The 60,948-nt window shown below is 32.3% G+C and overlaps 3 protein-coding genes and 1 long non-coding RNA gene across 4 annotated transcripts in view; 3 read left to right on the top strand and 1 right to left on the bottom strand.

Annotated features, from left to right (window-relative positions):
- Positions 1 to 4,932: 4,932 nt before the first annotated feature.
- LOC134690704 (S-adenosylmethionine-dependent nucleotide dehydratase RSAD2-like) lies at positions 4,933 to 21,184 on the top strand. Its single transcript, XM_063550723.1, has 9 exons — positions 4,933 to 5,041; positions 10,589 to 10,685; positions 14,688 to 14,999; positions 15,870 to 16,031; positions 17,234 to 17,370; positions 18,223 to 18,315; positions 19,019 to 19,168; positions 19,722 to 19,754; positions 20,152 to 21,184. Exons 2-9 carry the CDS (start codon positions 10,595 to 10,597, stop codon positions 20,314 to 20,316), a joined length of 1,143 nt encoding a protein of 380 aa, XP_063406793.1. The 5' UTR covers positions 4,933 to 5,041; positions 10,589 to 10,594; the 3' UTR covers positions 20,317 to 21,184.
- A 7,486-nt stretch (positions 21,185 to 28,670) lies between these two features.
- On the bottom strand, positions 28,671 to 39,687 carry LOC134689698 (uncharacterized). The gene is made up of 4 exons (XM_063549664.1): positions 39,474 to 39,687; positions 37,571 to 37,800; positions 35,062 to 35,335; positions 28,671 to 31,387 (listed from the first exon to the last, which is right to left on the bottom strand). Exons 1-4 carry the CDS (start codon positions 39,685 to 39,687, stop codon positions 28,671 to 28,673), a joined length of 3,435 nt encoding a protein of 1,144 aa, XP_063405734.1.
- Positions 39,688 to 56,613: 16,926 nt separating this feature from the next.
- Positions 56,614 to 59,184, top strand: LOC134691407 (uncharacterized). Its single transcript, XR_010102122.1, has 3 exons — positions 56,614 to 56,703; positions 58,577 to 58,608; positions 59,115 to 59,184. It is a non-coding gene; the product is annotated as an uncharacterized LOC134691407 (long non-coding RNA).
- A 1,153-nt stretch (positions 59,185 to 60,337) lies between these two features.
- The window catches only part of LOC134689697 (collagen alpha-1(I) chain-like), a 4,510-nt gene continuing 3,899 nt past the window's right edge, over positions 60,338 to 60,948 (top strand). The window contains exons 1-2 of the mRNA XM_063549663.1: positions 60,338 to 60,392; positions 60,642 to 60,662. Coding sequence (XP_063405733.1) covers positions 60,338 to 60,392; positions 60,642 to 60,662 — 76 coding nt within the window. The remainder of the gene's footprint in view (positions 60,393 to 60,641; positions 60,663 to 60,948) is intronic.

Below are 60,948 nucleotides of genomic sequence, written 5' to 3'. Positions count from 1 at the left end.
GCTATGGACTAAGGTTGTAAATCGGTTGATTTGTTTTTAAGAACTATGGTCTGCTGACCCTAAACATATAGACAATGCAGATGTACTATAAACATATAAATCTTATTTTAAAGCAGACAACCAGTTGTTTATATATCTTACATCTCATTTATATAATGCTTGCTAAAATGTGTTTGAATATACAATACTATGGATTCATTTAATTTTGTTAAAAAAAAAAAAGTTTTAACTACAAGCATATAGTCAACATTTGCATCATTCATTAAAATTCATTATTTCCCTCGACACATTACTGTGTTTTTTTTTATTTTTCATTGGTACCAATTTTTGTGGATTGCAGAAATTTTGCATTTTCGAGGATATTTAGATACAACTTTATAGAAATTTGTGTTTTGTTGAACATTTTAATTCATTGTTCACCTGTACACACGAAACCCACGAATATTGATATTCAACAAATAATAATGAATCGACAGTATATCAAAGAAAAATTAGTACCCTACAAGTATCAGTGAACCCACAGAATTGTTACCTTTGAATTGGTTGTCCTGTGAATCCATGACCTAGTGTATGTACTTGTATAAAAGTGTAAAAGAGTTGTGATTTTTAACTGCTTAAATGACATTCAAACTGCTCAGACCTTCTCCAGAAAAAAATGTAACAGGAATGGTAAGAAATTATGCTATTCTAACTCAGATTTTCTCCATTATCTAATTCATTCATACTGTCACTATTTGTGGGGGATTTCCCTCATGAAAGCACCCAAATGGAAATTTTGTAAGACCAATTTTGTGTACAATTTTAAACAAAACAGTTAATTTTACAATTGCTATAGGCTTTTAATAGTATGAAGAAGCCAAAACACAACATAGATATACATTTGAAGGCCCCTTGAAGAATTTTTAGAACTATAAGAGCCATCTTGCACATCAAACCCCCATTGGCATTTTAAAAAGTTAGAAGGTATGTTCCTTGGGTGTACAATTTGAGGAATCCCAATCTAACCCACACATAACAAATTTATCTGGAATATAGTCTTCAGTACTGTAAACTTAGAAATTATATTTTTCAATGATTAGGAAATTATGATGTATAAGGATCGCAATAATAAAACTCACATTCATTATTTTAGTTATGACATTTTTCCACAAATCTTTGCAACTTGATTTATTTTTGTGGGTACTGGTTTTCATGTTTTGAGGACTACTTGCAATTTAGTTGATATTAAAGTTCATGATTTAATTTGCTTGACTAAGCATTTAGGCCTTTAGAAGTTTCATAATTCTTTAAACCTTTGAAGTTGGTCTCATTGGGGTCTAAGCGTGACGCGGGATTGTTGACTTTTAGTAGGCGTGACACATGAAAGTCAAATTATTGTGCTGTGAAATGGGAAATGAAGTCTAGCGGGATACAGGAATTTACAAAAAATGAGAATTGCTTACTTATATAGTGTTAGCGGGATATGGGAATCTGAAAAAAAACAGTAAGCGGGATCTTGGATCAGAACCACCCAATGAAACCCCCTTTGAATTCATGGTTGAAATTTGTACTCAAGGAATACACAAACATAGATTTTCAATTAGTAATGATGAATTCACAGCAGATTTTACATGTTTAAAGATCTGCTATAATAGATGTGCACCTTAACTTCTCAATGTGCGGTACTTTTTTCCCTTTTATATTTGGTGTATGTACCTAATCAATAACAGTTATTTATAGTTTATTTTTAAGTTATATGTCTTTGAATGTGATTTAATGAATTTTATGTGACATAATATTTGTTATTTTTGTAATTTTTTTTATATATATATAAACTTATCAATTATATCTATATATTTTTAAATATTATATACTTCGGACTACTTTATTGTAATATAATATCATTGACATGATTGATGTATAATTTATGTGATTCGTTCATACATATCATTCATAAATATTTATTATTCATATATGGTTTTAAACCAGTGCTTTCATTTTTTTTTATTGTATGTGAGAGGAAGAGACATGTTTTATTTAAACATAATTTTTAATTATTTTGTGACATAATATTTCATTTCATAACACATCTTTATATAAACTGTAACATCAAACCCCTTCCAATTTTCTTTATCAGAAACTATTGAATGGAGTTTAAATCAGAAAACAGAATAATGGACAAAAATGCAGAATAAAGGGCAAAATATATTTTAAACTTCATATATTTGTTTATATGTAATAACAGATGATAAAAGAACAAGAAAGTTTGATTAGTCAATGAATATTAAATTAGTTTGCAATATAATATCCATTGTCCAATCAACTCTTTTTTTTATTCCGCCTCTCCATTGAATGTAGGTGTCAATCTTAATTACAATGCATAAGCAAACAACCAAACAAAGTTGGCAAGCAAGGTATTTAAACTCTTGGTTGGCAAGCAAGGCATTTAAACTCTTGGTTGGCAAGCAAGGCATTTAAACTCTTGGTTGGCAAGCAAGGTATTTAAACTCTTGGTTGGCAAGCAAGGTATTTAAACTCTTGGTTGGCAAGCAAGGTATTTAAACTCTTGGTTGGCAAGCAAGGCATTTAAACTCTTGGTTGGCAAGCAAGGCATTTAAACTCTTGGTTGGCAAGCAAGGCATTTAAACTCTTGGTTGGCAAGCACGGCATTTAAACTCTTGGTTGGCAAGCAAGGCATTTAAACTCTTGGTTGGCAAGCACAAACTCTTGGTTGGCAAGCAAGGCATTTAAACTCTTGGTTGGCAAGCAAGGCATTTAAACTCTTGGTTGGCAAGCAAGGCATTTAAACTCTTAGATTGCATGCTTTAATATTTTAACTGTAATGTCATGAGACCTTGATTTACCTTCATCAGGAACCCTCAAAGCCAAATATTTGGAAGCCAAGGATGTATAAGAACTGAAATAGCTATATGACCAAAAAATACCCGAAGACAGATGATCTATAGTTGTTAATGTCTGTGTCATTTTGGTCTCTTAAGGAGAGTTGTCTCATTGGCAATCATACAACATCTTATTTTTATACTAAGCAATAGCCAAATTCATCAAATGGCATTTTGCTTGTCAGAGGGAGTTAAAACATTTCCTAAATTTATAAAGAAGTTGTATTGTAAATGATATCGTTTTTTTTTATGGTCTTAATCTAAATTGTTAAGGTGATTTTTATATCATATACATTCTGTAGAATAACATGTTTTATATATATTGTTAGCAACCATTAAATTGTTGATTTTTTATAGAATATATTGTTTTAATTTCTAACGCCCTATAGACCATTGTTTTACATGTAACAAAGTTAAAAGTACAAGACTTTGGTTTCCTGTTTTCTGAGGTAAACACAAGACTTGGGGCTGCTGTTTTGTGGTGTAAACACAAGACTTGGGGCTGCTGTTTTGTGGTGTAAACACAATATTTGGGCCTACTGTTTACTGGTGTAAAAACAAGATTTGGGCCTGCTGTTTACTGGTGTAAAAACTAGATTTGGATGAAAACACAAGATTTGGGACTGCTGTTTACTGATGTAATTACAAGATTTGGGTGTAAACACAAGATTTGGGCCTGCGGTTTTTTGGCATTAACACGACTTTGGCCTGCTGTTTTCTGGTGCAAGAATAGACTGGGATTTGCTATTATCTGGTGTAAACACAGATTGACCTTGATGTTTTTAGGTGTAAATACAAGACTTTAGTCTACTGTTTTTGGTGTGAACACAAGATTTAAGCCTGCTGTGTTCAGGCGTAAACACATATTTGTGCTTGCTGTTTTCTGGTTTAAACACAAGTCGTAAGCTTGCTGTTTTCTGATATAAACACAATACTTTGGTTTGCTGTTTCTTGGTGAAGGTGTAAGGGGTTTAATCAATTGGAAATATATGTTAGTTTAACACTGAGGCTAACATTAAATCATAAAAAATAGTTCACATTTATGGTTGTAAAATAGTGTGCTTATACAAAATTGTTACTACTAAAGAAGTCAAAAGTAAAAAAAACCCAAACATTTCCTCTGGATCCAATGTCTGTGACCTAGGAGATGTAGCATGCACCAGTTTCCACATGATAAAGGTAATATTTTACCACAAACATGACCAATGTTTGCATCATGTAATTAATGAATTGGGGAAAGCAATTAGACAATGATTGATTATTTATTGAATGAACATGTTTAAAATTTAGTTACACATAAGAACAAAAAATTCCTATGGACATACTCTAGTAAAATTAATTGCACAAATAGATGAAAACGATATACAAAAAAAGTAATCACCCTGATTTTCAATTGTTTGTAAGTGAAAGAGTTGATAAAATTTGAGGACTCTTGTTCAAATATGTTCTGTAATTTTTTTGAAAATGTCCAAATTTTTGCTAATACATCAATGAATTTAGAAGATCAATTTGTAGATAATTTAAATTTGAGAAACGAATACGTAAAGTACATATTCTGTTCATTCAGATTATCGTTTGTATCTCCTATAGTATTTTTGTGGATTTGTTTGTGTTTTTTATAAGTAACATATATAGTTGATGAATAGAGGCAACAGAAGTATACCGCTGTTCAATAGTCATAAAACGAATAATCGAGAGAAAAAAACACGGGTCAAAAATCAAAACAGAGGGAATCACATCAACTGTAAGAAGATAACAGCGGAATAACAGAAACACTGATCTGCTACAAAAAAAAACAATCGTTATTTTGCAGGTCATTATAAACAAATGGTGGGCTGAACCTTAATTTGTGGCTAGCAAAACCTCCACTTATATAGCAATGTAAAAAATAACGCTAAAATAACAACATGACGTGACAGGAATACAGTACAGATAAACAAAAAAACACTGAGGACAAATATACATAAACAAATAATAAACATTTGTAATAGTAAAAAACAACATGTTAACCACAGAATAACAACGGAAATCCACCACACCTTTTACATCACAATGTAATTATGAACTGTGAGTAATACGAATGTAACAACACTGCAATAAATTTATCACAGGTTAATTATCGTCTTAGATTTTTGACAGATGGTTTTTACTAGTTTTTGCTGGTAGGTATACTTATGTTAAGAGTATGTTAGATCTAGGACTTGTTTACTGACATGTATAATAAACGTTTTTACACTTTTGGAATTTAGATGTATTTTGCCTCCGAATGACCTTATATCACCTCTGAATAACTTTTTGACGTCAAGCAACAATCACTTTTTAGTTATGACGTCAAATGTTTTGAATTATGATGTCAAAGTTTACGGGAACCTGTTTGATTATGCGTAATGGCGGACAAATTTGCATACAAGTGTAAATACGTCTATAGTCAAGGTTAGATTTGTAGTTTTCCTTGATTTGTATACACTATAATATTTCCGACCGTCTGTTGGTTTTATCATGAGATAATTTCCCCCCCATATGATGGCTACTCCTTCGCATCATCGAGGGATACGTATAAGTCATCTTAAACCCCTTGACTTTATAGTTTGTTTAGTTCACTGAGTAGATGTAGCTGTGTTTGGAACAACCAATGATCCTGAATGACGATAACATCATTACTATGTAAAAGATATTCATCGTTGGTCTACATGTGTTTATGTTTTTATAGTAGAATGAGACAATGGTCTTGAGGAAACGACGAAAGTACGTCGGAAGGGGACGATAGATGGCTGACCCGTGTAAAGAGAGAACCATATCTCTTGCACGTAAAATACACCCTTGTAGATTTAAAAAAGAGCAGGCTAACGCCGGTACAAGGCAACACTCGCACCCTCAAAGTGGAAAGGGATTAATATAAGTTGCAAAACTTGTTTCCCAATCCAATATAAATAGATATGTTTAAACTAAACTAAACTAATGAGACAATGTGTTATTGAGAACCTTGTGTTTTGTCGACTGTTTTGTCTTTTACAGACGGTTCATGTTTAGGCTTTGCAGTTCTATTAGTTATCAAAGGTACCAGGATTATAATTTATTACGCCAGACGCGCCTTTCGTCTACATACGACTAATCAGAGAAGCTCAGATCAAAATAGCTATCAAACCAAACAAGTATAAAGTTGAAGAGCATTGAGGACCCAAAATTCCAAAAAGATATGCCAAATACGACTAAGGTAAACAAAATGAAAACAACACGTTTATTAATTTCATATGTCCGAAGCGCTTTTCTGGAATTGCATCCATCAGGAACGCTCAAAGCCAAACATTTGAAATCCGAGGATGTATAAGTACCGAAACCGTTGAAGAGCTATATGTCAAAAATAGCTAAAATAAATTAGTTAAGCAGCTTACCACACAAATCATGCAAATGGTGATACAAGCATGAAACTTTATAAGAACATGCCTTTAGGTGTATGTAATCATATTAGGGGGGTAGCCACGAAAAAAAAACATCCGATCATGGCGGCCATCTTGGATTTTCGAAATGACGTCTTCACAGGGAAAAGACTTCATATGTATGGCCCGTTTTGCTTGTATTGTATCCAAAATGTTACAAAATGGAGTAAATCATTGTATATAAGATAAAGTATCAATTTCGGTCAAATATCGGTCGATAACCCACTCCTGGTTTTATGAATATCCCGAAAATGACTGTTTAAAATCCCGAATAATGTCATTCGTTATATTCCACAAATCTTCGACTAATCTTCGATTGCTACATTAGGTTTAATAGGTTATAGGCCAATAGTGGGCGCAATTTTATTCTAGTTAACCTTTTTGAGAGTGTGTGTTCTCATTTTTATAAGACGTGTCTCCGTACTTGTCTATCCACCGTTCATATTTTTAGTTACGAAGTTGTATTTGCAATTCTAATCGGATATTGATTTGAAGGAATTCTATCCCTATTACTAACACAATTCTATAATAATAATGTTGTTAATACATCAAATAACATAATTAGAAAAGTAATCTTGAATTTAATTTTATACAATTTCTAGAATTTTACCTGTGATGTTGCGTAAATCTATTCATGTTACAGACACACTCTTCGTGCACTTCTGTAATAGTTGATTAGATTCACTCGGTTCTAATTTGCTGTTGCATTTATTTATTGCTCAGATAATATTTGCGTGATTGTTCTATAAGTTCATTGTTGATTACTTTTGTTTATATAATAGTTACTTAGTTTTTGAAATGGCGAAAAGAATTCACTTATCAGCTTCTTCAGCACATAGTTGGGAAACTGATTGGACAACATATTGTTTGTGTCAGGAGGTCAGACGAAGGATATACAATGTTAGGCAAAAATACACGGTAAAAAATATCCCTCTTTTTTATGAATTAAAATCCCTTCCTACCCCTCTTGATATTCGGCGATTAAACCACGGAGAGGGTATTGAAAGCACAATGAAAAATGAAAATGCCAAGTACCATAATTTGTGTAGGATAAAGTTCAATAATACTAAACTTGAGATAGCCCAGAAACGCAATATGTCACTGATACCATCTGGAAGTACTAGTGATGGTACGTCTCCTAAACTTTTTTAGGTGTACTCCTCGTTCTAAAGATCAACAACAAAATCCAGTTGAAAATGTGCATAAATGTTTTATTTGTGTTAAAGAATCACCTTTATCTGTCTTAAGAGAGGCTATGACAATGAAACTAAACCAATGACTAGTGGATTGTGCAACAGCTCTTCAGGATAAACAACTGTTGGCAAAGCTGAGTAGTGGTGATGTTATAGCACAAGAGATGAAGTAACACCCGTCTTGTCTCACAGCTGTATATAACAGAGAGAGATCAAAGAAGAGACAAACAGAGATCAAAAGCAGTTGCACTCAGGAGGAAACAATAATGAAAGAAACTGCATTAGCTGAGCTGGTCACATATATTTTTGAAACTCAAAGAAACTCTGAAGAGTCGGTTGTGTTTCGATTAGCAGACCTGGCAAACCTGTACGAGGAAAGATTGGCACTGCTTGGTTCTTCTTCTGCACAGGTACATTCTTCTCGACTGAAGGACAAGCTTGGAAGAGTTTTTTAGCCACAAAAATCAGAAATTTCCTCCATCTTTATCTCAAAGTGGAAATTTTCAATCAATATTGGCGTCAAATCACAGCTAATGGAAATCCTAGAAGCTAAGGGAGATTTACCAAAAGAAGAACCTCAGACAGACATAGAAGTTGTTGATGGTGCGGCTATGGTCAATTCAAGACCACCGCGTAGAACATACACTTATGATGAATAAAAGATGTGATTTTGCTGTACATTATCCACCTTACTTCAAAACATGCAAGAGTAGATGTTATCTATGATATTTACATATAAAACAGTCTAAAAGCACACACACGTGAAGTGAGTGGTGCTGGATCAAGGAGGAAAGTTTTCAGCACCAGTAAGACTCCAAAAGCTTGGTCAAGCTTCTTTCGAGTGGATGAAAACAAAACGGAATTGTTTTATTTCCTTGCCGACAAAATTTGCTCGATTCAATCTGACAAAATTATTTTTGTGACAAAAGGCGAAAATGTTATGACAATATCTGATGATGACCATGATGATCTCAGTCCGTGTTATTACGAAGAAGCAGACACAAGGATATTTGTTCATATCAAAAGTGCAGCTGAAAAAGGGTGTAAGTCTTCACTGATAATCAGCTCAGACACTGATGTAGTGGTTTTGGCCTTTTCAAAACACTTCAAGTAGAAAAACTTTGGGTTGCCTTTGGAAAGGGAAAAGACCTGAGATGGCTTCCAATTCACGAAATTAATCATGCTCATGGTCCTAAATCAGAAGCTTTGCCATTTTTCATGCTTTTACTGTATGTGACACGGTCTCCGCTTTTCATGGAAAGGGGAAGAAATCGGCATGGCAGAAGTGGGAAATATTTAATGATGTAACTGAGGTTTTTGAACGATTAAGTAAGAAACCTGTATTGGTCAGTGATATGGAGTTGATAGAGGCATTTGTTATGGTTATGTACGACAGAACTACAACAACATTTGAAATCAGCGAATCCAAGCTTGAACTGTTTGCACGCAAAGACAGACAGTATGACACCATTCCCCCACCAGAGCTGCACTGCTTGAGCATACCAAACGAGCTACATACCAAGGTGTATGGGGACAGGCAATCACACATGACCAACATCTACCTAGTCCTTGTGATTGGGGATGGGTTAAGGAGAAAGCAGTTGGAATGTGGATTCCTCATTGGACACAATTAGCAGCAATTGCTGCATCTTGTCAGGAGTTACACAAATGTGGCTGCAAGAAAACTTGTTCTAGTAGATGTAAGTGTTACAAAGCTGGCTTGATCTGTATAACATTGTGTTCATGTATCTGTTAAAACGGAATACATCGGAAAATATCGTATATTATTACACTAATCAATCCTCCAGCATGTGTAACATAATTACCTATATATCAAACGGACATTTTTATCGTATATGTATACCACTATTATTTCACTCGAGTGTATGAACTTTTTCGACCCAAACCAGAAGTGGTGATTTTTTTTTAAATTGTTGTATGTTTGACATATTTTCATATCATTTTATTGTATTTCAAATAGTTTTCATGACATTTATAGCGTTGAAAATGGTTAAGACATTAAGACAGTTTTTCAATCTCCACGATTGAGCAAAATGATGTCAATTTTGAATTCAAGATGGCCGACGTGGAAAAAAATCGAAAACATGTTGGCTACCCCTCTAATATGATAAAGTACTTCCTAATGAACGTCTATGCCAAATCCCTTGCTTGTATCATCATTTGCATGATTTTGTCAAATTTCGGTACTTAGCCGCCCCACTAAATAGCCAAATTCATTTAAAGTCAACTTTGCCTGAGGATGTTGAAATCTTAGTTTCTAAATAATTTCATAATTTATAAAAGGACAATTTCAGAAAGGTTTGTTAAATCATGTTAGTACCAGTACCCTACTGAGTAATCTATTTATGGGAAAAGAATATCCTTAGTTTCACGACAAAGGAGTAGGTCCGGTAAGACCTCTTTTTGGCCCCAAAATATATCAGTTTTACAAAATTGTTAAAATGTAAACTTTTATTTATTTATTGGACAGTTAAATGCTTCTGCTACATAAATATGGGCTGTGTTTGACAATACAATGCACATATATCGGGTTGAAGCACCATTTAGTCATGCTAAATTACTGAAATCTTCAAAATTATATCATCCTTAATATTGAAATCTAAGTTGAATTTCATGATAATACATAACATATATAAAGGTTGTGGATGAACACGGATGCGGCCACTTTCATTTTTGACAAAAACCATTTGAAAAGTGAAGATTTTTGGCATATTTGAGAGATTTTTTATATTTGAGCTTGAATCGGACCGTTTTTAATGACTAAATCAGTTAAAATCTTTCACTTAAACTAATTGAATCAAGTGAAATAGACACTTAAGTGTTTAAAAAGTGGTCAAAATCAGATGAAAGTGAAATTGGAGGCCAAAATGAGTCCTTACCGGACCTACTCCTTTAAAGTTTTGTAAACTGGAAATTTATAAAAATGCCCATATAACTGATATTTATGTGAACACCGAAGTGCTGACTACTGGGCTGGTGATACCCTAGGGGACTAAAATTGTCGCTCTGTTGGTATAATATTTCTTTTGCCAATAAGTTCTGTTTATTTTGGTTGTAGAGTTTGATGCAGTTTCTGACCTCAAATGTCGATGATGAGCCGTATGATAGTCTATATTTTGTTTATTGCCAGCATATTTCGGTATTCGCATTGATAGGTGAGATATTATAATGCTATCTTTTTATTTAATAATTTACCGGGTCTGCTGATTTTATTGTAGCTCATTGGTTGCCTTGCCATCTTTAAATACACCACATTGACTTCTTTATCTCTTAGTTCAGTAAGTTAATGTGAAGTTGGGCCTTCGGGTTTTTGTTGTTCCATGTTGGGTTTAGGTATTGGGTTTATGTTAGCTCGTTGTGTTCAATCTTCATTGCAAATTGGTGTTGTTTTTTTTTAACTTTCTCTCCAATAATCATGTGGGGGTTACAATACCTCGATCAGTGATGATGTTTTCTTGCAGATTAGAATTGTCTTTTAGTATGGTACAGGGTATGCAAATGTAAGTTTAAAATATTCCCAGTGATTCCCAATATCGTTTTCCCAACTTGACCATTCATCTAAGCCCTTAAGTTTGATGTATTTTCTTGTGCATTTTCTTAATATCCAGATTTTATCTCTCTTAGAATTAGATTTCGACTCTTTTTCAAGTAGCAGCTTTCAATGTACCAATAACCTGTCTTTCTTATGTAACTATTCATACTCTCTGTCTCTGAAATTGCTGCAGGGATTGACAGCATTCGTCCTATTTTTACTAAGAAGTCATTACATGAAGAGCTATAAAAACTTTGAATTCTTCTAAGAAATGTAATGGTAGATAAATCTTGGCGGTCCAGCTGTGGAATCCTCTATACTAGTATGTTTAACTTGGTTGAACATCTAACCATTTTCTTAGATGTTTGTTGATGGTTCTTCCAAGCTTCTCAACTGTTGACTGTCCCTTTGGTATCTTTCGTCCCTCTTGTCAATGTAATTTCTTACTCAAAAGTGACCATGCTATCTTTAGTAGGAGTCTGTGTTGGTTATCCATGCCTTTAATTTCCTAGTAGACCTTTTATGTCAATGTGCCCCATTCCCTCGGATACTTGAGTCATCATAACACTTTCTTAAGCACTTGATGGAATTGTCAATGATAGATGGAATGTGTTTTCCTTGTGGCTTGAGTTCAAATTGGTGTTTGGTCTTCCCTTTCTTTATCATCAGAGCTCTAGACTTCTATAGGTTAAAAGCAAGTCTTGACAATGATACAATCTATATCAGGGTCTTAATAACCATTTATCCTTGACATGGATATCTGTAGTAAAGGCTAAATCCATGAACTCTAGTGAATGATGCATACCTAATGTATCTATCTCCAGATTTATTTATCATATTCATTCCTATGAAATTTCTGCATGTAAATATACCGGTACAGAACCACAGAATGCGTAAAGTTGTCGACCAAAGCTAACCATACCACTGTATGTTTCTTGTTCATTTTGGTTTCTAGAAAAGATGCTTTCTATGAAACTGTCCATACTTTGATAAACTGAAACACAAATATTTCAGTTTTTAGTGGCGATAGCGAAAGACATCTGAATCATTGACTGAAACACTATCAAATTCCACTAGAAAATTTTGTAAATTCAGCATATTATACAAAGGTCCAAATTAATATTTCGTTTTTATCAAATTTTCAAATTTTACGTTTTTTGTTTTCGAATTTGTTACGATAATGGTTAAGTGACATGTAGGTCGTTTCAAAATGGTTGTACACTTCTTATAGACCATTCTCGTGTTATCACTGATGCTGACATAAACTTTTTTCACTACATCTGCCACTTCTTTCCATGAGTAGTTCCTTTATATCTATTGGTATTTATGATTCTGTCACATGTCCTTCCACTTGCTCTTTTGTTGATTTGTATCGATCCCGCATCGGAACGTACAGTGTTATTCTCAAAATATTGTATGCATTGGCAACACATTTTTCCCTAGCTCTGTCTTTTCTTGTTTTTTTTTATTCATTCTGCTCCTTGTAGATATGTTCTTTTCTTCCTGAGAGTTGATAAAAACTAAAATCACAAAAATACTGAACTCCGAGGAAATTCAAAAAGAAAAGTCCCCTAATCAAATGATAAAATTAAAAGCTCAAACTCACCATCCGAATGAATAACAACAGGCATATTCTCATATGAAAAATTGTAGATTAAACCTGGTTTTATAGCTAGCTAAACCTCTCACTTGTATGACAGTTGCTTCAAATTCCAAAGAAGTAATTTCAGTCAACCAGTCTCATTCCTCGATCCTCATTTGTCTTTTTAAAGTATTTTTGTACCTCCACTTATTTCCATTCGTTGTATTTCTTGACGACTTTAGTTATTTTTAGAGGTTTTACGTCCCCCTTTTCATGTTATTGTCCCACTGAGTACACGATTGTTGTTGCAATTGTGTATTACTGTGGATTCATTTATTTTCGTCGTACCAATTTTCTTGGATTGAGGTTAACTTGCATTTTCATCAACATTTAATTTCGTGGTTCACCTATACCAATGAAATACCCGAAAATTGGTACCCCACGAATAATAATGAATCCACAGTATTCGGACAATTGCAACCTTAGGAACAAACATATTTAGTCCCTGGCATGTTTTCTTAAATCACTATAGAAACAATATAAGAATGTCTGTCTGTATCTATATTGAGATACGATACTAACATATATAATCTATATTTATTTATTTTATTAGTTAATTCTATCTAAATATGCCAAGTAAGTGTGTCGTATGACGCTAGATTAAAATTGAGGAGGAAAGGTAACACCCGGCCACCGTAAGTTTTATTTATGTAAAGCCAATGTGGTCCAGTGGTCTAGCGCGTCGGATACAGTGCAAGCGATTTGGTATCACGATATCTCAGTAGCGACAACTCTCCACCAGATACGAAATAATGTAGAAAATACAGAAATTTCTGGGGAAAAATTTGTCAAACGATGAAAGTATTACGCAGTACAATATTTTACATCCAAGGATAAACAAACCATTATAGCAGGGTAAAAAAGCTCAATCACGAACAATAGGCACTGTCTAGGGTTCTTAGTGATTTTATTCACACTGTATGCAATAATTAAACCCTGCAACATATATAACAATAATAAATACACATTACACAACACTTAACAACATAACACAGAACAAGTACTATCCACACTGATCTGTGTCCACACTTGTAATAATTTGTAAAATTACTGTACAGCTTTTACAGAAATCTCCACGAATGTTTCAACTGATATATCCCCATTAAAAATTAGTAATCGTTTTTTCGAGAAAGAGGTTTGATTTTCCATACATGATTGAATCATATTTAAAGAAATAAACCATGTATAAGTTTCAATTAAATAGGAAATCCATTCTGCAATAGTAATTTGAAATGCATTTGTAAGTATTTCAAGCGTAGCTTTTTCTTAATTGCATAACACATTTACATTTGATATTGAAATGGGATTTATGATATTTTATAAATTGTTAATAAAAAAACCAAATATAATAAAAAGTATCAACAAGATTGATCATAATTTATAGACAAAATATTTATAGATTCTTTATAGATAACCGATTTTGATTTCTGTCCTTTTTAAATGCATTTATCAAAATTACCTTGACCGATTTGAAAAGAACAGACTTTTAAAAAGTTGATATGCAGTAAATAAGATCTGATATCATGTCATTTTATAGATTGAAGTTCATCGCTATATAAATTATGTTTACAAGTCGGAAGTATACTTTTCAGAAACTTGATTGCAATTGTACTTTCACTTTCAACTTGAATGTTACAGTACACTATTAGCTAATAACACTTGTTCGTTCCAGATGTTATACACTAATTTCTAGTATAATAACGATTTTTATTTTATTTTTCGTTTTTTTTATCAAATTGGATTTAATATTTGAATCTTTAATATTGCAAGTGGCTAGTAACACTGTCTTGAAAATACTCATATCATATTGCTAAATTTTTTGAAAATGGTTGAGAATTTCCAGGTCAAGAATTTTTGAATGACATTAATATACAATGTTTTCATGAAATCAATTCATATTGTTTCACAAGACAGATAACAGGTGTTTAGACAAAATGGAAATATTTCTTGCAGTTATTACTGCATCTTGTGTATTTGTTGTAGTTTTCATATTATTAGCAACTGTCGTGGTGAAGAGAATAGGGACAAGGAAATATGCACAAAAAAGAAAAATATCCACAGTCAATATTTCGGTCGGAGAATCGGACCAACACAAGGAGGAAAAAGATGGAGAAACAAAATCAGAAGAGGAAAGGATGCCGCAAAGTGAATTAAATGTGAAACCTTTAAGTGTGAATTATCACTTCACACGACAATGTAACTATAATTGTGGGTTTTGTTTCCACACAGCCAAGACGTCGTTTGTCCTCCCACTGGAACAAGCTAAAAGAGGGCTGGAATTATTGAAGAAAAAGGGTAAGGAAATTCAATAATTTTAAGGTAAAATATGTTTACTTGCTTTCACCCGCTTACTCACCATTGATAACCCTTATCGTGATTGGCGAAGAAACGGATTCATTAGCTAACGAACTACATTGATGAATTCAGAAGAAATGGGGAAAAAGGGGGGTATTCTTTTTTTTGGAAGGTAGGAAAGGGTCAGAAACTTAAAAGACTTTTTTAAAATACCTTTTTTGTAAAGAATTATGTTGATAATCAATTAAAACTCGATGAAATTAAGATTTATTCCCGGCCGCCCATTTTTTCCATCTGCGGCCGGCGAGACAAAGTCTAATAATCTATAAAACCAGAAATGTAATTTATACCAACTTACCAGAAGGCATTAGAGATCCAGCAGCGGATCATGCAGGATTTGATGTAAAGAGGGTGTTCCTGAGAATTGGGAGATAAAGACCATATTTTGACAATATTGCTTTTTTTCTGTTTTAGGGCTCAAAGAATGGGAAAAAGGGGGAGGTCGTCACAAAACGACATTTGTCATTCTGGTAGCTAACTAAAGGACAAAGTACGATAAGTCCTGTTTTTGGCCCCCCTATTTTTCTCATTTTTCAAATTCTGTTTTGAAAAGCTACTTTTTATGTTAAGACATTCCCTGATGTTTGAAGTTTTTTTGGATGAAATCCATTTTCTGCAATTAATGGTTTTGAAGTTCATCCAAGCAAACTTCAAACTTTAGGAGATATTTTAACGTGATTAGTAGCTTTCCAAAACAAAATATAGAAAATGAGAAAATAAGAGGGGGGGGGGGGGGGGGGATGGGCCTTATCGGACCTTGTACTTTCCAAGATTGTAATTAAGTTTATTCTTTTTTTTTACTTCTCACAGGTATGGAGAAAATTAACTTCTCTGGTGGAGAACCCTTTATAGTGAAGCGCGGTGACTTTGTTGGTGAACTGTGTAGATTTTGTAAGATAGATTTGGCGCTGCCGAGTGTTACTATTGTAAGCAATGGAAGTTTGGTTACTGAGAAATGGTTTGAAAAGTATGGTGAGTATGAATAACCATATTATATACACGAAAGACTGAATGTGGGGTCCTTTCATGTCTTTTTTCTTTAACTTTTATACAATTTTTTCTCTATTCTTTATCAATTTATCACAATATTGTTTATTCTTTACTTTGTTTTTCTCTATTTATTTTTCCCATTCTGTAGCCCTCTATTCTTTAAGCCCTACCCAGTCCTTACATGAGCTGAAAAAGTAAAATCACAAAAATACTGAACTCTGAGGAAAATAAAATCGGAAAGTCCCTGATCACATGGCAAAATCAAATTACAAAACATAAACAAAAACAAATGGACAACAACTGGCGTACTCTTGACTTGGTACAGGCATTTTCAAATGTAGAAAATGGTGGATTTAATCTGGTTTTATAGCACCAAACCTCTCACTTTGTACGACAGTCTCATCAAATTCCGTTATAATTATAACAATGCGTGAACTTAACAGACATGATTGCGTGCCGTATGGAATATAACTTTAATCTCTGAACAATCAAAGAATATCATATAATACATTTCTTGTTTAAAGAGTTTTACATTGAAAGAGTAAAAATAAATAAAAAACATTCATGTTATTCTTGATAATTAATTCAAATATAGGATTAAGTCTGCCGATGCATGCGTTAGAAGTTATGAATAATACACAAATTAATTAAGCGAATACAAACAGAAAATCGACAGAAATCAATAGTTTTGTTTGAAAATATAATAAAAGTTAAGGAAGGAAACTAGTTTCGAATCTAAATCCGGTTTTTGGATAACTGAGGGAAGGAAACAGTTAAACATCTGCACCCTTTGTTTAGATAACCGAAACAATGTTACGAATCTAGATGAATTTCTCCTGAATTTAATTCACAACAGTTATATAATTTCACAAGGTTTTCAATCTTTGGTATTATTCATAGTCATCTCACGTGTAATTTTATGCTATTACAACATTTTTTACGAACTCACCCCCCCCCCCCCCCCCCCCCCAACAGTATCATATGATTTCTCGAAAAAAGAACTTGCCATGAGCGTATTTGGTTGTTAAAGCGAGATAATATTTGTGTCTTTTACAGAATACGACGAGAATGGTCTCTGATAAACGTATTCAAACATGTCTATACTAAGGTCGACTTAATTTTGATATACTAAAATATTGATAAATTCTCTTATTTGTCAAAATTAAATTGTAACGTCTTTGCAGGTAAATACCTGGATATTTTAGCGGTATCTTGTGACAGCTTTAATCCTGATGTTAATGAAACAATTGGTCGACAACAAGGCAACAAGAACCATCTACAGTCACTGAGACAAGTCAGAGAATGGTGTTATCAGTATAAGGTAATCAGACATTATATCTAGAAATGCGCTTAAGACATGTACAATATGAAGAGTGTTTTTTTCTCTCTTCATTTATTAAAACACTTGGTTAATACCGTTGTAGGTGAACTATTAGTTCAAGACGGTATTATAAGGTTAGTAGTAGTCCAATTTTAGTAAGTGGGAAACAGTATCAGATAATTGAATGTTTCAAATTTTGTCAGTTTTTTCTTCAATTCATTCTATTTCTAAGTTGTCAACATCGGGAAAGTTTATCTTATTGCCAAGAAATGCGGTCGAGTCAAACCAAAGACTTTAAAATTATTAATTACTGGAGGCGCCCTTCAGCTGGCCCCTGAACAAATATACATACTAGTTCAGTGACAATAGACGTCATACTTAAACTCCAAATTATACAAAATAAACTAAAATTAAAAAGCACACAAGACTTGCAAAGGCCATGAGAGGCTCCTAACTTGGGACAGGCACAAAAATGCGGCGGGGTTAAACATTTTTTGAGATCACAACCCTTCCCTTGTATCTCTAGCCAATGTAGAACAGTAAACGCATAAAAATACACACAGTAAAATTAAGTTATTTTATACTTTATTGACAACACCACAAACGTTACAGAGAAGGCCACATAATTAGAAGAGAAGATACAGCATGAACTAAATGATCCCTCCCACTCTAAATCCTTCATTATTATAACAAACAAAAAAATCCATCAAAAAGAAAACAAACGAAAAAAAACCCACTCAATCATCGAAGCATATATAGAAAAAAACCATTTACAGCTTCTTCTAATTTAACAAGAATCCATGCTTTCCTGTTAATAACTTCTTAATAATAAAATGCTACTATTTTATACAGATTGCTTTTAAGATTAATACAGTTGTCAATACCTACAATCAAGAAGAAGATATGACTGAACCTATACAAGAGTTGAATCCTTGTCGATGGAAGGTAAATATTTGAATAATTTGAAATGTCTTACCTTTGATAACTAAGAACACAACTGGGTCGATGCCACTGCTGGTGGACATTTCGTCCCCGAGGGTATCACCAGTCCAGTAGTAAGCACTTTGGTGTTGACATGAAAATCAATTGTATGGTAATTTTTATAAATTTCCTGTTACTAAACTTTGAATTTTTCGAAAAACTTTTACAATTTTCTAATCCCTAGAATAGATTACCTTAGCCGTATTTGGCACATCTTTTTGGAATTTTGGGTCCTCAATGCTCGTCAACTTTGTACTTGTTTGGCTTTACAACTTTTTTGATCTGAGTGTCACTGATGAGTCTATGTAGACGAAACGCGCGTATTGAATTATAATCCTGGTACCTTTGATAACTATTTACGTTAATAAACTTGAAAACATACTCTTTACTATAAATATAAACTAAATTGAATTTAGTTTTTGCTATAGTAAACATTTAAATGACTTTTTGATTGATGATAGCGATTCCAATTGAAATTTTAAGTGCTTTAAAGCCATGTGAAGTATTCCTTAAAATGTTAGCTCAATATAGAAAGTTTGTATAGCATTTGATTAGGGACTTTTCTTTTTGTTCCTCGGAGTTCAGTATTATTGTGATTTTACTTTTTGTTGACAAATAGCATAAAACGATAAAAAACCTTACTACGACATATATGGTTTTATTTCAGGTGTTTCAGTGTCTTTTGATTGGAGGAGAGAATGCAGGAAGTGAAGCGCTGAGGCATGCGGAGTCTTTTGTTGTTTCCGACGACGATTTTAAAAACTTTCTGACCAGACATAGTCCTGTGTCTTGTTTAGTGCCAGAATCTAACGATTTTGTAAGTTAGTTTTACTCCAGAAAACACATTTTCAAGTTTTTTTAGTTGGTAATCCTATGTTTAATAAGTCTGTCCTTACATCACCTTACGATCTGGCCGATAAAACAACACCGTATATTTTTTATCTTATGATTTAATCACAATATCAAATTGAGTGAATGTGTCAAAAAAATTCTGTTTGTGATGAAAGCGCATTTGGTGCGTTCGAATAGCCTTTCTGGATTGTCCCTCACCAGGAACGTTAAACATTTCATATTAAGTCTACCACAATCACTTTATTCCAATGAATGCCTTTATTTTAGAGTTAACTATGAGACAGTTTTGCTCATTGTTAAAGCCTTAACGTTTTCTCATCTCTAACCGTAACATATATTCATATGTCATAGTATTAAACCAAGAAATTGAAAATGAAGGTCGGTAGAGAAGCCAGTTTTACAACAATAGAGATGTGTGTAATTATTCCAATGTGAAGCAGGAAAAGCAGGAACTGGTTAATTATTTATAATTTATTAATATATGAATGCCTTTTTATAAAGTGAATTTTATATTTCAGATGAGGAACTCCTACCTCATCCTGGACGAATATGTAAGTATTCTGGTTATAATCATAAGTTAAAATGGGGAATAGATTATTAGAAATACTTTATAAGGACGTATACAATTATAAGCCTGGTACTTTTGATTACTATTATATTTTAGTATTTGTTAAATGAAATACCCCCCGTCTTCCCACAAAAAAAATCACAAAAAAAACCAAACCAACATTATGTTTAGGCAAGGGATGATGTTTTTTTTATTGTTAAAACATTATTCTTCATTTATATTGAGACTATTCTAAACAAATTGTCTCGGATTTCATACAGAGATATATAACACATTTTTTTACGACAAACATGCAACATGACTAAATGTTAATCAGCAATATCGACGCAAAGTCAAAAAGTCAAAAACTCCTAAATATGCACTTGTCTTTGTTATTGCAGATGCGTTTTCTAGACTGCACTAAAGGCAACAAAGACCCCTCCAGATCCATACTGGACGTAGGCGTGGATAATGCATTGTTATTTAGTGGTTTTGATGAGAAAATGTTCTTTAAACGCGGAGGAAAATACGTATGGAGTAAAGCGGACTTAAGATTGGAGTGGTGATCATAGAACTTGAAATTAATGTTTTAGGCAGCTCAAATACAAAAAAAGTATTAACCCATTCATTGATATGTTAACATTGTTTAAAGACTTCTATTTAATGACATTTGCTTTCCAAACTGTTATTCTTGACGTTTTATACAAATATATATTTAACAAATGCCTTTGTTGAATAATACATTATATATTGAAGTAGAAAGTAGTTTTTGCAAATGTTGATATTTATTTTTCATCAGTTTAGGCTGATCTTTAGTAATTTGTGATTTCAAATGAGTTAAAAGGTTCTTTTCCCCCCAGAAATTTGAACATTTGATGCCGCAATGAAATTTATTTGAAAATCTTTTCATTTAAATTACCGGTATTAATTATATAATCTACTGTAATATTTATTTGAAAAAAATTGTATCATTGATTCCTTTTTATGCCCCACCTACGATAGTAGAGGGGCATTATGTTTTCTGGTCTGTGCGTCCGTTCGTCTGTTCGTCCGTCCGTCCGTTCGTTCGTCCGTCTGTCCCGCTTCAGGTTAAAGTTTTTGGCCAAGGTAGTTTTTGATGAAGTTGAAGTCCAATCAACTTGAAACTTAGTATACATGTTCCCTTTGATAAGATCTTTCTAATTGTAATGCCAAATTAGAGAATTTATTCCAATTTCACGGTCCACTAAACATAGAAAATGATAGTGCGAGTGGGGCATCCGTGTACTGTGGACACATTATTGTTTTATAATTAATTTTATCAAAGCAAAATACTCAAGACTATTCCGTTTTTTAGAGGAATTAACTGTAAATATGTGTTGATATAAAAACGAAAATATGTACGGTGACCAGTTTTTTTTTAAAAAGCAAACCATAAAAGCTTTGTTCCAATTATTTTGTTGTTATTGTTTTCTATTCTTTCATTACGTTTTCTTTGTTTATACTTTTAAAGTTATTTTTTTCTAAACGTTTAATCATAAAAAAACTTAATTAGACACACTATGTAGCTTGACTTGTTCCGGATGACACATTCTTTTCGTAATGTTTTATTTTTCATAATAGAACAAGAGAAACGATTTTTTGGCAAAGTACGAACTGATGCTTTTGTCTCGTCTGCGACGGATGCCGCGGCAAGTCTGACATTTAAATTGCATTTCCGGCGACGATGATGATATAGTCACCAATTGTGAAATTTCCGATAAAGTTAGTTTGTTAGAAACTACTTGCAAAATATCAGCTATTTTTAATAAACATTTGCATTACTATAAAGTACATGTATCAGATTGACGACTTTTTTGAGGCCCTGTCGCCAAGGTCACATTATAAGTCCTGTGACTTTGGATCAATTTTCAATGTTAAGTTTTCTGCTAAAGTAATATTAATAAGAGCTCCCTATAATAGACACACATATTTTCGATAAAGTTGTATTGCATTTTGTGCAACTGAGTTTTTCGACACTTTTGAAGACCTGCTCATTAGATCATGGTCTAGTGACTGAAAAATAGACAATGTTGCTTTCCATTAGATTTTTATTTTCTAAGCTTTATTCCGACACTCAAGACATATATATGTGTCAACAGTTTATCTATTTACTCTTTTATCTTCCCTATACAATATAAAATAATCTAACAGAGATATATACTATAATACAAATACTACCTTTATCAATTGCAATTTCATATTAAAATCATTAAATCATTTCCCTATAAATAAAGTTTAATCTAACTGCTGATACATGTAGTAGTTATACATAATCAAACAAACATATTATAAAGATAGTGGTACATGTATGTCAAGGAAAGGAGTTTATTATACATAAATTTTATTGCACACTCATATTTATATCAGGTCTTTATTAGCTTTTTAATTTCATAATTATATTACTATTTTTAAATTAATGGGGGACAACAAAAACCAAGTGATATTAGTTTATTACACATTAATTGAACTTGTGAAATATATTAATGTACATACACATATTGATTGGTAAGATAAAACCTTAAAGTATTAAATTATAAATAAAGTTTAATCTAACTGCTGATACATGTTGTGGTTATACATAATCAAACAAACATATTGTAAAGGTATTAGTACATGTATGTCAAGGAAAGGAGTTTATTATACATAAATTTTATTGCACACTCATTTGTATCAGGTCTTTTTTAGCTTTTTGATTTCATAATTATATTACTATTTTAAAATTTATGGCAGACAACAATAACCAAGTGTTATTAGTTTATTACACATTAATTGAACTTGTGAAATATATTAATGTACAAACATATTTATAGGTATGAAAAAACCTTTATGGTGGCACGGTAGTATTTCCTGGCCCATAAGGGATAATGATAGCCTTTTTAGAATTTTCACCACTTTCTAAAACTGCAAAAAATTCTTCATTCACAGTTTACTGAAGTACTTTCATTTTACTATTCAGAAAAGAATTTGAATATGTATCATGGATATAGGAAGATGTGGTGTGAGTGCCAATGAGACAACTCTCCATCCAAATAACAATTCAAGAAGTAAACCATTATAGGTTAAAGTACGGCCTTCAACACGGAGCCTTGGCTCACACCGAACAACAAGCTATAAAGGGCTCCAAAATTACTAGTGTAAAACCATTCAAACGGGAAAAACAACGGTCTAATCTATATAAACAAAACGAGAAACGAGAAACACGTATATATTACATAAACAAACGACAACTACTGTACATCAGATTCCTGACTTAGGACAGGTGCAAACATTTGCAGCGGGATTATGACCGTTTACTTTTTTTGCTGTTTTTAAAAACCTAATGCCACGAGTACTTTTAGGTCTTTTATGGTGCAGTGAAAACAAAATTAAAAAAAATTCTCAAAAATTCATTTTCATCTGTATGTAAAAATATTTTTCTACACCTGATTCATCACTCAGTTTGGGAAAGTATGTTCAGTTAATACTGTATTTTTTGTCCAATCACACTGTTCAGATACATTTACCTGAGTAGGGTACACAAAAGAGCAACCTAAATTCGGGAAAACAAATACTACCGTGCCACCTTATCATATATGCTTTCTGTGATATATTTACCATTTTATTTTAAGTGTAAATAAAAGGACATCAGAAACAGAGAATATATGCTTATATTTCAATTTCATTTTTCCTTTTTATCATTGAAAATAAACATTCAACCAGGGTTTAACTGTATCCCTAGGTCATTAAGCCTTTATTTCTTGAAGTTATTAAAAATATCAAAATATTTTGAATATTCTAAAAGTAACTTTTATATGTAGGAATCAGTTCGTGCGAACTACGTATTACTTTCCTTAATTAGTGGTCATATATCATTATTATCATTATTATATATATATATTATTCTGAATCATATTACCTTGTTGTACAAAGTGTTATTCAAATTATCTATTAATACAATCATTGTTATAAAGAATTTGACATGACTTGTTTAAATAATTTTTTGAAACCTAAAAAAATATATGAACACTGAAAATTCCTCTTCTTGTTTGGATCGCAATAAAGACATCAACATATATATTAAAGTTCGTTTCTGTGTGTGTGACATTTTAATGTTGTGTTTCTGTTGTGTCGTAGTTCTTCTCTTATATTTGATGTTGTCTCAGTTTCAATTTGTAACCCGGATTTGTTTTTTTTTTCTATCGATTTATGAATTTCGAATAGCGGTAAACTACTGTTGGCTTTATTTACAAAGATGAGTTTAATCTGTAAGCTGTATATATGTTTCTGATCAGATCATGATATAAGATAAAGGAAACAGTAATATACCGATGTTCAAAAGTCATAAATCGATTGAGAGAAAACTAATCAGGGTTACTACCTAAACTTGGTGCATAAATTAATAATCAGTTTTTTGGTTAAAATAGGAAACATAATACTATTTAGTTTTCAATATCTATAGTAAGAATGGAGAATGGAAATGAAGAATGGGTCGACACAATCCGACCAGAGAGAAAACACAGCCCAAGGCCAGCATTTTACGCTTGGCGAGAACATACCTCACTTGTACAGCCGGCCTCAGTAAATTTGTACTAGTTCAGCGAAACAGACTCAAAACTAAACATCAAAACATACAAGTCAGGCAGTGGTATGAAGACGAAACGCGCGTCTGGCGTATATACCAAAAAAAAGTGGAATGTCGTACGGTAAACCTTTAAAAATTGTAGTTTAATGGGCTGTTGTACGCATTTGTCCGTCCGCTCGACCAGTGATATTTGTTTATTGTCAAGCCGTTGTATTTTGTACCACATTTGCACATTCACACTCTCATATTGATTACAACACTCCTAACATATACAAGTGGAATCATGATTGTATGGGATAATGGAATATACAAACTACTGTCCAATCTTAACATACCTTAAACATCAAGGCTTATCTGTCTTGTTTAAAGCTGTTCACTGTACAGCATTGGAACATATCATATAACACATAGAAAGTAACTCAATTTTGACGAATGTTCAACACGGCTTTAGAATAGAAAGGTCTTTGAAATCCCAACTGATTGGCATCTTTCAGAACCTAGCAAAAACAAAGACAATAAAGTGTAAAAAGATTATATCTTCTTAAGACTTTTTAAAGGCCTTTGACAAGGATGATTTTAACTACCTAATTGAGAGCTTAACATTTCTATATAGCAACATTCGAGTAGGCTTGCATACGGATTATATATCTCCCAATTAAAACGATAGTCCCGCGCTTGTATATCTTATCATGATTTCCTTGATAGAGGGTTGCTGCTTACAAGGAAGCTTTTTAAACCGAGAGTTCAAAATGGTGTAGTTGATATCATCCCTGCTTACATTTTACAGACGCCGTCACGAGTTGGTCGACCGTTATGGAATTACCGTATCACAGATGATATATACTATCTTTCCTACGTCGTAACAACAATCAATAAACATGACCAACACGACGGATGCCACATGTGGAGCAGGATCTGATTACTCTTTCCGGAGCACCTGCGACCACCCCAGTTTTTGATGGTGTTTGTGTTGCTCTGTCTTTAGTTTTCTATGTTGTTTTTTGTGTTCTTTTATTTGTCACTTTGTCATTTTCATTTGTAGCCGTGGCGTTTTACAGTTTACTTTCGATTTATGAGTTTGACTGTTCTTCTAATATATTTCGACCCTCTTTTATCACTCTTAGACACAACCACAAGAAACGTTTTTCATTACTCAAAAAATATTGTACTGAAACCATTTAAAACCATTTCTAAATTTTCAAGTTTACTTTTAGGTGCGGAAGCTTAACCATAACCTAATGACCCAAAAAACTAATAGTGTTCTTTTATGTTTCTTGGAAGCTGTTGCTTGTGAAGATATATTATTTGTTTGTATGTTTGTTTGGAACAAACGATATTGCCATAGTTTTAGTCTATTAATTGCTGCTGTGACTTTTAAATTTGCACTTGTTAAAAATTCAGACCGTTGTGTTTCTTGATTTAAATGTTACACAATTCATCATGTCATGGCATTCTCCATTTTATTATAGGTTTATTTTTTCTCACTGTCGAACCTTTAGCTGCTAACATCCAGTTTTCGATCTCTCTGAATGGTTGTCCTTTTGACAATCATACCACAAATCTATGTTTTTATGAATGTTTCCTAAGATTGAAGAGGCCTTTTCACTAAGAGGCAATGTGTCCACAAAAAAAATCAGTAATTTATAGGCTCTGTAATATTGACCTACAATATCCTCCAATCAGAATAGGTTCCCAATGGACCATAATCAAACCAAGAACGGTGGAATGGTAACTAGGGATCAACATGTTTGTCTGTGAAACTAGAAATATGACTCCCAGACATATATCTTGATGTAATGATGATTTAGCAACGTTTACTTTGTTATAACTTGGGTTAAGCTGCATGCCTTTATAAATCATCATGCTCATGTCAATTGCACATATTGTCATAAAGATTCTGAACTGCTAAACCAAATGTATCATATTTTCATTGAGCATTGTCCAATTCAAACTTAGAACACATTGTGTAAATGGTCTTTTATCAGTTAATACAAATACTAGTACATAAAAAATAGTAAACAACAAACTATTTTACTATGTTTTTATTCTATTCTAATACATGTATACAAATATATTTCTGTAATAAGATATGAACAATATAGTTCAAACAATACAAAATGGTAAAATTCAGTTTAAATTGTTTGTGAAAATTCTAAATTACAGCATTTATTTGAAAACACGAAACTATAGCAATATATAGATTAATTTTGTTTTATTAACATATGTTATAACGAACAATGAATGTTACAGTGCATATCTTATTGTACCAGAAGCTGACAAATTATAAATTTATTTCCTATAGATGTATTACAACGTTTCAAATTGTGACAAACTAGAAAATAATTCGAAACAAAAATTCCTTTTATTCATGGACATTTTAGTTTATACATATACAGCTTACAAACAGTTTTTGCAGTAATAGTTTTTTTGAAACAGTTCCCGCAATTTTGAAAATATGTCTAACAGGGACATCTATTATTTCCATTGATATTTTGGAAATTTAATGATGTAACTACAAGATTGTACAAGGAAAATATTTAAAAATTATTCACCCTATTAGACATTCATTAAAATTAGAAGCAATGCTCTGTTTTAAAAATAAATTAACTCTACAGCAACATGTAGGTTGAAGACGTCAAGACTATACTTTAATAATCAAAGCATGACAGAGCGGTCAGTCATATTTAGAACTTTCTGGAGAGATAAACAAGGATGTACACACTTACATTTCTATTCCCTTTTACTAATTATTTTTAGTGCATTTTTGTTTCTCGTCCTTTTTTTTTTTTTTAGAATTTCTAACATATAGCTTGTCATAAGATATAAAACTAAAAACATCAACTAACTAAGTATTACTATTTTACCAATATAACCACTCAAAGTAAAAAAAAATCTAAAATTTCAAACATATTAAAATTAAATTATTATCAAAGTATCTACAGGAACTATACTAAAAACAGAACTTATAACCCTATTTTATTTATAATAATTTTTTTATTGGCTGCTTCAGTTATCAGACTGTAATTAGAATGTATGAAAAAAAGGTGAAAACACTGATTTCCAGGTTTTAAATTAAAAAATCTTTTAAAAACAAAAAAGCAAAACATTTTAAAACAGATAGACAATGAACCCAAATAAGGACACATCGGACACGGCCTTTTACAACAGCTGGTCTTAATATATATTTTGAAAAATGATAATAACTTATTGCAAAACAAATAAACATTCTACGATACATCCTTTCTGTATCAATAATAGAATGGTACTTGTATATGTTTTAGTATTTAAACTTAAGATATTCTACTGTTAGTTTTAATATACAATATGTTTTTATACATCCAATTTTTCATGTTATAACTTATATGGAATGTTTTATATGTATATTGGAAGGTATACTGCTATACAAGTGGTGAGACTTTACTGAAATGATGAATCTAAAGACTTGATAGATCCCTATATTTTCTATAGAGAGTATGGTTATAATGTGTTAATTTAATCAGTTGTTTTCAATGCAACATTTATAGAAATATAAGGGTTTGCCATGTTAGCAAAAATATCCAAGAGAATACAGACACAATAGAAAACATTAACCAACAGCAATAAAATCAAAATGGTAGTCTATATTTGTACACTGTATATAAAATTTGTTATATACAATCAGTAAAACGTTACAAAAATCAACATAGCAATCAACATAAAATGGAAGTACATATCTGTATGCAGTATATTAAGTAGATCATTTGATGAAAAACCGCTATAGTAGTTTACATAAAATGATAGTCAAGATTCATAAACAGTATCTAAAGTATGTCATACAAACAGCTACCACGATAACAATGATATTTGTATACAGCATAGATATGTCAAATAATCAGTAGAATATAAAATTACATAAAATTAAAACATATAAGACAAAAACTGACCGAAATGAATGTGACTTTAGAAAACAATACAGTAATTGCAAACTACTAAGTAATAATAGAATTACCACTATGTTCAAAGTGTGACGCGGTTGTTTTCATTCAATGAATATTATTTTCTAATTCAAATGATTAAAGCGAGAAATATTCATGTTATAGAAAGCATGTCATACCAATTATGAATCAAAGAACAAGATGCCAGAATATAGTTTTTTTTAACCATAGGTGTTCTAGTTAACACTAAACCATTCATTATCCAAAGGACAATATTTAAGGAGAAAGCTTTTCTTGACCATATGAGTGCTATGGTACAAGTAAAACATTACATAAACAAAGAACAAGACCGAAGACGATACCACTAACAAAAGAAAATGACGTTAAAAAGGAATTTCAACATCCCTTGCATGTTTTCAACATTTCAGATAGACCCGCTGATTACAGAACAAGAGTTAGAAGAAAGAGTGTTCAACATCATGTGTTCTGATACAACCACTACTATAGATGTATGTCCATTATCTGTAGCAATCTGTAAAGGGGATTTTCCATCTAGTCTACAAATCTGTGTATCTGCACCTTTATCTAACAATAAACGTACAATATCCTCATTTCCTACTTCACATGCAAAAAATAATGGAGTTGTTTCGTCTTCGTTTGTCATGTTGATGTTAGCATTATGGCCCAGAAGACAACGGACTACATCTAGCCTATTCATAAAGCAGGCAAAGTGTAACGGAGAACATCCAGCCTCCATATTGAAGACGTAGTTTATTGTGTTCTTACTGATATAATCTGCTACTTGTGAGGATGCTTTCTGTATTAGATAATCAAAACAAGCTTGTTTTTCTTCTTCTAATGTTATTGATTTCTTGCCTTTAATTGTATCTATTAAAGTCTGTTTACTACAGCAGCACACATTACAATCAGCATTGTTCTTTACTAGTAGCTGAATTATCTCTAGGTTTCCATTCACTACACTGAACATTAAGGCATTACCTCCATCATAGGTCTGGGCATCAATGTTTGGTTTATGTCTCATTAATAGCTGTACAATACTGGTGTGATTACCGGCACATAACTGAATAAGTGGTGTAACGCCATCATTGTCACATAGATCAACATTAGGATTCTTCTCTAACAGTATCTTTATTATGTCAGTATGTCCATTCTGACTTGCTGTGTACAGAGGACTACGGCCATCCTTGTCACATAGATCAACATTAGGATTCTTCTCTAACAGTAACTTTACTATGTCAGTATGTCCATTCTGACTTGCTGTGTACAGAGGACTACGGCCATCCTTGTCACATAGATCAACATTAGGATTCTTCTCTAACAGTAACTTTACTATGTCAGTATGTCCATTCTGACTTGCTGTGTACAGAGGACTACGGCCATCCTTGTCACATAGATCAACATTAGGATTCTTCTCTAACAGTAACTTTACTAAATCACTATGTCCATTCTGACTTGCTTTGTACAGAGGACTACAGCCATCCTTGTCACATAGATCAACATTAGGATTCTTCTCTAACAGTAACTTTACTATACCAGTATGTCCATTCTGACTTGCTTTGTAGAGAGGACTACGGCCATCCTTGTCACATAGATCAACTTTAGGATTCTCCTCTAACAGTAACTTTACTATACCAGTATGTCCATTATAACCTGTCGTGGACAGCGAACTATAGCCATCCTTGTCACATAGATCAACATTAGGATCTTTCTCCAACAATAACTTGACTATTTCATTATGTCCGTTCTGACTTGCCAGGTACAGTCCAGTAACCCCATCATCGTTACACTGATCCACATTCACATCGTTGCATAAAATCCACTGTACCATATCAGTATAACCATCACCACAAGTAAGAATAAGTGGAGTATTACCTGATGCCTTTGGCATCACTGTGTCCTTAGTATTGACTAATGCTACTTTTTCTGATTTTTCTAGTCGTTGTACGTACTGTAATAACTGTTGTCGAAATGATGATATCTTCATATTCTTGTTTTGAAATACAACTGACACATTTCCAGCTGACCAGTCCTTTATACACCTTTTTAGATATGTTTGTGAACTATTATGTGGTATCTCAATAAGGAAATCTATGTTACTGTCCCTGTCATCTGATGATTTCTGCCAAATAAGACGTGTATGTATTATACCACTATCGCCATGGTCTATCAGACATTCAATCATTTTCTGGCCGAAGTAATGAGCAAGGAAGTCAAATAGTGTATTATGTAAAATTCTATAAATACCATTTTGTTTACAGATAAATGTTCCATCTAAGGTATCAAGGGCATGTTGCAGTTTTGGTTTTGATATACTTCTGTCCAATCTACAAGAATTATATGTGTCTTTTATGATCTGTTTTTGCCATTTTGTTACTTTACCAAAGAACCATTTTTCTTCAAGTTTATTATTAAAAAGAACACATAAAGCAAGACTACATATTCTATATCCCCCGTCATCACCATGTTCAGTTAATTTATCAAGCTCATTCTTATAAACAGTAAAAGGAAGTTCTTTTGCATGTACACTTTTTGTAATGGCAGGATATAAACTACACAAACGTGGAAAAAACTCATACTTTTGAAATATATCATGAAGTTCTTTCATTCCTGTGCCAATGTAAGTATTTCCTATGTTTGTTTTCTCTTCAGATGTAAGGCATAACTTATCTGATATTAAGTTGCATTCATAAGATTTGAAAGGTGATAATGCATTAAAGTTGTCATCTCTAAAAACTTGTAATCTACATGATACAATAATCCTACAACTCTTGTCTGCAATAATTGTATTTATTACAGGTAACAGTTGTTTCCAGTTATCAATTTGTTGTTGGTTGGCAGTATAATTTCCACAAATATCATCTACAATGAATACTGTCTTTTTACCAGGCTGGTAATAATTTTTAATGTCGACTGGTAATTCCACTGGTATTATATTGAATCCTATATTCTTTAAAACAAGTGCCATGTGTCTAGCAATAAATGTTTTTCCAACTCCTGATGGGGCAGTTAATGTCAAACAACTGTTGTTCCGTAAACTTTTCATGACATAATCACTTGCTTTGGTTGACACAAACATCTTATCTTTGTTTCCCCAGTTTTCTATCTTTATTTGTATCAGTTCTGAAAAATAATATTAGAGTAGCTTATACAAAAAAAAAAGAATTATGCCTTTTCAATCAAGAACAAACATCAAATATTAAATTTCGGCAGTGGTGTAAGTTGATATACATGACGTCATTTCAGGACCTTTTAAACCTTACTATAAAGTATCGGTTGTACTAATTGTTAAATACCATGGTCGTTTTAATACTTGTCCCTTGGTGGTAAGCCATCATATCACATCTGCATATTTTGATAGATTTCTTATTGAAACATCTTCTTCAAAGTTATACGTCAGTGCAAAACTTTACCATATGGTAAGGTTTAGCCATGGATTAGTGATTTCATATATAACTTGTGTCATAAACAATAATATGCATACTCATTATCTTAATGTGGTGAAACCTTATACTAATCAAAAAAACGTGGATAAAAAAATGTTCCAAAAGTGAACTTATTGGACCATTTTTTCATAAAGTCTATGTCAAAAGTTATCAAAGGTACCATGATTATAATTTAGTACACCAGACGTGCGTTTCGTCTACATAAGACTCATCAGTGACGCTCATATCAAAATATTTATAAAGACAAACACGTACAAAGTTGAAGAGCATTGAGGATCAAAAATTCCCAAAAATTGTGACAAATACGGCAAAGGTAATCTACGCCTGGGATAAGCATACAGGTTTAGACCAGGAGAAGGTTGTATTCATACCTGAAATCTGACTGTGCTGTACAAAAAATGAACATGCATAAAAAAGGCCTTTTTAACTGATCCTAATTTGAATGATACTGAAAGTGTTCCTGAAACACACATAACCATAAAAATTTTGCATTGACAAATGAAAGTTTAAGATGAGGTCATAATCAGATACACTTTGTCTCTATTTGATGAAGGCTAAGCAAGGATCAGATATACCAAATAAAATTTAAGTTTTACTTATCACTTATAAAAAAAGGACAAGACTCCGATTGATCAACTTGTGTAAAACCAATAAAACAGGAAAACCTACGGTCCTTTCCATATAAGAAAGACTTATGAACAACTTGAAAAACAATCACTTTACACCAAAGAAATGCGACTGGTTTTAACGTTTTAATAAACACCAAAATTCGTCCATTCTTAAACAATACTGTAGCAAGACAGCACAGAAAGACATACTATAAGATACTTATTTAAATGTCGTTTCAACTTCCTCGTGCAAACATGAAAACTGTCGCAAAAGTTAGTTTTTTTGTTGATAAAATCAACTTTAGATTCAACCTGCAAAGTTTAATTTTTAGCTCTTTGGACCTCAATAAAGAAGATATTAAAAAAAACAAAAAAATCAAATCTTTATATACTGTTTGAATCACCAATTCAAAGGACAACAAAACTTTGATTTAAGCTGAAATAAAACAATGTTTGATTTAGGGCTCTTTGTACGTAAATGCGGGACAACTTTAAGTAGTTATCAAAGGTAAGGGGCTTATAATTTGATATGCCAGCCGTTCGTTTCGTCTAGATAGGACTTATCAGTGACGCTCAGATCAAAATAATTAGACAGTCACATTAGTATATAGTTAGAGAGCATTGAGGACCCACAATTCTAGAAAAGTGTGCCAAATATGGCTAAGGTAATAGATGCATGGGATTAGAATACAGAAGTATTTTAATTAATTCATACTTTTGCAATCAGGTTATTTATACAAATGACCACATAAATGATATTCAGGGAAAACATAAGTGTTGATTACTGTACTGGTGGTTTCTTTTGGGACAAAACGTCACCAGCAGTGGCATCGATCCAGTGGTGGTGTAAATAGTTATCAAAGGTGTCCGAATTTCAATTTGATACGCCAGATACGGGTTTCGTCTACACAAGACCCATTAGAGACGCTTTGTAGCAAGAGGCCAAAAGAACTATTCATTTGAAGATCATTGATATTTTGATATCTTATATCTTCGAAAACGAGGCCTTAGAATTGAATATTCTAAATGAGCAATAGACTTGGCATATCAAAGTACTAAACTTAGTTATCAAAAGTACCAGGATTATAATTTTATACGCCAGACGCGCGTTTCGTCTACATAAGACTCATCAGTGACGCTCAAATCGAAATAGTTAAAAAGCCAAATAAATACAAAGTTGAAGAGCATTGAGGATCCAAAATTCCAAAAAGTTGTGCCAAATACGGCTAAGGTAATCTACTCCTGGGGCAAGAAAATCCTTAGTTTTTCGAAAAATTCAAGGTTTTGTAAACAGAAAATTTATAAAAATGACCATATAATTGATATTCATGTCAACACCGAAGTGCTGACTACTGGGCTGGTGATACCCTCGGGGACGAAACGTCCACCAGCAGTGGCATCGACCCAGTGGTGTAAATAGTTATCAAAAGTACCAGGATTATAATTTTATACGCCAGACGCGCGTTTCGTCTACATAAGACTCATCAGTGACGCTCAAATCGAAATAGTTAAAAAGCCAAATAAATACAAAGTTGAAGAGCATTGAGGATCCAAATTCCAAAAAGTTGTGCCAAATACGGCTAAGGTAATCTACTCCTGGGTAATCTACTCCTGGGGAATAGACTTCGTGTTTAAATCAAAGTTCATTTTTGAACATTTGAACCTCAATACGAACTAATCCTAAAACGGGACAGAAAATGCAGAACATAAAAAAGCGATTACAATGAACAATATAAAAACCCCAATTAAGAACTGATTCTGAATTAAACCCCCCAAAATTGGTCAAGAAATAAGATATGTATACAAAGTATCATGAAAGTTTACTTTGTTGCCCTTTTTGGTCTACTTAGATTAAGCCGGTAACCCCACAATCTTTCCCAATCTTCTTCGTTTTGTATGACCCGTCTTGGTTGAATTTCATAGACATTTATAGACTTGAACTTATTTTCAAGAAATCTGTAAACACTTGTTTTCGTATCATTTTGACCTTATATTCTCAACGATTAGAGTCATGACCCCCAAATCATTTTGTAAATTCCTTATGAAATAATTCCAAGGAGGTCCAAACAGTTATACACAAGCAATAGTCATAAACAAACACACTATTTGTGTTATAACCCCAATTCTCAAACAGTTAGGGTGAACCAACACCAGCAAAATGAATACCAACCTTTTTTTCCTGGAATGGAACATTGTGGTACAATTTCATAAAGATATGATAAGTAATTGTCAAGAAAATGAAATGCTTCCAACAGATATAAAAAAACATTGGAATAATTTTATAAAGCAATTTGTTGCTGTTGTGTTAACTTTAGGTGAGTGAATGTTTATTGGCTTGTGGTCAGTTTATATTTTAAGTGTAAGTAATATAAAATGTAAGTTCGAAATAATGATTATCATTTATTTTAGTCACAGGATCAAGAAAATATTTTAATACCTGTACATACAAGATGCGAACTTATAATCTTGTGTACGCCTTATTGAAATGGTTTATGTCTTTTACTTTACTTTTTTTGCAGATGAAAACGAAAACAATTTTATGCTTATCAAGCAATGTCAAAATTGTCGAGAATCTCATAAAAGTGTTTAACATTGCTCGATTATCATTCATTTCGTTTACATACTTATTTAAAGCTGACACCCCAGCTGAGAATGGATTAAAAAATAAGTGACTATCAGGTAAACAATCTCTGTATAGTAAAACTGATACAGCACATAAAAATGTATCAATAAATATAAATACCTCTGATGTTCAATGGTATTGGATTTTGCAAACTTTCCATACTTTTCATGTGTTCTTTCCGTAGAGTATTGAAGGAAGTTTGTAATTCTATTAAATATGCTGTCATTCTAGAGTTTTCCAAACACAAGTTATTCATTTTATGTTTCATCTCTTCCATCTCTTCTAGTGATTGTTTGATTTCCAATATAATTTCCTGATGAGACTGGTCTAAGATCTTCACTTTTAACTCTTGACACTCTTGATACATTGTTTGACCTCCCAAGCGACATACGGCCTATAAATCAACCATTCTATATATAACGATATATCATATGTACATGTACCATTGCTTTAAACATTATTCTTTATTATGGCAATATTCAACAATCATTTTGACCCAAAGAACCTTGCTTGCATTTCGAGCTTTGCTTATTATGCTGTGATTCATTAGATAATCATAGAAGCATTGTAGTACATTAGTTGAAAGAATGTCATTATCCATAATTAACATAATTCAAAGGTATAACTTGTTGACACAGAGATATTTATCGCAGAAACGGACTTAATTTTGCAAATTTAATGTTGATCACTGATCGATGAAATGTGTTGAACGTATGGTAAACCCTGTCTGACAGACATGTAGATATTGCAAGAAAACAAATATAAAAAGTGTAGTTATCTTATTTTCTTATACTCAGTGACCTATAATATTTATGAAAAAATAACCTATAAAATGTTCCTTAAAGCCGTCATTCAACTATGAAAATGAGGTCAATGAACATCTGACCGACGGACACTTTGTAATATAAGGTATCTGCAAAGAAGGTATTGCCCAAGAAGGTCTTCTACCTCCTAAAATATAAAACTTAATGCAAAAATTTCAAGCTACCAGATAATAGTACTTATGTCTCACTGTAATAATATAAATAATCATAAAATGTTGGCTACGGGTTCAAAGATTCTTTGACATTTTTACATGACTGTGTATTTTGTTCACGCAACGTTACCAATGTAATGTAATTTGACGCGACAGTCATACAAGTGAGACAATAAGCTTGCTACAAAACCACTTTTAATCCACCATTTTCTACATAAGAAAATGTCTGTATCAAGTCAAACAGGTGAAAGTCGTCATCCATTCGTTGACATGTTTGATGTATGATGATGTCTCGTATGATTTGACTATTTGGTTAGGGACTTTTCTTTTTGAATTTTCCTAGGAGTATTTTTGATATTTCTTTTTAAAGGAGCACTAGCTACGATATATATAAAAAAATAAAGTATATTTTTTTTTAGATTAATCATTAATTAAATTGGAATAATGAAATAATAATTTGCTTTTAGCAATCAATTTGCTTTAATTTTGTTGAAATAAGCGATTATACATAATTTTTGACTGATTTACTTGCAAGTGAAAACGTCATCATCATTCTAACCGGTATTCATGTGAACTTAATTTAACCCCCTAGCTAGAGACTGACAACGCATGCATTGTACGTGGACTGGTTATTTAAAGAAAAAGAATGTCAACAATGAAAGTGAAACTACGGTAAATCATTTGATTACTAATTCGATCCACATAAATCATTCTTATACGGTTAAAAACAATGAGAAACTTATATTTTTAATCTATAAATTCAAATCAAACAGACCTATAAAAATCCAATTGCACGTGCTGGTTTAACCTATTCATATCTTTATTTGTGTTTACATCGCTTATATGGTCATCTGAGGTCAAATCGATAGTTAATTAGATGCCGTCTGGATTTAGATACACACGAAACGAACCTACATATCATCTACCCCATGCTCTGTAAACTGTTTATTTTAAACGTTTGATAGATTGGATAAATGTTTTACATTGTTATTAATCAAATATGAGAATTTGAGTCAAATTGGTGACCATGAATTTGACAGCTAGTGCCCCTTTAAATATATCAGTAATGATACTATAAAGATAAAAAAAAAAATGATTTTGATAATTTTCGTAAGCCATTATCGTTTTATCATAAAAAAAGCTTATGCCAAAGTTTCATAAAAGTTCTAAGAAGGGTCTGACAATGTAAGTTATGAATAATAAACTTTAGTATCACACTGTACATCTACTTGATAACTGCAAATGCTGAAACCGTTTATCAGTAAAATACCGGAAAATGATAAAATAAAAAAAATCATTATTTTGCTCTGGATACTGTCTTTTGGTCCAAAAACAATTCTTCTTTCCAATCTCATAAAATTCAATAAAGGGTTTTAAATGTATAAACACAAATCAAATATTAGACTAAACCTAAATGTTGTCGATGCTGCTGACGACATGTAGGGTCGTTTAGTATCGCTTCAGTGGCATTGATTGTTCAGGCTAAAAAAAAGGACTTCAGATGTCGGAGCAATCGCGGACTAGTTCACTGAGTAAGAACATGAGATTGATTACATTTCTCAAGTATTACTTTATCTGAGCGTTGCATTGGCAATGATGTCATTATTTAACAAGTTATATGTATTACAAGTATCAATGTCGACACACACTTACATGTGAAATATCTCTCCAAGCTGTATTGAAGTATGTAATGTGTATTGTATTACTATCATGATGAGCTAGTTCATTCCTGTAATATTTTATCCTGGCTAAATCAGATCCTGGATTTAACTCCCACGGTAATGGTAGATCGTCAAATCCGTTGATTGGATGATTGATAGATGTCAAGTTTCTGATTAAACAGATCATCAACGTTACATCAAATGTTTTGGAATCAACAACTCCTGTATTATGAAAAGCAACAAACAAATACATCACCTATATTGGTGTTAAATGCGTTAAAATACTTACGTTTTTAACAGCTATAAAGGAACTTAACTCACGAACAGTGTTCTCGACGTCAACCAGATCAAATTTACCTGAGCTTGGTGATAATAACAATTTGGTTTATGCTCCATATCATTTGGTTGCAGCAAAATAAAGTTAGATTGATGAAACCGCCAGTTTGTCAATTTTTCCATCTATTAAGGGACGTACCTTAAGAACAGGTAATAGGACGCCACTAATTCAATATTTATCAGAGTTTGGTGGTAATAAGCACTGTGAATAAATCTCATAATGTTGGGTTAACGCAAAATGAAGTGAGATTGGGGAAATCTATGCAAAAATATTAAGGGACATAACTCAAAAACGGTTAGAGTCGCGGCAACCACATTCAACCTTGATCCTAGATGGGTGGTATTTCGCATTGCGTATATGTTTCATAAGTTTTGGTGGCGAAAAAACGAAAGTAAGAGATCGGAAACTAATATCGGACTTACGAACGTTCAGACAAGGGTGAAACACAAAGCCCCCTTGCTGTGTCACGGCGGGAGCAAAAAAATGCAAACACATTGCGAGATGATTACAAACACTCTGGAAAAGTTTAGCTGTCCAATGTGATCACTATTGATTTTCACTAGTTTACCCCAGTTTTGATATCTGAATGGATGATTATTTTCTCGTACAACTATATAGAAAAAGATTTCACATTGAAAGATATTGTTTTTGGCTATAAAATATCTGATAAATATTACTTTGGCTTTAACTTTCTTATAACTATTATTGGGTTTTCAATTTATAAATCCTACTATGGATCTGATATGATCAGAAAATGAAAAGACTTGATGTTTTTTTGTCTATTCATTAGAAAATTAGAAAATTTACAAAACGATTGTATTATTCAAAGAAGTTAAAAAAAGATAATTTTTAAGAAACATTTATTAGATTGATGTTTTATTTATTAATATATAATAGAATTGAAATTTATATGTATTCTTCACAAGGAGCTTGGACTTGTTGAAGACAATGTAACAAGCAACTGATGGAAATAAAGGAATTTTAAAAATAAAAAAAATAAAAATATTTCTCGTACAACTTATGATCATGAAAAGTTGAAAACTCCAAAATGTAAAGGGATATTTGATATAAAATGCAGGTTTTTTTCGCTTAAACATGTAAACAACATTTAAAGACATGTCCGATTGTCTATTTTTAATATATGTTTTAAGAGCACGAACGCAAAAGATTATTTTGGGATTTCCATTTAACACAACAATGTATTATCAAATCTGTCCAAAATGTATTTTCTAGAATAATACCCAATCATGAATATAATTTCAGGTAAAATATTATGATATACCTGAAAATTTTCATTTATATTTCAAGAACAATTAATTTGCGTTAGTCCATGCAGCTTTGAAAAGTTACTTCTTTAAGTAATGCTCCGACTGCATTTTTACACTTTTTTATGGTTTCAACTCAGAGAAAAAGTGAAAAAACTATCAGCAACAAGTATGTACAAATAAAATGATAACTAAAAATATAGGAATTCGCATTTATGATTAAGAAATATTTTTTGTTTTAGCCATCACCTGAAATTATACTTTTCTATGAAATCTTACTTCACAAAACCTACCATTTCTCGGATGCAAAAGATTCCATTGAGCCTGATTGATGATTCTCGTGAATTTTAAGCCCAAAAGAGTGTTTTTGCTTGTATTAAGTGTTGAGGGTAGAGAGGTAGGTGGAAATTCTTTGTCAAAATATGTACGGACAGCTCTAGGTGTCACTCCTTTTAACAACAATGCTAATCGAACATAGTTCTCCTCTTCTTCAGAAAGAGGTGCCATTATTTCAACCAATTATCTCCGTTGTCCAATATAAAACATTATCATTGTTACAAAATTGTTCATTTAATTATTCCTGAAAAATAAAAATGTTACTAGACATAAAAAAGATCATGTTGATAAAACATTGTTCCTGGAGGCTCCAAGGATGTTGATATTAATTAACATAAGAATTAAGATTATAACTAAAGGCTCCAAGGAGATGTTTACCGTATACTTGGCATTTTGCGTTAAATATAACCGATGGACTTAATAATTTTACAGATTTTGACACAATTGTAAAATGGTTCAAATGATTGTACAAGTGCAATATTAGTCTGGCAGATCGGTAAGAAATGTTTGGGTGTTATGATAAAAATCAAATGTGGCATGGTAATAGTTCTTGATATTTTAAATAATATTAGCAATTGACCAACCGAAAAATTACAAAATAGCGACCTTGGAAAGATTGCCACGATAATCAATATCAAAATCAACACATATCACTAGAATAAGCTCAATTACATTCAACTGGATCAAAATCGTCCTACAATGTATATAGGTTATCTGATGATGCTAGCACCGGGGAATGAGGATATCTATAATACTAAAATTACGAAGTCCATTTGTTCAGCCGTCATCACGTAAAAACGACGAATAAAAGAATTCAACTTTATATATCACTAATATGATACAAAGGTGTAGATTGAAAATTACACCACTCCAGGCCCTTTTGTTTTCCACGTAATTAATATTGCCAATAATTAAGAAGTCCCGGGTCGAGTCCGATTCAGGGTTAATATGCTATATACATAATCACAGGGTTGACACTACTAAATTGTCAAATAGCTACCTATTGTAGTATTTTAATCAGTAAGACTTTCTAAGATAACAAGACTAAAAATGAGGAACAGTTTTCAATTTGTTAGTGGGCATACATGACGTAAAACAGCGAATCAAAGAATTCATCTTTATGTATAACTAATATAGGACAATGCTGTTGATTAAAAATACTCCGTTCCAGGACATTTTGTTTTCCAAATGATTAATATTACCAATAATTGATAAGTTCCAGTTCGACGGGTTCAAACAGAAAGATTTGAAAGCAGAGAAAACTGTGTATCTTATAATCGGCATGACTTTATCAGATGACAATACTTATACTAAAATAAGGCTTGCGCATAGTAATACCTTAATTCAGTCACGGACCCGCGATATCACGGGTGTGTTCTAGTATTAATTGATAAATGTACAGTTTACATATATCATTTATTGATTATTCATTCATCTAGAGTACTAGATGAAACAAAAACAGTTTTAACTAATAAGTTCCTTCTGCAAAACCTGTGTTTTCAGCCGCCATAAAAATATTGAGCGCAACCAGAGTTAAGAAACGGCTTCCAAATCGTTCCCTAGTACGTCAATATTTCAAACTTTCTTAGTCTATCTCGGCATATTCATCAAAACCTTATGATTGAAATCTATGCAGACATTCTATACATATACTTTCATCAAATAATAACCGTTTTGTGGACATGTATTTCTGTCAATGTTTTTGACAGAAATACATGTATGCCAACATAGTATAATTACTTAATAGACCACTTTCGAGTTTGTCACCGAAAAAAACATCATAAATTTAGTGCACCTTTATGATGCGGTCAATTACCAGATAGAAGAGATCGCATGTATCCCTGCACAACTAACGTTCATCAAGCATTTTAGTGATAGTTATTGTGCAGGATCTACTAGCAATTATGTTGTTCTATAGATACTTACATGTAATCACAATTCCTTAATAATAGCATTTCTGAATGTTAGTTATGACAATTTGTTTAGCCCGATAATTCGTGCAATCTAGCATTATAATTATCGAACCACTAGCTCAACATTGGAACGGAAGTGACGATGCCCAATTTCGAACGAATGATCTTCAATTACAATAAAGCTTTTGACGGCAATGCTCCGAACTCTAAAGTCGTTTATTGTTCAACACTATCCTTGTATACTATAAAAAAGTGAGTTTTAAAACACATTTGTCTTGACGCAGAGGATAATGAAAACATCAAATATGTCTGGACACAATCCTATTCATAGTAACTTTTGCTGCATTATATATCTTTCGTTATACCATATCTTCTGATATATATGTGAAGAAGTTACTGATAATGAAATTTAACAGTTATGAAATACTGAATTGTATTTTAAGATTTAACGTAGATTATACTACCGAAAACTGAGTTTACATAGCAACGCGTAACGGAGCTAGGTTTAATCAAATTTTGCAATCCCTATTAGAATACCACAAAAAAGAATACGTTCCATTTAATAGATATTTTGGCTTAACATATCGTAAATGAAAAAAGTCCAGTTTTTGTAGTCTTTTTTTTTTAATCGATTAGAATAATGAACACTAGTCAACCTAATGGTGTTGAATATGAGAAAATTAAAACCTACCATCATACAAGTCAGATTACATGTTTGTGAACTGACAAGATTATTCTTCTTATCGCATGTCATATGTTGTTATTAAGGTTTGTCTAATAGTATTCAATTAAATACAACTACTGTGCAATAAATTAAATCGAAATAAATCTGTTATATATTTACATTTTCAAAATGAAAGAAGGGGAGGTTTTGGTCACTTGAAAAGGACAATGTTAAAATAAAAAGGAATATGGCCCCTTTGTGGTACCCTAGCGCAGTAAAATCACGGTTTTGTTTGTTTTGGGTATTTCAAATGTTGTTATGAGAGATAAAATAATTAAAAATGTAGAGGTGACGTAAAGGGAATTCAATTCATTGTGTTCAATTGTTTTTATAGTTTTAAAGTAATTAGTTTGACGTTTCAGTATCATTTCAAACAACACGATACTACTGGATATGATTATATGTATTTTTTTATATAAAAATGATAAACACTTTCTCGGACATACACGTTTAGGCGTATTACTTTTTAAAAATATTGCAGTAAAAAATCTTCAATATACTTACATGATATATGTAGTTCTTAATTCTTAGTTTTGTTTTTAAAAGTAAGAAAATAGAAATCATTATTGTTTCATAAATCTTAAAGTTCGACGTCTTCATCTGCATGTAAACTCAATAAAACTTCAGGTAAAGAAAAACATTAAATAATGAACTGGTATATCCCTTTCTTTTAATTTTGTGAAATTTTCAGTAAATTCTATTTTTTAAAATCATCATTACTTGTAAGTTAAATTACATAATTATATATTTTATTGAATCCTCAGTTTAGATGGAATAAATGAAAGGCCCTTTGATGTGGTAGAATGTGTTGTAATATGCACTGAGTGTTACTTTATATGGCAGGTCATTGATGCAGGAGACGCTAATTCATCGATTCAATCGTTGAGCTCCTTTTCGTTCCATTTCTTCATTTTTTATAAGCCTTATCAAATGACAAATTTGAAATGAACTTTTAGTCCTTACTTTGATATTAGTAAACTAATATTGCATTGATTTATTCTAACCTGAGTTCTACATCACACTTGTACGTGTCTCATCCTTGGTGTTCTTCATCGAATGCTTCCTAGCTTTGGGGTTTAAGGTAAACATAATATTCAGCAACACCTATTTTAAAACTATTTTCTTATTTATAAAATAATGTTAAATATGAAGAAGTACACAGCTAGTTCATTGTTTGGTTTTGAAAGAGCATTTATCAGGGTTTTACGTATCAATAAGCATAGGATGCAAACTATGATCATAAAGATATCTGTTCTGGTAAAACGTGAAACCGAGGCTTACATTATTCATAAAAGAGTATATTAATTGATCTTGAGGCCATTTTAATGCACTGTTACGGCTGGATACCATCCTTTTTATTTTAGCTAACAAAAGACAAAAACCAATCAGAAATAGAAACTAAGATTGAAAATTTGTATTTGCGACAGGCAGGCGTTTTATCTACAGAAGACTCAGTTACAAATCACGAAAAAAAGTGAAAAAGATTACCTGTATATATGTTTGTTAACCTCTCTCTGAGTCTAAGATAATATGACGTTATTTAATAGTGACACTATTGTTAACTTTTTTTCCAGAACGACTACGCGACTAGTAATTACATCCGCCATAGATTTTGGGGACAAAATATTATTTGTTAGCGTATGTGACGTCATATGCGCCATAATTTGGAACTATGGCATCGATCTGGAACCCATATATGTGAAACCTGCATATATAAGAACACATTCGTGTGTCATGTCTGAATAAAAGCTACTCCTTATTTTCATACTGGATTATTAGTATTCGAATTGTCATTTAATGAAGTCATGCAGGTAAGAAGGTTCACTGTTTTCTCTGCTTTCAGCATCTCTCTGTCTCGGTTTTCTTACTACGCTCATGAATTAGGGCGCTGTCACGATATCCAAGTAGCATGAGTTCGAACTATGGCGATTGTATGTGTGTACTGATATTTAGAATGATCATGAATATTACTTAATAAACATCTTATGGGACAATGCTCACACAGTCGTAGAGAGGAAAAGGCTTAATATTGGTAGATTCTAATTCTTTACCTCAAACAAACAAAACAGTATTTATGAAATAAACCCAAACACTTCTTTCCTTGGAAAAGCTAGCAAGCATATGCAGTTTCCTTGAATTGTTTTAATTAAAACAAAATGAAATATTTTAAATCCCGATGATACGATAACGACCCTGTGTTGCACACGACAGCACTTCAAAATCAAAAATCAATATGAGTAATATATAATAAATATACTTAAAGATTAACTAAACAATATAATAGTATGATTTTTTTATCTATCATTTCATAAAATCCTACAGAAATTCTAATAATTATTTGGAGGAAAGCAGGAAACAGCTTCATGTAAACTGAGCTGCACTGTAAAACATTAAAATAAAGGAGTTACGAATCTAAATAGGTCCTTTTGTATCACTTCTGAAACGCGTAACATTGTTCTGAGTGTTCTGAATATTGGCATTAGTTTTCCTGTTTATGTATAATGTGCACATCTTTCGAACGCTATGTATGTATTTCTTGAACATATAGTGTATACGCCTAAACGCCTAGTGTATGATTCTGGTGCATGTCCTTTTGAACAAAATTGTACTCTGTTACGCGTTCCAAACCTTTTAACATTACTTAAACACTTGGATTATGTCCCAGAAGTTTGTGTTGATATCATAAACGCAAGTGTAAATAAATCTTCTTACTAGGAAAATCTCTGTTCACAGCAATTGATTGCTGTAATTTAATTATGAAGTCAAAATATCTTGGTTTCTCCTGATTTATCATATTTTGACGTAAAAAAAGGCGATCATGCATTCAAGATGAATTCATATATGAAAATAACATCTTTCTGTAAATCTTTGATAAGGAGGGATTAAAACATTAGAAATACAGATTCCGACACACTATAACTCGGGTATTACGATATTTCACCTCTCTCAAAAATTGAATTCGGATTATTTAAAAGACTCGACAAGCATCGCGCTTTGAATATTAAACTTGAACTGCCTCGAGTATAGAAATATCATAACACTCTTGTTTTAGTGTAGGAATCTAAATTTTACATATTCAAAAAGTAGTTAAATTCTGTGAAAAAAAAAATGTGGTCAATTAAAAGATTAATTGAATAATTAAAAAGAAACCTTAACAAAGGCAACATATTCATACGGACAATACAATTAGAATTATTTCAAAACTACAAGTTAAACAAGTAAGATAAATACCAATTAAAATAATGCAACAATCAAATTGTGAAAATTTGTGAAAATTGATATAAAGTGTAGATTTTCTTCCTCGTCTTTCCATCTCTTGTATTTTAGTATGTCAAAGTTTAGTCACATTTAAAATGATTATTTGTTAGAAAGAATACTGGTATCAGAAACAATGGTAATTAGTTTTTATTCTTTTTAACAAGGCATTAATATTATCAACACAGTTAAATTATCTTTTGCCATCTCTGTCAAGCTCTGTCCTGAATATCCCGAGAAGAACCATTAACCTTCCTATATGACTTCAATTTCTACATTCATATATTCCATAATCTACTGCCTGCATATAAATTGAGGTATTCAATATTATAGTATTAATGTATGTACTTTTTCATATTGGCCCTGTAACATGCCCGAGGTGTTAATAATGGCCAAGGATGGTTGTAATGGCCCTGTGGCAACGCCGAGGGCCATAACAACTGTCCGAGGCCATTATTGATATCAAGGGCATGTTACAGGGCCAATATGAAAAAAGTCCATATATTGATACTTTTATTAACCAACTATAAAGGCAACTTCATTCAAGAACAGTCTTCGAGTCTCGGATCTAAAATTATACAGCTATCCACAAACTACAACAGGACCAATACAGAAAATCCGGTTTCATATCATTTTTATTAAATGGTTTTAATTCTTCTAATATATTAAACAAAGAGTAAGAAACTTACCGTGAAGAAGATACAGGAATTTCATAGCTGAACAACAACTTGTCTTTTCGCATTCAATTTCGCATGGAATTTTGGTCAACATTGTGACTGTCAGATGTAATTTCTGATTTCAAATCCAAGTACTTAATTTTATGCTATTAAAATTCATTTCATCTAGCAAATAAAAAGTATTTGGGAAGAATAAATCAGACAGTTTAACTATACTGAATCTATACTCAAGTCTGCATTTTGAGGATTGAACAACGGAAATGAAACAGTAATAATAATCGAAAGTCGTACTCGAAAAAAAGGCTGTGAAATATTTCCGTTTCAAGTCGTTACAAAACGATGTCAATGAACATCATTGAAACTTCTTTTTATGATATTAAGTTTAAAAAAAAAAAATATCACACTTATTTAAAGAAATAAGCCAAAAGAACAGCCAGTCGTTTGTATATAAGAATAATGAATACAATCTACAAGTTGTAGTAACCATGTATTGTCCTCATATAAAAAACATGGAAATTCCGAAAGACTACAGTGTGAGCAGGACGATAGATGGAAGGTTATTTAACGTCCAGTGTCAAGTATGATGCAAAGTGAAGAGGTATTTTAAATATACGTTGCAATAGCTTGTTTCCCAGTGCGCTATAAATAAATATGCTTAAACTAAAGTAAGTCAGGTGCATATTCAGGAAGAAAACATGATAATGAGAAATGAATATGAACCCCGCTTTGTACAAGGCCCTAATTTCAACGTGCTATCTCACAAGGTAACAGTTCGAATAATAGACATGCATGTCAACTTACGCCGAACACATTATTCAGACCCAGGGGTCGACTAGTCTTTTACTCTCAGAACCGGATTCAGGGGGGACAGAGGGCCCGGACCCCCATTTTGGGAATTTTTTTTGGCTTATATAGGAAATCTCGAAGTGTGACTAGAGCGGGCCCTCTCTTAGGTCAGTCAGTGGGCCCCCACTTATAAAAATTTCTGGATCCGCCACTGACTCTAACTATTAAATGCCACGTGATAGGTTTCATTGATAATCTGCCCTTGTTCTTTAAATAATGCCAAAATACAAAGTTGTGCTTAACAATATTGCTGATGTATAAGAAAGGATATGGGAGGTGCAGCCCTCACTGAAAATATGATCATTTACAGTAACATTTTATCATGTTTTATATTAATGAAATGTTGTCTCAATGTCATATATTCTATATCTTATACATTTTAAATCGTAAAACAATAAGCTAAAGTCGTGCTTATTTCCTAGTCTGTGCGCACAGCTACATTTTTATTTGAAAACAACATTACTTTTACGTGAATCTGAAAGGAGTCGTTTCCTTAGACTCCGAAAGTAAGCGTTTCCAAAATAGACGCTTGGACTGATTTATCGGAAAGGAAGTGTTTCCTTGATTTTAAAGAAAAAAGAGTTATACGGATGTTTCATGATAGCGGGACAAGGTAAAACCATTTGATAAGTTAAAAATAATGAAAAGCTTGCGAATCAATTTGCTGTATGCTTTTTAAAATAGTTTCTGAGCAAACAAATGTATTTTTCATCTGTCATCGTCAACGACGCTGAGATTGTGGAACTGTTTGAACTGGTTTATATTATTTCTGAATGAAATCAACTTGGTATAAACAAAGACAAAACATTCAAATATTCCGTGAGCTACATATTTTTATTTAACTTACCTCTTGACGAGAGCATTATTCATTTTTATCTCCTGCTCCTGTGCGATGTCGTCATCGAAACTCCGAAAGGAAGCGTTAAAGTATTGGAAAGGAAGCAAAAACGGCAATTCTATCGGAAAGGAAGCGTTATGAATATACACCGTGGTATACATCCCGTCAATGTGTAATTGTTCTATGTTTTGTATTCTTGTCTTTCAATTTTTCCAATATGCTTTTTCTGTATGCCTTTTTGTGTCTATTGGGAACATATGATCAGTCTGTGTGCCTTTACATCCCGTCATTGTGTCATTGTGTCATGGTAAATTTTCCTAGCCATTGATTATCTTAGCCGTATTTGGAACATTTTTTTTTAATTTGAATTTTGAAATCTCAATGCGCTTTTACTTTGTACTTGTTTGACTTTAAATCTATTTTGATCTGAGCGTCACTGGTGCGTTTTATGTAGACGAAACGTGCGTCTGGCGTATCAAATAATAATTTTGGTACCTTTGATAACTATTTGAATTTGACTTTCAGTTTTACTGATGTGTTTTGTCTATATTCCAATATATTCTACATTAGAAGGTACCTGCACCAAGTCAGGTATATGACAGCTAGTCCATTCGTTTGATTTGTGTTTGATGTTTTGATTTTAGCATCTAATTAGGGACATTCCGTTTTGAATAGTCCTGAAAGTCTTTTTGTGATTTTACTTTTCATCCAATCATAACGCTCCTAAGTTAACTTCCTATATTTGCCTTGCGTTCAAAATGTCCAATCTGAAACCAGAAAAATGTAATACTACTTTCCCTCTAAAATATACTCTTATAATTCTTATAATACCTTTGATCACAAAAGGTAAAAAAACTGCTTGTTGTTTTAAATTTCTTTTTGATTTTTTCATACATTTTTTTAACCCAGCCGTATGTGCTTCTATACAATATAGTACGTCATTCATTCACACTTTTTTTCTAAATTCTTTTTACTATTTTGTTTGCATCAAATCCTGATTATACATGACAAGAGTTAAAAAAAAATCACTCAGTATGCATTTTTTTGCCATGCGCACACGGTGCATTAGATATAAAATCATATACAGATGAGAAACGAGCAACACAATAGACCAATATAGAACATTTTCATTGATCACCTAATGTAGTCACAATAATATTTTTAAGCGACGTTCATTGATTAGAGTTTATTGTTTTGAGACTATCTCACTTATACAATACTGGAAATTACTTGTTTGGATTATTTCATTGTAATACGATACGCTTTTGAGGGAATTCTTTTTTATATTAGCATATTGAAAAAAACAGTATGCAATCTTTTGCCATGCGCACACGAAGCATTAGATATGAAAACACATACAGTTGAGAAACGAGCAATTCAAGAAAATAGACCAAAATAGAACATTTCACAGGGGCGGATGCAGGAATTTTCGAAAGGGGGGAAGCTAACCCAGGGCAAAGGGGGGGGGGGAAACATATGTCCCGATACAAATGCATTGATCGGCAAAAATAACGGGGGGGGGGTGCGCACCCCCGGAACCCCCCTCTGGATCTGCCACTGTTTCATTGATAACATAATGTAGTCACAATATTTTTTTACGCGACGTTCATTGATAAGAGTTTATTATATTGAGACTATCTCACTTATACAATACTGGAAAGTACTTGTTTGGATCATTAATACGATACGCTTTTGAGGGAATTCTTTTTTTGTATTAGCAAATTGGAAACTGTCCACTTACGATTTTTTCCTTAATCCAGTCCTTATTATTCTTATAAGAGTTTTGAGAATGTACGACTGCAATGGACAATGCACACGTGTTACAGTCACCTTCAAGAATTTGTTAAACTATTTGGTGTATTTATTTGAACTTGCTGGTAATTTGTTTCTGCGGTCTCAAATCTTAAAATACAAGAAATGTTATCTGATCTGTTATTGTACTGTAATAATGAAATCATTATAGATACCAGTATTGAAATTTTATATTTGAATTAGACGGACGTGTCGTCTTCAAAAGACTCAACAATACAATGATTTATAAGTTAACTTTCACGTAATAAAAATATCTACCCAATCAATGCTACCTTAGATTAAGATGTTCTATTCCTCTTTTAAAATTATTATTAAAAATATTATACGTTTATAGAAGGATTCAAAATGTCAACTTTATGTGCTTGTCTCGATTTTGCTGATGTACTATGAACTTATTTACTATAATTATATTATAAATGACTTTGCCAATAAACACATTACAAGAAAACAGACTTATCAGTGATACTCGAAATAAAAGTTAAAAGGACAAATAAAGTACGAAGTTGAAAAGTATAGAAGACCAAAAAGCCCTAAAAGTTTCATGATTGTGTGTTTAACTAAATATGGCTTTGTAATTTTCGTCTTTGTCACCTATATATTATGTATGTTTGCTCTGCTTACAAATTTCAGGCAACTGTGATACAAGTCAGATGTTTAGCTAGGTATACAAAAAGGTTTCCTCCACCATTTTCTACATTAAAAAAATACTGTAGTAAGTCAGGAATATGACAGTTGTTATCCATCCGTTCGATGAGTTTGAGCTTTTGATTCTGCCATTTATAGAGATACCTTCCGTTAAACGTTTTCCTTGATGGTCGAATATTTGTAATTTTACTATTTGCATGACGATAATAACATGTAAAGCATAAGAACCTTGTCCCTTCGACGAAACTGGTCACGTTCATGCGATTCCTTCATCAGAGTTGTTTAGTGGAGTTCTACTTTCATTCCTTAAAGAAGTAGTGAAAATTGAACGTCGGTAACTATAATTGCCTCTAATTTATAAGTTATCCTGACAATAAGAGGTCGCTTTATGATTCAAAACACCTTGTTTATGCCAAATAGGTATGTTCCGTTCAAATCCAGGAACCTTTCAGTGGGTGTCTTTTGTCATTTAATTTTCTATTCCTAGCTGGAAGTGTTTAACGACCTTGACTAGATATGCATCCCTCGCACGGTCGGAACAATTTCCATTCTTATTAATAGAAACTTAACTTATATACTAGAATAATATCTCAGCAAAAGCATTTAATCCCTTACCAGAAATAAATATATTCCAGTGTCAGTGGATGTATTTGTTCATGTATCAATGTTGTTCGTCATTTGCTGAATTAAGTGAAGCTGTAAATTTTGAAGCGTTTTGTTTATATTATTCCCTATTCTTACAGAGTGGACACGATGTGTTGCTTGTTATACATGTTATATTGTACGGAGATTGCATATTTTTGTAAATTTACTTCTAGACAAATTTCGAGTTATTTTTTTTTATTTTTTGTAGTTTTTAGATTTCAAAAGACTGTTGCTTATTCAGAAATATTTTTGATATGAGAAAGAATAATAAAGTAAGACCTACTTTTGAAGTATAAATTAAGAACTATTTTGTAAGGGCTGCTATCCTATTATTATTTAATAAGAAATATATACAATAATATCCAATAAAATGTGCGGGACGTTAAACAAATAACCTGTATCAATGAATAGAATGGACACGACTTATGATTAAAACCCAATATATATATATATATAGTTGTAATTCAAAAGTATTAAATTATCCATAAAATAATGAAAGGACGATTTGATACCGTATACATACACGTTAAATGTGTTAAAATGTTTCAAACATCTGTGATGTCTTTTAAAGTTTAAGAAAAACCCACTCTTTTCCAGTTCACAAAGTTAAAGAAAATAACAAGACATTGTGCTTTGATATTCCTTTTTCTAGTTGTATACATCTAACAAAAATTGCGTTTTCAAACAAATTTTTATATTATTAGCTAATGAAAATATCTGGGGTATATTTGATACCGACATACATCTCTCATTATACATTTTATCAGTATATCCATTTCAAGTTTTTGAATAGAAAAAAAAATTGCAAACAAACTCCGTGAAAAATTAAAGTTCTTACACATCAAAAGAATGAATAACTAATGTTATATTCGTGACGAGGTATACATGGTATACCATAGTCATTTTTGTTCAAAAAATAAACCCCAAAAACCGAAAGAGCAAACATACTAGTATTAGAATATAAAATGAGAATTTTAAAATAAAGTTGTTTCTCTGGAAATAATACCACATAATCATATCGTTTAATTCGTGCAAAAAAAATTGCAAACACAATTACTATGTAAACATGATTTTCTATTCTCAATTTGTTAAGCAATTACAGCGTTTAAAATTTCTAACTAGAGGTTTTAAAAGCCTTGTGTCCTAGGTCTATTTACATTTTGATATACCCTTTTGTCACAAAGGTCATCCACTATTTTTTTTTACAACCATGTATTCAATAGGTAATCAGTCGGTGCGATTTTCACTTTCTCTCAAAAACATTTCAGGCGAGAAAGTAAAAGCTATTTTTCAAATATGTTACGTTTATTTTTTTTTTTTACTTATTTCTGTCAATAAAATTAATTTATCTTTTTTAGCTCACCTAGTTCAACAGCTGGCCATCTTTTACTTTAGGGGTCATATCATTATTATTAAAAATTGAGAGAGTCCAATAATTATTAATATATAGTGTGTTTAATATTCATAAAATTGTATTGATTTTTTAAATAGTATATTGGCTTGTATATTAAGATTGTGGGACCCCTGAAGTTAAAAAAGGAATAAAAGAAAGTTCAAAGACCTGGAACCCGAAAGTAAAATCCACAAATTTCAGGATTTCAGTAAAATTTAAAAATGTCGAGACCCAAAGTAAAAGAATAGCCGCCAGCCAAGTGAGCTTTTTCTCCTCAATTTATGTCTGTGTCGTTCTGGTCCTAAACTTTTCACAAACAACTATTCGCCTATCGTCGATTTTTTTCCGAAGACTACACTGACCAACTAAATAGTACGAGATCCGATTCAATGTTTTTCATTCTACCTAGATAATCTGTTTATATTTTATATGCAAACAAAGAAATGAAAACGATCACTGAACTATATATTTATAAAAATATATTTTAATGATTCAGAACATTATACAAAATAAAGTCATTTTTGTAAAACAAAAGATTTGTTTTACATATGCATTAAAACATTCTTTCTACTCAAATCTGGAAATCGATGACATGTTGTTTTTATTGCACTTAACGTTCTACTTTCATGTTTTTTCTTTATTGTTATTGACAACCATTGAAGCATGAAACAGATTTTAATTATTATATTTTATATATTCAACGGACTTTCAAAATAGTAAAACATAGAATATGGGTAATCCATTAATGACACAAAATCAGAACACACAAAAAGTCACAGAACAGAGTTTTAAACGGGGTTCTTCATTTCAAATTCTGCCTTCTACACTGTGCAAACATTCTTATATCACTGTGTGTTTAAGACTTCCACTAGCAATAGATATAGCGAAATACTTTGCAAATAGTTCCGGCAGATTTTTAAAGATGTAACACTACCATATAAAGCTCGATGAAAAAGAACAAACTGCAAAGTTGAACATATTCAACACAAAAAGTTCGTATTTATACACACTGGTAATGTATATATCAAATAAAAGGTGACAGACGGGTGATCCTTGAAGAACACATGTTGACTAATTATTTAGAATAATAAAATGCATACGAAAAAAATCGAAAAAAGGTAGTATTTTACATATAAAAAAGAAGATGCGGTATGATTGCCAATGAGACAACTCTCACCAAGATCCCAACCGACACAGATATTCACAATTTTAGGTCTCCCTACGGCCTTCAACAATGAACAAAGCCAAAACCGCATAGTCAGCTATAAAAGGCCCCGATAAGACAATGTAAAACACTTCAATTAAATTTTGTGTTTTACCCTTCATTATTCTTAAGCGATATTGATTTGGCGAATTTCTCTTTATCCTTTATTATTTTGACCATTAAAGGAGGTTTGCTACTCAGTTTATAAAAAATAAGCTTTTCATGACACTAGTATATATTGATAGGGGATTAATATAGGAACAAAAAAGCAAACACATATATAGGTCCTTGTTTTCGAGATAATAGCCATTGAAATTTTGGCTGGAAAATATTCGTTCTAGTTTTTTTCCATAGCTTTATCATTGACAGGTTTAAGTTTTCAAAAGCTATCAAAACATGCAAAAATAGCAAAGATTTTATAAGACTTTTACAGATGGCGTATAATTATACATGTACAAGATTTTTAAAAACAAAAATGAGGGTCAATGGGCAAAATTTGTTAATGCATTGAAATGGATAAAACCAGAGGATTCCGAAAATGTGACAACAATCCAAAAACATCCTTTATGCTTAATATCAGTTCAATACTTTCTATTACCCATCCAGACCCTCCTTTATTATTGATATATGTATCCTGACTACGTAAATATGATTTTTCACAACTTCTAAAGAACAAATTGTTATGAATGATGTCAAACTCTTTCATTGATTTAAGCTTCTTATTGTTTTGACTGAAGGTTACCTTTGAGTCGTATGTACAACATGCAGCAGAAACGAAAGTACGTCGTATTTACTTATAGACTGGATATCTGGAATGACCTTAATAAAACACGCAGAAGAAACTATCATCCTTCGTACTTACTAATACAAGTGTCAACACAATGGTTAACCTAATATATAATTTACAAAATTCACAAGTCAACACAAAAATGATACAACTGTTGCTAAGCTGTTAGATGTTTTTAAGTTCCCACAGGAAAGCAATGGGTTGGGCGACAGACGTGAGCGTGTACTTAATCATCAGCAGGCCTTTTTCTAAGTCTCATAGAGAAGTTGTGGAATAAATAAAAGGAATATTAAAAACCACACTAAAAGACACACAACTGAATAAAAACACAAGATAGAATAACTATTTAAACTAAACAACACGAAGCATAACAAACCAAAGGATGATCTCAAATGTTGCGGAAGGCTGACCATATCCTACTCCACGTGTCACACCATCAAACCCAAGGATGATCTGAAGTGCTCTGGAAGAGTTATCATATCCTTTCCCCGTGTCACACCATCAAACCCAAGGATGATCTGAAGTGTTCGGGAAGGGTTATCATATCCTACTCCACGTGTCACACAATCACACACAAGGATGATCTGCAGTGCTCCGGAAGGATTATCATATCCTTCTCAACGTGTCACACCATCAAACCCAATGATTGTCTGAAGTGCTCCTGAAGGGTATCATATCCTACTCCACGTGTTCCACAACCAAACCCAAGGATGATCTGAAGTGCTTCGGACGGGTTACCATATCCTACTTCACGTGTCACACCATCAAACCACAGGATGATCTGCAGTGCTCCGGAAGGATAAGCATATCCTACTCCAAGTGTCACACCATCAAACCCAAAGATGATTTAAAATGCTCCGGAAGGGTTATCATATCCTATTCACGTGTCACACCATCACACCCAAGGATGATCTGAAGTGCTCCGGAAGGGTATTCATATCCTTCTACCCGTGTCATACAATACAACCCAAGGATGATCTTAAGTGCTCTGAAAGGGTTATAATACCGTATAGTGGGTTATTTTCACGGGTGTAAAATTTCGCGATTTTCATTGAACAAGGTATACGAAATATTTTGCCAGTTTTTATTTTGGCGGATTCAAACCCTTATGAATGCCTTTGAATGTGCCGTTTGAAATTGGCGAAATTTATTTTAGCGATTTTGTTCTATCCGCAAATATAAGCGAAAATTGACACCCCGCGAATATAACCCGCCATACGGTATCCTACTTCACGTGTCACACCATCACACCCAAGGAATTAAATGTTCCGGAAGGGTTATCATTTCCTTCTCTCCGTGTCACACAATCAAACCCAATGATTGTCTGAAGTGCTCCGGAAGGGTTATCATATCCTACTCCACGTGTCCCACAATCCAACCCAAGGATGATCTGAAGTGCTCCGGAAGGGTTAATCATATACTACTCCACGTGTCCCACAATCCAACCCAAGGATGATCTGAAGTGCTCCGAAAGGGTTATCATATCCTACTCCACGTGTCACACAATCAAACTCAAGGATGATCTGAAGTGCGCCGGAAGGGTTATACTATTCCTCTCCACGTGTCCCAAAATCAAACTCAATGATGATCTAAAGTGCTCCGGAAGGGTTATCATACCTTACTCCACGTGTCACACCATCAAACCCAAGGATGATCTGAAGTGCTCTGGAAGGGTTATCATATCCTACTCCACGTGTCACACAATCAAACCCAAGGATGTTCTGAAGTGCTCCATCAGGGTTATCATATCCTACTCCACGTGTCACACAATCAAACGCAAGGATGATCTGAAGTGCTCTGGAAGGGTTAGCATATCAAACCCGTGGGTGATCATAATATTGGACAATGTAGTCTTGATAAATTTCGATTATTAATCCAAGTCCTTATTGATAATACACGACAAAAAAATAATGTAAAATGTTGGACCCGCATTACATTCAAGATCAAACTGCATTTTGTCTATAAACAATGGCCCTCATAAATTCTTTCTGCACTAAACACATAAAAACCCATTTAGCAACACAACCACATTAGACAAAAGAGAATGTATACTTTGTTCCTTGATGCCTTTGATTTGTCAACGTGGTACCTTTGAATTATATTGTTAATTAGATTTTTAATTTTTAAAGGCTATAACATTATATGTTTAAATTCTCTTTTTAATTCATTGAATATTTTAAAATGAAAATTAAGTTGAAAATGTGATCATAATGAAAAAACAAAGAGGGGCATGTTGCTTAAAACTTAAAATAATTATTTTTCAAAAGGATAAATGTTTCAACAAAAGAATTATATTGCTTAGAAAAAGTATTTAAACGGATCACTTTTGAAGTATTCTGCATAGACTTCAAGCACACACAAAGATGTCAATGTATATGTGTCTTTGTTATTGCCTAGCAGCGCTTGTTGCTTTTCAAACTGATGCTAAATCTACACAAAAGATACTCGGTAAGTTCTTACTTTTGGAAACGAGTTTTTACTTTCATATGCTTTTATTCTATGTCATCTTTGAATTTGTGCTGCTCAGTATTTGTGATTTGTTTTTGTATTTTGTAGACTGGTGTCTCTTTGGTCGTTTTTTAATGTTTCATCTTGATGTTGCTGTTCTGTCTTTGAATTATGGAATTATATTCTCCCATATAATTTCTATCTTTGACGGGTTTAAGATACTGCTTGCATGCTTAAGCCCGCCATATTCTGTATTTATGTGCCTGTCTATATTTCTATTTTCATTAATTATACTGTAAGTTTGCCCTTTTGAATTGTTTTACATTTGTGATTTCGTGGCCTTTTATAGCTAACTATGCGGTGTTTGCTGTTATTATTGTTGAAGACAGTACGGTGACATATATCTGTCAATTTTTGGATCATTTGGTCTATTGTGGAGAGTTGTCTTATTTGCTATCAAACCACATCTTTTTGATATCTTTTGTATGTATCATAAAGATCAGCTACAAAATTTTACAATTTTGATAACTATCTGTTTCAAAGAAATGAGCATTGTTCTTTTTATGGTGTTTTAATACTCAACCATGTCATATCAAAAGTTAATAAGACATTGATCAATTTTACTATTTAAGAGTTTCAATAACAACTTGATTTAGTAACGAACGTTCAACACACTAACTTAATCTCTATTTGAAAATTAGTTGAAGAGAATTATTTTCAATTTAAGATAAAGAGATAAGTTATGGTTGACAATGAGACACCAATCAAGTCCAAAAGGCACATTGTCGGAAAACAAACTTTATATCAACGCAGGTCTTTAACAATGACCAAAGTCAATAATGTTTAATTTGTTATAAAATGCCTCAAGTTGACAAATTATTGACGAGAATAAAGCAGGTAGATCTGAGATAAGGGAAGTAAATCTTAAAGTCTTCAGTACGTTTGTGTCAACCATTATCATAAATATACTCTTAACTGCTTGGTTACATAGTTACATATATAAAAACTAAGGATTTTCTTATCCCAGGCATAGATTACTTTAGCCGTATTTGGCACAATGTTTTGGAATTTTGGATCCTCAATGCTCTTCAACTTTGTAATTGTTTGGCTAATAAATATTTTGATATGAGCGTCACTGATGAGTCTTATGTAGACGAAACGCGCGTCTGGCGTACTAAATTATAATCCTGGTACCTTTAATAACTAATTATGTTCAATCTTTTTTATGTAAGGACTTAAAATACATTGGAAAACATGTCTTTAACAAACGCTGTACTGATTTAAATAGTTTTCCTGAACCAAGGTCTACTTCTTAAAATGACTTCACCATATAAAACAAAGAAAAATGCTGTTTTTTTTCATTTCATTTGTTTTTTTTCTACTCTTTTCCTGTTTTAAAAATACAAAGTATTTTATATTTGCAATTGATAATTGGACTTGCAAATGTAACGCAATTGCATTTAACAAAATTTCCAACAAACGGAGCCCGAGTTGAAAGAGTTTTAAATATTGTTAAAATCAATTGGGAACAAGTTAAAATTTGTGATAAATTGATTTAACAGGAAAAGACAAGAACTTACAAGATCCTACAACTGACAAGTTAGTAAAATGTCGGAACTGATATTTTGATTTCTGATTTTAAAATAGGCAAAAAAAAACAAAAAAAAACAACAACTTGGAAGCGGTAAAATACTAGTATTGAGTTTTAAAGGTACAACAATTGTTAAGGTGAAACCTACGATACTGTGGATCAAGTGCTTACAAATAATAACAATATTGAGGATCTAGAACTAAAACTCGCTACTAATGATGAAAGATTGTCAAATAGCAACTTAGACAAATATTGAAGTTCAGAGTTTTGATTTATTTGCAGGCAAACTAACAGAACCACAAGATAATGATGAGGTTTGATTTTTTCTTATCTAATCATTTAATTTCTAACAAATAGATTTATAGTGTCTGCGGGTCAAGCAATTCAATTTAACCTTTAACAACAATTTTACTCGGGATAAACTCTAATATGTAATGAAAGCAATACCATTTTGTTGTTATTTGTTTAATTTGACATAAAGACGGAATCAAATTAAGCAGGATTACACACATGTTTTCAACTGAACAAGTGAAGTGGTATTTTTTTTTTAATTTTTGGGTACAAATGAGTAAATGATTCAACATCCGTTAGATTCTGGAGCGGTGAATTATGATAGTTTTTTTTTTAAATATTGATTTATACTTATAATGATATCTACAAGTTTGATGTATTTACATAATATTTATAATGTCATTGTCATATCTGATTTATATTTAGAATGATCTTTACAACTATGAGGTTTACTTATAATGATATGTACAAATATGATTTATACTTATAAATTATCTCTACAAGTAAAATATTACATTAAACAAAACAGGTTGTAGATCGTGTGAAAAGATATACTAACGACGCAGACTACGTATATGTCGATCATGGACAGGGGCATAACCAAGGTAAATATTTTCTTTCTTATACAAAAAAGTTAAATCACAAAAATACTGAACTGGTAAAACCAAAAGCTCAAACACATCAAACAAATGGATAGCAAATTTCATATTCCTGACTTGGTACAAACATTTTCTTATGTAGAAAATGTTGGACTAAAGCTGGTTCTGTAGTTAGCTTATCCTTTCACTTGTATATTTAACGGTCGCATTACATTCTATTATTTTGACAAGCATTTGTGGAAAAAACCAAGACTTAATAGAGTAAAATTCCTATTTGCCAGTTCTTATTGTGACGGCTTAAAATTTGATACAGTGAAACGAGCTACTTCCCTTATTGTTACCCTTTGTAGTTTGATCCAGTGTAACGAGTTACTTCCCTTATCGAAACCCTTCAACAGTAGATCCAGTGTAACGATTTACTTCCCTTATCGTGACCCTTTAGCAGTAGATCAAGTTTAACTAGTTACTTCCCTTATAAAGACCCTTTTACGTTTGATCCAGTATAACGAGTTACTTCCCTTATCGTGACCCTTTAATGTTTGATCCAGTTTAACTAGTTTCTTCCCTTATCGTGACCTTTTTACGTTTGATTCAGTTAAACGAGTTACTTCCCTTATCGTGACCTTTTTACGTTTGATTCAGTTAAACGAGTTACTTCCCTTATCGTGACCACTAAGGGCACTTTACATTTAATCTGGTAAAACGAGTTATTTCCAGTAAAAGACTAATTAGAAATTTAATAGCTATTATAAAGATATTTTACTTTTATCAATCTGTTTTGTTTTGCATTATGTCGTTTTATAGACAGTTAATTCGATACCTATAGTTTTTTTCTTGCTTTATATTATATTAATATACCAACTATATCACGAGTCTGAAATGGCAGACGAAAGAAATCATTTTATTATTTATGAAAACGATTTTGTTTACATTTATATCATAGTACTTCTGTTACTTTTTATTTGTAAATTACTTCATACGCGTTCATTGCTTCTATACAGAATGCGTATTTTGCATTTTATTATTGTTCATGTTATTAAAAAAAACTATTATAAGGAACGTTTAGCATAGATCAGGTATCATATAAACAACAACTGGTCAATACAGTATCATTCATGTAATTCAGTCCAAGGATCAAATAAGGAATAGAAAAATGGCAACGTCTGGTCATCGTCTAGACGGCAATAACACATTTGTAAAAGCTGGGTGTTCGTTTGTTAGTGCAGTATGTTAAAATGCGTAGCCGCGTCAGGTCATTATAGGAGAGTCAAATTGTGTGCATAGGGCGCCATGCTTCTTGCACATTAAAACCCGTTGCAGATTCTATTGATACGAATGTGACCTTTAAGCCGAATGCGGGAGTTTCTCGGCAATGAAGATCATTAGTGGACTTCGGCAGTTGTATGCTCTTTGACACGTTCGCAATTCACATATTCAATTAAAGTTTAATTTTACAGATGAACCATATGAAGTTGTTGGTAAGTTATTATAACACCATTTACATACACACAGTACAAACATAGCAATAACTTCGTCGGTTAAAAATCTAAATGAATTACTGTTTTTTGTCCATGGATTTATGAGTTTTGAACAGCGGTATACTACTGTTGCCTTTATTTACTGGTACTTCTTTCAAAAGCGTCCAACAGAACGTTGTTATTGGTTAACTTATTAAGAATTAATTATTTCGAATTCAACTTAATCTTTTTTTCATTATTTTGTTTGAAATCCGTGATATAGAAATATGTTAATGATTTTGAAAGT

The sequence above is a fragment of the Mytilus trossulus genome, chromosome 11 (genome assembly GCF_036588685.1).
Source record: "Mytilus trossulus isolate FHL-02 chromosome 11, PNRI_Mtr1.1.1.hap1, whole genome shotgun sequence".
Taxonomy (NCBI): domain Eukaryota; kingdom Metazoa; phylum Mollusca; class Bivalvia; order Mytilida; family Mytilidae; genus Mytilus; species Mytilus trossulus.
Note: the sequence above shows the minus strand (reverse complement) of the source record. Positions and strands in the feature narration are given on the sequence as shown.

Excerpts from the sequence above, each read along its gene's own strand:
- LOC134690704 (XM_063550723.1), top strand. The coding sequence starts at position 10,595 with ATGCAGTTTCTGACCTCAAATGTCGATGATGAGCCGTATGATAGTCTA. Across the intron at positions 10,686-14,687 it reads TTCGGTATTCGCATTGATAG|TTTTCATATTATTAGCAACT; the intron begins GTGAGATATTAT and ends TATTTGTTGTAG. Across the intron at positions 17,371-18,222 it reads AATGGTGTTATCAGTATAAG|ATTGCTTTTAAGATTAATAC; the intron begins GTAATCAGACAT and ends TATTTTATACAG.
- LOC134689698 (XM_063549664.1), bottom strand. The coding sequence starts at position 39,687 with ATGGCACCTCTTTCTGAAGAAGAGGAGAACTATGTTCGATTAGCATTG. Across the intron at positions 37,801-39,473 it reads TCTTTTGCATCCGAGAAATG|GAGTTGTTGATTCCAAAACA; the intron begins GTAGGTTTTGTG and ends TTCATAATACAG. Across the intron at positions 31,388-35,061 it reads AATACCATTGAACATCAGAG|AACTGATACAAATAAAGATA; the intron begins GTATTTATATTT and ends ATTATTTTTCAG.